The sequence below is a fragment of the Carya illinoinensis genome, chromosome 15, assembly GCF_018687715.1.
Source record: "Carya illinoinensis cultivar Pawnee chromosome 15, C.illinoinensisPawnee_v1, whole genome shotgun sequence".
Lineage (NCBI taxonomy): Eukaryota > Viridiplantae > Streptophyta > Magnoliopsida > Fagales > Juglandaceae > Carya > Carya illinoinensis.
This window is the reverse complement of record NC_056766.1, coordinates 3,219,675-3,281,694: the sequence shown is the minus strand read 5'-3', so window position 1 is coordinate 3,281,694 and position 62,020 is coordinate 3,219,675. Positions and strand designations below refer to the sequence as shown.

The 62,020-nt window shown below is 35.4% G+C and overlaps 5 protein-coding genes and 1 pseudogene across 12 annotated transcripts; 5 read left to right on the top strand and 1 right to left on the bottom strand.

Annotated features, from left to right (window-relative positions):
- Positions 1-10,429: 10,429 nt before the first annotated feature.
- On the bottom strand, positions 10,430-12,490 carry LOC122295372. The gene is made up of 2 exons (XM_043104376.1): positions 11,441-12,490; positions 10,430-10,649 (listed from the first exon to the last, which is right to left on the bottom strand). Exons 1-2 carry the CDS (start codon positions 12,271-12,273, stop codon positions 10,589-10,591), a joined length of 894 nt encoding a protein of 297 aa, XP_042960310.1. The 5' UTR covers positions 12,274-12,490; the 3' UTR covers positions 10,430-10,588.
- A 5,320-nt stretch (positions 12,491-17,810) lies between these two features.
- Positions 17,811-21,078, top strand: LOC122297311 (pentatricopeptide repeat-containing protein At3g26540). Of its 8 annotated transcripts, none has more exons than XM_043107341.1 (3): positions 17,811-19,811; positions 19,905-20,377; positions 20,609-21,078. In XM_043107341.1, exons 1-2 carry the CDS (start codon positions 17,884-17,886, stop codon positions 20,005-20,007), a joined length of 2,031 nt encoding a protein of 676 aa, XP_042963275.1. In that variant the 5' UTR covers positions 17,811-17,883; the 3' UTR covers positions 20,008-20,377; positions 20,609-21,078. The 8 variants fall into 8 exon arrangements, with proteins under 8 accessions (XP_042963275.1, XP_042963274.1, XP_042963273.1 ...); XM_043107340.1 differs by having other exon boundaries at positions 17,811-20,055; positions 20,267-20,377; XM_043107339.1 differs by having other exon boundaries at positions 17,811-20,055; positions 20,219-20,377.
- Positions 21,079-21,676: 598 nt separating this feature from the next.
- On the top strand, positions 21,677-24,634 carry LOC122297562 (putative pentatricopeptide repeat-containing protein At1g77010, mitochondrial). The gene has a single exon (XM_043107672.1). It carries the CDS (start codon positions 21,998-22,000, stop codon positions 24,041-24,043), a length of 2,046 nt encoding a protein of 681 aa, XP_042963606.1. The 5' UTR covers positions 21,677-21,997; the 3' UTR covers positions 24,044-24,634.
- Positions 24,635-25,392: 758 nt separating this feature from the next.
- On the top strand, positions 25,393-27,821 carry LOC122297564 (pentatricopeptide repeat-containing protein At1g43980, mitochondrial). Its single transcript, XM_043107674.1, has 2 exons — positions 25,393-25,444; positions 25,562-27,821. Exon 2 carries the CDS (start codon positions 25,684-25,686, stop codon positions 27,622-27,624), a length of 1,941 nt encoding a protein of 646 aa, XP_042963608.1. The 5' UTR covers positions 25,393-25,444; positions 25,562-25,683; the 3' UTR covers positions 27,625-27,821.
- Positions 27,822-29,337: 1,516 nt separating this feature from the next.
- On the top strand, positions 29,338-33,051 carry LOC122296057 (2-oxoisovalerate dehydrogenase subunit alpha 2, mitochondrial-like). The gene is made up of 9 exons (XM_043105454.1): positions 29,338-29,922; positions 30,651-30,788; positions 30,929-31,111; positions 31,499-31,656; positions 31,781-31,880; positions 31,977-32,088; positions 32,208-32,347; positions 32,499-32,684; positions 32,783-33,051. The coding sequence occupies exons 1-9, from the start codon at positions 29,638-29,640 to the stop codon at positions 32,948-32,950; spliced, it is 1,470 nt and encodes a 489-aa protein (XP_042961388.1). The 5' UTR covers positions 29,338-29,637; the 3' UTR covers positions 32,951-33,051.
- Positions 33,052-33,186: 135 nt separating this feature from the next.
- Positions 33,187-50,530, top strand: LOC122296105 (annotated as a pseudogene).
- Positions 50,531-62,020: the final 11,490 nt, after the last annotated feature.

Genomic DNA, 62,020 nt, shown 5'->3' with positions numbered 1-62,020 from the left:
TCTATGTGTAAATACATACTCCACAGTTGTTGTGGCCCCATGTATTCTACACAAACTTGACTTAACATTAAAAATACATACTCCACAGTTGTTGTGGCCCCATGTATTCTACACAAACTTGACTTAACATGAAAAATACATACTCCACAGTTGTTGTGGCCCCATGTATTCTATGTGTAAATACATACTCCACAGTTGTTGTGGCCCCATGTATTCTACACATCATAATGTACTCAAGATGAAACGTGACTGGAATATGAAAGGACTGAAGCCCTGACGTAACATAACGTGACTTGAACATAATTTGAAATACATAACCAACTTGAGATAGTAACATTTCGTAACATGGCATAACATATAACAAACAACATATTTAGCATGACATATTTGTAATGTATAGTAATACATGACAGAATATATTGTGTAACAGATAAAATTTGATGACAGAATAAATTTTGTATAATAGACAATTACATGATAACTTGGCATGGCATGACATATATGATAACATACATACATACACTGTAATTCTTTTACTTAGTACACATACACAGTAGACTGCTAGTAAGTTAAAAGCTAACTTACCTCGATCTCCGCGTTTCTTATAAAACTTCAAGTGCGATTACGAGGAACTGTAATTAGTGATTCTAAAAGTTAGAACTAAATCACTAATAATTTGAAATATGGAAAATACTAACTTAAAGAGTAAAATTTTCATTTTACTCTCTACATGTGGGAAAATGACCGTTTTACCCATAATTTAAGGATTTTGCATACTAACTCCAAAAGTTTCCAAAATTTACATTCCTCATGTAAATTTTGTCCTAAACTTAAATATCAACTCAGAAAAATTTAAAACAAAACATAACTATGAAGAACACATTATGGTTGAAACATCCATAGGCCATTTCCCTTTATTTTTGTTGCAATTCCTTCCAACTTCAAAACTCATGCTTAAACCAAAATTTTGCAACAAACATCTTCCAATCCTAAGTTTAAAACTATACTTAAAACATCCATTTAGAAAAAGCTAATAATCAACACCAAACTTTTTTTTGTAAAAAGATCCAAGCACTTGAATCACAAGTTTTGACCTTAAATCAAAACATCTCCAAAAATTTCAAAAATCAAATCTTACTTCTAACATATTCATAATATCATCCTAATATCAACCATGCTTTAAATCATCAAACTAAAGTCACCAAAATCAAAAAATAACATTTAGAGTTTTTGGTTTTACACTTAGTCCAAAAACAGGAACTTTTTCCTCAACTAGTTTTGATAAATCTCTTGATCTATGACTTATAAATATATGATCTTCAAACCAAACCATTACATGGTTTAAAAAGATGTCCTAAAACATATATAAGCTTCTAATTCAAGATCACATGGTTAGAAATTAACCAAAACATAAATTTAGCCAAGAATATCCACACTTTGGCTTATCTGAATATCTCTTTGCATAAAATTTCATATCTTTGAAACTAACATCAAATATTTTCAAAATAATAATATAACATGTATATAAGATGTTTAGGATCCTCCAATAAAATTATCAAAGTCATTAGAATAGGTTTAGACCACCAAAGAGTTAAACTTTCTCAAAACAGAAACTGTTTTTCCTCTTCCAGTTTCTAAGTTTCTAAATCTAAGAAAATCTTTCATCAAAACCTTTAATCATGCAAAACTCCTCAACCAATAGTCATATATACATGTTAACAATACTTCATAAAAATTTCGGACCAATATCTATCCATTAGCTTGGTCAAAAACTCCAAACTATAACATACTCTCCAGATTCACGCCCAGAATGACCTTTCTATGGTTAAAAATACTTTTGACCGACCAAATGACCATGGAATGATACGAAAAATATATCTACGGAAACTAGACTCAAAGAGGAACAACTTATATGAAGGAGACTTTATGATAAAACACTTACAAAAGCTTCGAAATGGGTGTGCAAAAGAACTCCTAAAAGCTGTACGAGAGAGAGTGTTTGGTATTCTTTCAATGGAAAGCATAAATGAAGTAATTTCGTGGGGAGGGATGGCTGGAGATATTTGTGGATAAGATATGGAAGAGATGAGGCTGGACTTGAGAGTTGAGTGTAGTTTTCTCCTACCCAAAAAAAATCTATAAATGATTATCTTACAATATTCTATCCAATAATATCTAAAAAAAACATCAACTTAAGATATTTTTATCTAATAATATCTATCAACTCAAAATATTTTTACCCAATAATATTCATGAAATTTACCTCAAGATATTTCTTTTTATCCAATAATATCTACAGTTTTGAACATACGTTTTGTCCGAAAATATGAAAAAATGTTATTGCGCCATAAGACTTTAAATAATCCTCCGAGTCTAATGGCACAAACCATAATACATTTTGACACTTCTAACTATCTCAAATAATTAAAATCGCATTTCTAGCACCATAGTGAGTGATAACACTAACTATGTTGACAGGCTAAAATTTATGCGATTAGTCGATTCGTGTAAACTTACAGAGTTTTCACGAGGTTCCTAAAGTCAATAGAAATTCCTTAATTGAATTTCTAGCGGGCTGTTACAATCTCCCCTCCTAAAAAAAAATTTCGTCCTCGAAATCGAATTAAATAAGAAGTAGCAATTTAATGAGGAGGTGTTGCTTACCAACCTATTATCTATCCCGTATATATATATATATATATATGCCTTTGAGATTATGTCATTCCTTAACTCTCTTACTTTAATCAACAATTAGATTATACTTCTTTGCACAAGGTTGGCCAAGTTGTAACGACATACTCTCCAAACCTAAAACTTTAAGTAATTAATCTTCCGAAACTCTTCTTTAGAAAAGCATAGGTGATATACTTTAAATGTTCTTGTAAATACCATAGTTAGTAAAGAATTCATCAAAATTAAACCGTTAACCTCTCTCTTTTTAACAAAATCGGTGGCACTCTGTTTTAGACCAGACAACTCTGATCCGCGTGATTTTTATAGGTCTTCTGTAGTTGTCAGGCGCCGCATAGCTACGACACTACTTTGTTCTTCTGTAATTGTCAGGCACCGCAGCTATGATACTACATTGCTCTTGTCTCTTGTAGAGAAATCATTCACGAGAGGTGATTCGTCATAATTTTCTCTATAAAAGAATTATTCAGTTCATCTTCTTTCTCATCTCATCTTCTTCACTTTTCTGAAATTAATCTGCATTCTTACTCTGCAATCTCTTTCTGCTTACTCACTTTGCAATGGCTCAGCAATCTTCTCATTGCCAAAACATGAGGTATTCTGCACCTCGTTCCCCAGTTGTTTCTGCTTCTTCCATAGGTGCTATTATGCAATCAAATAATGATCTGACTAATAAGTCAGAAAATGAACTTATCTACGAGCTTGTGAGTCTCGGTACTCGATACTCATCAGCCATTGTCGCATATTCTCAGCGACTGCAATCCAGGACTGGTGGGGTTGACAAACTCCATGAGAGTATTTCTCTGCTTCAGAGGCTTCTTATGGAATCCAACATGAAGATAGAAGCAGTAAAGCGAGAGAACAGAGATTTAAAATCTTTGCTTAAGTCTTCTTTTCGAGTGGCTACTCCTTTAGATAGGAGAGGCATGCAGATTTTTGAAGAGCAAGAACGTTTAAAGATTGAGGCAAAGAGCCTCAAATTTCTGTAATTTTGCTTTATGATAATAAAATAATTCTTCACAAATATTCATATTTGTGTTTCTATCTTTTGGTATATGTTTTATGTACTCCATTTTATTTCTTTTAGGGATTTTCATATATATGACATGATCCAATGACTCATATAAATATGCATTTAATCATGCATATCCAAACTCTCAGTAATCTTCAAGTTAATAAAAACCTCAAGGAGTTCTACTGGTCTAGGACTAACTTACTTCTTTATAATCGCAACAATCAGTCATCTTCCTAGGTGGTACTTTGATAACTGACCAGTTAATAACTTAAACTTGAAACTTTCTCTCTTATGATTGTCATAACTCTTCTATCCATCATAAATTATCAATTATTCTAACTCTAAATGATTTGTTCCTAATGTTCACATAAATCCTCAAGACCAAGATTTTACTCTCCATATAATAGTCTTCAAAAGAAGATCGATCTATGTATCCATAAAGATAGTGCTTTGCCAGAAATCATTTACTGGCGGCGTGGTAATACTATTATCATAAATGAATCCTACTAAAGCTAAAGCTTCTCCTAATCAAATTACTCTTCCAAACACAATTTCTATCGTATTTTTAGAATCGAAACAATTCTCCAAATATGTGGAATACCATTCATCAATCCTACATATCCTTTCTCATATTACTAAAATGTATTCTATATCTACATTGGTATGAACAATAATACTTCTAATGAAAATTTTTTACTCTTACCACTAGAGTAACAATTTAGCTTCCAAACTGAATTCTCAAGCACCACAATTAATAGAAACAATGACCCGTTTGAATCAAACAATGTACAATTTACCAACTCCAATGATTTGACCTACTCCAAAATAACAATTATGCAATACTACCATCAATTGCAATCAGATCAACGTTAACTATGTTTACCTCAACTAATTCTTCATCCATCGGAAAATTCTGATCCTCTTAATTGTTATCTCCCTTAGGATTCCGAGGTATTCTATCACGAGTCATGTGTCCCTTCTTGAAACATACGAGTATATGTATAAAAATCACATACTACCTTTCATACCTTAAGAAATTCAAGCCTACTAACGACTAAAATTTCAAGCCTAATGTTTGGTGCATTTCCTAAGGACATGTGGATTTACTGCCCAGAGACGTATTGCTCTGATACCACCCTGTGACGCCCCCAAATTCCGTTTGGGATCGGACGGACATTTGAAGCGTCGAGACATGCAACACAAGGTTACCTGCCCCCGTTCATGACATATAAGATGCAATAATCCTAACATGCATCTAACATTATGCAATATTCGCAGCGGATAATTTTTTTCTTTAGCAATACTATGCACCAAACTGAAAATATCCCAATACTTAAAACATACTTCATACATAAAGATCCATTGAATAACTAAGATCTCAGCACTATTCCAAAATAGTTATGATCCAAAAGTACTGGAGATGCAACTCCATCGTAAAAGTAGTAATTTAACTACTATATTAACATTAACGACGCACCGTCGTTCAGTCGACTGTGTCTAGTTGGTCAGCTCCTGATCCTCCTTCAGGTCCTGTAACAAGATCTACCATTCGGGGGGAATGGTAGTTGGGACTACCACAGTGAGATTTGATTACAAATCTCAGCAAGTTAACAAAAAACTTCCATACAGACTAATGATACATGTATGACAGTAAAAGCATAAATGCATAATCAAATTCATAAGTAATTAAAGCATAACTTAGTGTACAACATAGCATAATTGACATAGCTTAAATTGAATCATGAACTGAACTTAACTTGACATGAACTTGATCTGAAACTTGACTTAGCATGAACTTACTCTGAAACTTGAATTAACATGAAAAATACATACTCCACAGTTGTTGTGGCCCCATGTATTCTACGTGTAAATACATACTCCACAGTTGTTGTGGCCCCATGTATTCTACACGAACTTGACTTAACATGAAAAATACATACTCCACAGTTGTTGTGGCCCCATGTATTCTATGTGTAAATACATACTCCACAGTTGTTGTGGCCCCATGTATTCTACACAAACTTGACTTAACATTAAAAATACATACTCCACAGTTGTTGTGGCCCCATGTATTCTACACAAACTTGACTTAACATGAAAAATACATACTCCACAGTTGTTGTGGCCCCATGTATTCTATGTGTAAATACATACTCCACAGTTGTTGTGGCCCCATGTATTCTACACATCATAATGTACTCAAGATGAAACGTGACTGGAATATGAAAGGACTGAAGCCCTGACGTAACATAACGTGACTTGAACATAATTTGAAATACATAACCAACTTGAGATAGTAACATTTCGTAACATGGCATAACATATAACAAACAACATATTTAGCATGACATATTTGTAATGTATAGTAATACATGACAGAATATATTGTGTAACAGATAAAATTTGATGACAGAATAAATTTTGTATAATAGACAATTACATGATAACTTGGCATGGCATGACATATATGATAACATACATACATACACTGTAATTCTTTTACTTAGTACACATACACAGTAGACTGCTAGTAAGTTAAAAGCTAACTTACCTCGATCTCCGCGTTTCTTATAAAACTTCAAGTGCGATTACGAGGAACTGTAATTAGTGATTCTAAAAGTTAGAACTAAATCACTAATAATTTGAAATATGGAAAATACTAACTTAAAGAGTAAAATTTTCATTTTACTCTCTACATGTGGGAAAATGACCGTTTTACCCATAATTTAAGGATTTTGCATACTAACTCCAAAAGTTTCCAAAATTTACATTCCTCATGTAAATTTTGTCCTAAACTTAAATATCAACTCAGAAAAATTTAAAACAAAACATAACTATGAAGAACACATTATGGTTGAAACATCCATAGGCCATTTCCCTTTATTTTTGTTGCAATTCCTTCCAACTTCAAAACTCATGCTTAAACCAAAATTTTGCAACAAACATCTTCCAATCCTAAGTTTAAAACTATACTTAAAACATCCATTTAGAAAAAGCTAATAATCAACACCAAACTTTTTTTTGTAAAAAGATCCAAGCACTTGAATCACAAGTTTTGACCTTAAATCAAAACATCTCCAAAAATTTCAAAAATCAAATCTTACTTCTAACATATTCATAATATCATCCTAATATCAACCATGCTTTAAATCATCAAACTAAAGTCACCAAAATCAAAAAATAACATTTAGAGTTTTTGGTTTTACACTTAGTCCAAAAACAGGAACTTTTTCCTCAACTAGTTTTGATAAATCTCTTGATCTATGACTTATAAATATATGATCTTCAAACCAAACCATTACATGGTTTAAAAAGATGTCCTAAAACATATATAAGCTTCTAATTCAAGATCACATGGTTAGAAATTAACCAAAACATAAATTTAGCCAAGAATATCCACACTTTGGCTTATCTGAATATCTCTTTGCATAAAATTTCATATCTTTGAAACTAACATCAAATATTTTCAAAATAATAATATAACATGTATATAAGATGTTTAGGATCCTCCAATAAAATTATCAAAGTCATTAGAATAGGTTTAGACCACCAAAGAGTTAAACTTTCTCAAAACAGAAACTGTTTTTCCTCTTCCAGTTTCTAAGTTTCTAAATCTAAGAAAATCTTTCATCAAAACCTTTAATCATGCAAAAATCCTCAACCAATAGTCATATATACATGTTAACAATACTTCATAAAAATTTCGGACCAATATCTATCCATTAGCTTGGTCAAAAACTCCAAACTATAACATACTCTCCAGATTCACGCCCAGAATGACCTTTCTATGGTTAAAAATACTTTTGACCGACCAAATGACCATGGAATGATACGAAAAATATATCTACGGAAACTAGACTCAAAGAGGAACAACTTATATGAAGGAGACTTTATGATAAAACACTTACAAAAGCTTCGAAATGGGTGTGCAAAAGAACTCCTAAAAGCTGTACGAGAGAGAGTGTTTGGTATTCTTTCAATGGAAAGCATAAATGAAGTAATTTCGTGGGGAGGGATGGCTGGAGATATTTGTGGATAAGATATGGAAGAGATGAGGCTGGACTTGAGAGTTGAGTGTAGTTTTCTCCTACCCAAAAAAAATCTATAAATGATTATCTTACAATATTCTATCCAATAATATCTAAAAAAAAACATCAACTTAAGATATTTTTATCTAATAATATCTATCAACTCAAAATATTTTTACCCAATAATATTCATGAAATTTACCTCAAGATATTTCTTTTTATCCAATAATATCTACAGTTTTGAACATACGTTTTGTCCGAAAATATGAAAAAATGTTATTGCGCCATAAGACTTTAAATAATCCTCCGAGTCTAATGGCACAAACCATAATACATTTTGACACTTCTAACTATCTCAAATAATTAAAATCGCATTTCTAGCACCATAGTGAGTGATAACACTAACTATGTTGACAGGCTAAAATTTATGCGATTAGTCGATTCGTGTAAACTTACAGAGTTTTCACGAGGTTCCTAAAGTCAATAGAAATTCCTTAATTGAATTTCTAGCGGGCTGTTACATTTGGGACCAGGAAAATAGTGGCAAATTTAGTTTCAAAAGTGCCTATCGATTCTTTAGAGCTAACAAAGGTGAGAGCATAGGTGAAACCTCGAATGCTAGAAGCCAAAACTCATTATGGTCTGCTCTATGGAAGTTGAAGATTCCCAACAAAGTTAAAGTATTTGCCTAGAGAGCATGCATGGATGGACTTCCAACATTTGAAAACCTAAAAAGAAGACATATTGATGTGGATGGTAAATGTATTTTCTGAAAGGACAAAAAGGAGGATCTACCCTATGCCCTTATGCACTGTCCAAGTGTTCATGATCATTGGATTGGATATGTTCCTTTTATAATAATAATAATAATAATAATAATAATAAAATAAATAAATAAATAAGTGGATTCCAATATGTCATTAAAGGAAGTGGCTCTAAGCATTAAGGAAGAAGACACACTTGACGAGTTGACTAGTTTTGTACTGATTGCATGGGTGGGCTTTTGGTTCAGAAGAAATAAAATGTTGCATGAGAAAGTATGCATGGAACCACATCAGGTAATTGATTTTGTTTTATCAATGAAAAAATTTCCTAATGAGGCAAGTCCCAGTTTCGCAGTAGAAGACAAACTATCGTTGGCAATCCTCACCAAATGACTTTCTAAAACTGAATGTAGATGGTGCAATATTCTATGATCAACATAAGGCTAAAGTGGGTATTATTCTCCGAGATACAAAAGGTGATATTGTGATGCTGCTAGTAAGTTGGAAGAGGAGGTTCTAGATCCTGTTGCTATTGAAGTTTTAGCCATGTTTCGAGGCCTACAATTTTGTGCTAATATGGGGATAAAAAAGCTTATCCCTGAAAATGATAGCTTGTCGATGGTTTCTGAGCTTGAAGTTAGTGTTTCATATGCCCCACAAAGAGTTTTAGTGCCGGAAACAAAAAGACTTATGTAGCTATTCAAAGAGTGCAATGTTCAACATGTTAATCGACTAGGAATGGGACAGCTCACGAGCTTGCTAGATGCGCTTGGACTGTTGAAGATATAGAAATGTGGTAGGGGTAGTGTTCCTATTCATGTATCCCAAGTCATATGGCTGGACAAACATTCTCTGTAATGTTTCTATTTTATGAATATGAAATTTTTCTAATAAAAAAAATAATGGCTCTTAATTAACAAAGAAAAAGAGAAATGCATGCACAGTGTAGATCAGCATTTTTTTAATGTATTTTATTTATTTATTTATTGGTTTTAAAGTGAAAATAGCATTGCCTAAAGGTCATTAATGAAAAAGGAGAGGCTGGATGACCACATGTCCCAGGAGTGAGTAAAAAAGACGAATTATCAGGCAATTTTTGGAGAGACTAACGTATTGTTGCTCTACAACGGATCTCCAACTTTATTAAAAGCTACTTTTGCTTGAATGAAACGTTATTAGGCTCCATTGTTATCCTACTTTCTTTCTTCTTTAGTTTCAGATGGGAAAGCAAAACTAAAGAATGAAAAGGCCTCCAGCTGGGCCATTCTTTCCTGTCCTGTCCTGTGTATTTTTGCGACACACAACTTTGGATGGAAATAGCCAAGACAATCTAGAAAGAACAAAAATATGGTTGGTAATGGATGGAGGTTGGAGCAATTTATCTTATCTTCTGCAATGGCATAGTCTTGTTCATACCATTGACGCCATTTTTTCCAAGCTTCCTTTTTCTTCATAGAAAACGGGTGAGAATTCAAAGCCAAGAAGGGCCTGAAAATCAGGAAACTTAATTACTTGAATCTGGACATGCTTATTGCATTGACTTGAATCTGGACATGCTTCTAGAGGACCTGAGAAAACCATTTTTTTCCCATTTTAAGGGCTGTCAAGATTGAGTTGGGTTGGGTTGAACCAAAAGTCTTTTGTCATAGTCATTGCGTATTCCTGGATCTTACTTAATGCAGAACGTTTTAAGTAGCTTATGTCATTCTCTCTTGACAATCGCTTAAAATGTGTCGTATCGATCAATTTGATTGAAGATGACAAAATCTAAGGTGAAGAACTTGCTCTTTTGATTATAATAATACCCGTTCACAGATCACTCATAAACTCTGTAAAATTTTGGAACTGAATAATACAAAACAACACCCATCTATTGGCAAGAACATAGGAAACTGAATAAAAAAAAAAAAAAAAAAGAGAAAACAGATGCACTCTTTGAAAATCTGTAAAGAATATAAACATACTAAGTTGCAAACTTTCTCTGCAATGATCTTGTATACTGTAGTGTAACTAAACATTCTTTGAAGGATAATTACATGAAAATATATATTGTACCCCTATTTTTTTTTTTTTCATTAGAGGCAGCTTATTTACTCCGAAATATGCTTTTTCTTGGTGCGGATGAAGCACCAGCAGCTACCACTGCCATGCCTGCAGTACATTTAAAAGAAAAAAGGGTCTCAATACTAAATACTAAATAATAATGAACACAAAATTGAGTTGAAAAGCAGAAAAAAGCAATCTCCTAAGATTAGATACGTAATCTAGTATAGAGTCAGCTGCATCAGGTTGGCTTAAGGTAATGTGTTATGTCCATAGTTAAACTCAACCTTGGTTAGCAGTAAAATTTTCCAATTAATACAACACCTATGACTTTTCAAGCCAATATTTGTAATTAATGGGTGCCTGTAGACTGTTTTTATTTCAATATGTTAGGAAAATCTCTAGTAATAAAAATGTTTTGAGCATTAAATGAATATCCATTTGAGTATTGTCCCCAAAACCTTACAACCTTACCTATTCTATATTGGTAGCTGCAAAAGTTATCCCACCATTAATTTTTGCATGCTCTAAGTGATGGGGTTGGCCAAAGCAGAAGGCAACTAACTGAATGAACATTTACAAGTTGTAAATGTTGAAAATTTGACCCATAATTCCAGAGAATTTTTGAGCTAAAACTGAATTTTCAAAAGAATAATCAATTGATTATTGACTGAGAATTGTTAGTGGTGATATTTTTTCAATGGGGTTTTTTTCTTTGACAAGAACTTTCACGGGGAACTGCAGAAACGGGGTTCCTCTGTTTCACACCAGAGCAGCTTCTCCAAAAACTTAAAAGAAAAGTTGGAACCATCTTTTGAAAGATTAATCGGATTAATTCTAGAGATGTTGCCAAAACTATCAACTAATTAGTATTCAAATTTCAAGTAATTACAACAAACCTGCTGCTGCTTCTGCTTCTGCTTCTGCTTCTGTCGATGCTGCTTCTGCTGCTGCTGCTGCTGCTGCCGCTGCTTTTCATGCTTCCGCTATTGCTAATCGACCCACCACTTTCACTCTCCCCGGATACCGAAAATCTCTTCTTCCACCACTCCTTATCTACAACCTTTGCAGATCCATCCGGCACCGGAGGCTTGGGAGGGACTTTTGCATTAGTATTTGTGACAGGCTCATTTTTCTTATTGTTCTTCCTCGACCCTAAAAATATGGGAAAGCCCATCTTAAGATAAAGCCCTCCGCCATCTATGCCGCTGGTACTTCTTCTCACGAGTGCCCTCTTACCACTCATCTTCCTGCTGCTCTCCCTCCTATACAAAACTTCAGTGCTCGGATCTCTCTCTTCGGACACGCTCTCGCGCGGAGGTTCAACCAAGGGCTGCTCCACGAGGTCCTTCAACGTAAGCTCGTAGCACGACTCAGGCATGTTCCGCACCATTTCCATGAGCTCCTGCTGGCCTCTGGCAATGGCTTCGGTTCTCGATTTTGGAGACAGGCTCCGGTAGTGGTTTTCCCGGTGCTGAGGGCTTTCCGGCGGACTTGTCGTCCATAAAGGTGGCGAACAGATATCAGAGTCGTCAACCGCCTTCACTTCCGGTGCAAACCGCACTTCCGTGCCATTCCAGCTGTTATATTTCGTGTAGTTTTGAGCTGCTTTTCGAGCCCGGGAGCCATAGTTCCGGGCTTGATAACTATTACCAGAACTGTCACTTACATGACCGATGTGATCAGAGGATCGGGTACCATTTTGGAGCAGTTTTGTCGCAGGATCAAGCATGGTTTTTTTTTTTTTTTTTTTTTTTTTTCTTTTTGTGGGAAAATTCAGAGGAAGAGATGTGGGGCTGAAACAAACACGGGTGTGTGATTGAGGTTTGCTTGGAGGAGAGGTTGGTTTAGGAGCATTATCATGACCGACGCTTTTGGTCTTCTTGTCATTTTCTTGGTAACCAGAGTTATTAATGAGGGATTCATATCCAAGAGCTTGGGTACAAAAAGTCATGGTGTTCTAGATGATGACGATGGTGATGATGGAGGGCCATCTGTTTCTCAGATTTTTCATATTTTTTATAACTTTTTTTAACATTTTGCGTTGTCTTTTGAGGAGCTTAGGCTTTTGTCTTCTTTTTATGGGGGGTGGAAAAAAGGCTACTCTGTCTGCCTCCACGTTTCTGACTTTGTAAATATCCAGTAACTTATCCCGAAGGGAGGTATCTTATTGCTTAATTTAAAGAATATATGAAAAGCTTTGAGATCCCATGATTATTATTTATACTGTCTGAATAACCCTAGACCATTTTCGACTTTCAAGGGATTATATTATTATAATCTCGCTTAAGCCATATCTGTGTATTGCCCAAAGATTTGTTGTGATTTTTTAGTGAATTTTCAACGAAGCTTAAGCCATGATTGCTCCGGTTTGAGCTGATCCAATTCAATCTGCTAATTAGGTTTTACTATATATATATATATATATACATATATATTATTTTATTTTCATATGGTTGCCGTACTATTGCATTGTATATTCAATTTTCATTTAAAATAAAATCTTCTATAATTTTGTGAATATAAATACATTGTCGAATTACGTAAATTTTATGTCGTGCGTAATTAATTTTTCTTGTTTTATTTACTTGTTCTCTTGTCGTTAGTAACAAATAATGTGTGAGTTCATAGAATAATTAGCTGTAAAATCTTAGGCAGTGGCCAAGAATGATATATAGGTAAGAGTGGAATTATTACCACAAGATGATGCATTAAGATACATAACAACTACCGCGCCATCATTTAGCCGTTGCCTTTACTAACAATCATGGTTGCCGTTGCTAACAAGGTAAAGAGAATCTCAAGTATACGTGTGACTTTTATTTTTAAGAACATAATGACATACTTTAAAAAAGCTAGTAATGGCAACAACAACAACAACAAAAAAAAGCAAACCCACTATATATGTAGGTTGGTGGCGTACTAACTTATCTATATGAACATCAATGTGCACTACTACTTGATTTAGACTTGGTTGAAGTAAAAGTGAAGGTGAGTGAGGTCCACTCGGCTTTCCAGTCTTTCTTGATCATTTGATTGAAATTAATTACCCTATTATGCTAAGACTTCTATGACACAAATTAGGGTGTATACACTTATCTTGTTGTAGAACTCATGATTAGAGTTTTATATAAGTCAAAATAGTTGCATGCTTGTGCTACAGACATGATATTTTAGACACCTGCTGATTTAAAAAAATTATATAACTAAACTCATAAACTGATATATTACTTTTTACAATTTGCCGTACCACATTAAGCCGATTACATCGGTTTAAAGATTTATTTTTATATAATCACTTTATAACTAAAGTATTTTCCTACCTTGAAATAGAGAAATTGCAACCAAATCAATATGAGAAATACTTGAGGTCTCCATTTCGGGTTTTCAAACATTTTTATTGAAACTCTTTTTTTTTTACTTAATGGTTAAGTAAGTATTTTTTAATGATATTACTAGTTTTTTTAAAAATATTTAAGAATATAAAAAAAATACATGAAAAAAGACAAAAAAATAAAAAGAGGCATTTAGCTTTCTCAGTGGGTGGTGTCAAGAGCCACCATTGCACTACCCAATCAATATAGCAAAGTGATGAGGTTCACTATAAGAAAAATAAATATTTGTGATGAATTATTTACTATGAGAATATACTCATTTCAATAAAAAATTGTCATTTTTGTAAAAAATAACTTACTACAAATAAACATTTTCTTATCACCATTTTCAAGGAATCTCAACTTTCCAACACAATTATGACTCATTGTTTAGATAGTAAAAGTGTTTTATCTCATCTTATCTCATTATTATAATTTTTTCAAATAACACAAAATATAATAAATAATTATTTTTTCAAAATACAAAACAAAAATAATATTAATAAATAGTATTCTAACAATATTTTACTCAACTTTTATTTTATCCCAATACACTATCCAAACAACACCAATTAAAGAAAAATAGAGACCAAAACGGATTTACCTCTACTCATACTCTAACTCAAACTTAACATGTAACTAACGACCAACTTGACCAAGAAACTAACCCAAAAACTAGATGAGAATTAACGTAAGAAACTTGCATGCAACAAAACCCCAATACCTTTTTTCTTTTATCGTAGCCTTCTCTTCCTCATGATGAAGATCATCATGATCATGAGTGTGCTAAAGCTTGCATATATATATATATTTGTTTCTTATATGAACCCAACTCATTATGCAATCAATAGTTTTATTTACTATAAATATACTACTTTGTTAGGGAAAAAGAAATGCGAACCCGATCAGAATGATCTCAAATAGAAATTTTTATTGTTGTTAGATAGATGGATAGATCAGTAGTCTTATATATCAATCATCAATCAACTAAATGCTATCGATCACTTGAAATATGGCACATCAAACTGATATAATTATAAATAATAAAATATAAAATAAAGAATATCTTTTTTATAATGATTGTACGTAAATTGCAAGAGAATGTCAACAAGATCAAAGAGTACTACGTGGGTGGAAGTAGTACAGACGTTTCTGATTGGAATGTGTTATTATTTTCTATGGCGTTATAAATTCTACAAGAATATATATATAATATTTTAGCCGCAAAATATTTGATAAAAGTAGATTCATAAAATGATGTAGTCGGCTTGGTATATCAATTTATAAATCTATTTTTATTTAAAAGTATATTTAATAGATTTTATGAAATTATATTAATTTATAAATTTTTTTTATATCTATAACAATTCTATATATATATATATATATATATAAATTGATCATTTTCAACGCTCGTATCAGATCGATTAGGTAAGAATATACGTCAAAACGAGACCAGCGAGGCCTAGAAATTAAAAGTCAAGGCATGGAAGTAATGTCTGTATTAGGTGTTAACATTGTGTTGTGTTGCAGACAGGTGTTCCTCATGATGCTCATATATATTTATCTTATTTCATATGGTCAAATAAAAAATAAAAATAAAAATTAATGGACGTTGAAGCAATATTAATCTAGAAGCACTCCTTTTTGATAGTCGACATCCTCTAGCTATCACCATTATAAAAATGATGATCTAGAGAGACTATTCTATTAATTTTATTAACATTAATTAGTGTAAGATCGATTTAGTGGAATAACAATGATAAATATTAGACCATTTCATATTCTGGCCGTGATATATATATATATATATATATATATACATACACACATAATATATATTAATGTCATTAAACACTAATTGACAATCAAATGGGTTTTCACTTTAATGTCACAATTCATATAAGTAATAAATTAACGTATCAAATAGATTTCTAAGTATTTATTGAATATTTAAGAAAAACTTATACAATATGACCATAAAATATGAATTATAGTATGAGAAATGCTTTGGTTACAAAACTAATTAATCCACAGACTGGCGTGATTATATTATGCAATAATTAATCAGATTGTAAATTTACTTTTATTATAAAGTAGATATAATATATCAAATGAAACTATATTAGTTTGTGAATTTATTTTTATAAAATCTCTTTATAGTTATAGCACTTCTCTTAAAATATTGCGTTGTAATTTGTTCAAATTTAACCGTATTTTAACATAAAATATATTGTATCATTTTTTCCCAATTAACATGTGGGAAATTTTGGAGTCATGAAACGTTAAAAGAGGAAAAAATATTGCAATCTCAGTTTCTTATATATATATATATATACTTCTTAGTAATGAGGCCATGCACATTGTATCTTATATACCTAATTTAAAACAATAACTATGATCATACAAGTATTAACATTGATGATGACCAAAAGCATGCATTGAGAATATATCTTAGAAGCATGCAGTGAGATTATGAACAAGCTAGCTAGCTGTTTCTAAACATCATATCCATGCAATGATCTTCAATATCATAGACATATATAATGTCTTTTTCAGCTCAATGTCATCATGTCTTTTAATGAATATGACAATATTATAATTAGTGCATTATTGCCTAAAGTCATTTCTCTCAGATTAATACAATTAAACCTTTACACCAACGCCGCTTCTTTCTTGGTTTTTAGCCAACCACCACACATAATTGGCCAAAGTCTTGATCAAGACATTGTCTCTTAGTTTAAAGAGAGTTAATATCAGTTTTAGTCACAAGCAACATAGTTGTATTTTTTTTTTTTTTAAATTTTTATGTCATTGACCTGACATTATAAATCAATCATTAATTTCTTTAATAAAAAATATGGATAGGAATCCCTCAACATGTTGGAATAAGAAATAAGAATAGAATTTGAAGGATTAAGATCTATTTAAAGTTTTATGAATTAGAAAATAAAACTACTACATATTTTATGAATTAGAAAATAGTATAGAGATATGATATTTGTGATAATGGATTGCGCAAGCATTGCATACTCATTTTGAAAAAAATGAATAAATATGAAATTTACGTAAAAAAATTAAATTTTTAATGATATATTCTACTTTTTTTCAAAATGAATATACGATATTTACATAATCTATAACTGTATTTAACATTACTCAATAGTATTTAACATAACTTTCTCTACTTTACTTTGTAACATTGCAGGACAGCTGATAACTCTAGCAACCCAACTGATTGAATCAATTATCCTTTAGGCAGCAGGGCCAACACACCAAATCTCCCCCTACCATGTATAAACTCCAAATATCTCCCTATAATATTTGAGCTCTACCACCCCGACGACCCATTTTATGGTTGAGAAGTGTTACAAATGTTAAAAAAAAAAAAGATTAGATAAAAATAAATTTATAAATTAACATAATATTATATAATCTTTTTAATTAATTTTATAATAAAAATAATTTTACAATACGACATATCATGTCAAAATACATTATTTTATAAATTTTTATAATAAAAATAATTTTATAATATGACATATCATATCAAAATATATTATTTTATAAATTTATTTTTTCATATAATCTGTCTAAATGTTATATAATAAAAATAATTTTACAATAGATAAGACGTGAAAACAACATTATTTTATAAGTTTACATAAATTATTTCACTTTATTACTTTTTTTCTTATGTAATATTATACACTAAATTACTATCTTACTTACATTTTATTTTATATGATGTCTCATATTTATTATCATTTAATAATAAAAAGTTATAAAATAAATAATTATTTAATAATAATAAATATATTACATCTTATTTAATAAAATATAAATAAGATAATAGTGCATTACATGGAATTTTCCTTTCTTTATTACTGGCTGAACTTCTGAAGTCATGTCCGTCTGCGCCCTCTCATTTCTGTTTTCAGAACTCAAATCCCTCGAGCTGTTGTTACATGGGCGTGAGTGCGGCCTCTATACTTCACAGCCTTCTTCACAGCCGAACCCACGGGGCCCATACTCAACCCACCAGCGCCAAAGTGTTGACCAACGCCATCCTCGTTCACCTCAGAGGGGGCCGTCTCCACAAAGCTGTTTCCGTTCTCTTTGCTGCCCCAGTATCCTTCCCTTATTCCCTTTACGCACGTCTCTTCCGAATATGTTGTGCCAATTTTGCCATTGTTGAGGTGCGGAAGGTTGAGTCCCATTTGGTCACCTTCTCACCTACACCGCCGGTTTTTCTTTTGAACCGGGCAATTGAGTCTTATGGAAAATGTGGGTGTTTGGTTGATGCGAGGGAGCTGTTTGAGGAAATGCCTCAAAGAGATGGGGGGTCTTGGAATGCTATGATTACGGCCTACGCACAAGGAGGGAGCCCTGGGAAGGCCTTGTCATTGTTTTCAGAAATGAATGGTTTGGGAGTTCATGCGAGTGAGGTCACGTTCGCCAGTGTTCTTGCGTCCTGTGCTGCAGTCGTGGCTCTTCGTCTTTCTAGACAAATTCACGGGCTTATTGTGAAATATGGGTTTTGTGGGAATGTAATCTTGGAGAGTTCACTTGTTGATGTATACGGTAAATGTAAGGTTATCAATGATGCCCGCAGAATGTTTGATGAGATCGAAAATCCAACTGCTGTTTCTTGGAATGTGATTGTGAGGCGGTATCTCGAAGTGGATGATGGAAAAGAGGCAGTGCTTATGTTTTTTCAGATGTTCCCAAAAGCTGTTAGGCCCTTGAATTTTACATTCTCTAATGCACTTATTGCTTGTTCAAGAATTTCTGCGCTGGAGGAGGGGATGCAAATTCATGGAGTTGCGATTAAAGTTGGTTTTGGGGATGATGACGTTGTTTCAAGCTCTGTCATCGATATGTATGTCAAGTGTGGGAAATTAGAGAGTGCTCGCAGGGTATTTGAACAGCCAGGTTCAAAGAATTTGATTTCTTGGACTTCAATTGTGTCAGGGTATGCAATGAGTAGAAAAACTGGGGAGGCAAGAGAGCTGTTCGATCAGATGCCAGAACGCAATGTAATCTCGTGGAATGCAATGTTGGCAGGGTACACTTGTTCCCTCCAATGGGAAAAGGCCTTGGACTTTGTATATTTGATGCGCAATTCAACTAAAGACATTGACCATGTTACGATTGGATTGATACTAAACGTGTGTGCTGGCCTTTCAGATGTTGAAGTGGGAAAACAGGTCCATGGTTTTATCTACCGAAATGGTTTCTTTTCTAATCTCTTTGTTGGCAATGCCCTTCTTGACATGTATGGTAAATGTGGGAACTTAAGAAGTGCCAGAGTTTGGTTTTACCAAATAAGTCGATGGAGGGATATTATTTCATGGAATGCTTTGTTGACTAGCTATGCTTGTCATGGCATGAGCGAACAAGCTATAACGATTTTCTCAGAGATGCAGTGGGAGACTAGACCAAGTAAATTTACATTTGGAACCCTTTTAGCAGCATGTGCGAATACTTTTGCTCTTAATCATGGCAAACAAATTCATGGATTTATGATTAGAAATGGTTATGAAATTGATATTGTGATCAAAGGAGCCTTGGTAGACATGTACTCAAAATGTCGTTGTCTTGAGTATGCTCTCACAGTTTTTAAAGAGGCTGGTTCACGGGATGTGATTCTCTGGAACTCCATAATTTTTGGATGTTCTCACAACCGAAGAGGTAGGGAGGTACTCCAATTGTTTGGGTTAATGGAGGAGGAAGGTATAAAGCCAGATCAAGTCACCTTTCAAGGAATTTTGCTTGCTTGTATATGTGATGGCCTAGTTGAGTTGGGAACACAGTTTTTTAATTCAATGAGCAATGAATATTGTGTCATGCCTCGGTTAGAGCACTATGAGTGCATGATTGAACTCTATAGTCGGTATGGGCACGTGATTGAGCTTGAGAATTTTGTTAAAAACATGGCATTTGAACCCACTGCTACCATGCTGATGAGTGTCTTCGATACTTGTAGAAAACATGGGCACATAAGGCTTGGAGAATGGGCTGCCGAACGACTTAATCAATTGAATCCTTCGTCTCCAGTAGAATTACAAATTGTCAACGGAGGGAGGTAGTATTCACTGGACTTGCAACTTGAAAGCAGCTACATTCTTGCATTTCAGGTTCTGCTTCCGAAATTGCAACTCGCAGATATTGCATCCAAATTTTCTTCTAAGGATACTGTAGTTCATCTGTAGGTAGATTTGGTCATCTTTATCTCCTTGGAACGTAACATTGGATTTATTTGAACAAGTCACATCATAATTTCTACAAGCAACCTCGCAGATGTATATTGTCGTACGGATGTTAAATATCCCACTGCTTTTTGCACAGAATGCAATGGCAGGCTGAACCGGGTTAACGCATGGAGAGATGTTTGGATACCAAAAAGAACACATAAGGTTCCTGAAGATGGCGTTCCTTTGCCCTCATGCCCACACCTTGGTGAGTTTTTTGTAAAAAAAAGTATGCATGGAATGAGAAAATGGCTAGATGTATTTATCCAGAACAAGAGCTTTCAGCTGACACATCCAGAGTTGCTTTGGCTGTTCGAAACTTTTAGAAATTTCTCCGCCAACCATTATTCTAAGATCCATTCATTTGTCACTTATATTTGCTAATCTATCCATCACTTTTTTGTTGTTAATTTTTTTTAGTAACTGTAACGCTTTTCAGGGATTCAGAGGAAAGAACATACAGTTATTGGTTGGTTTTATAACCAAAGGAAAGGCATACATTTTATGGTGATAAAGCTGAAGCACCTAAGATGCTAGCAGTGGCTCTCATGTGGTAATCGACTTCATTGCCAACGGTCTCAATTCTGTGTCTGCTCTCTCATCTCAAGTAGAAGTTACTTTCTTGTGAAAGTGAATGATGCAGGAGAAATTACAAGATGAAACATCAATTTTGGGCCAAGTTTGGTGGGGGCAGATGGACATGGCTTAGAAAAAGTTCTGCCCGGGTTCCCCCTTTGCCTCCCTGTTTGCCCATATTTTTACTGCACCACACCCCTTATTGTTTATTTTTCATTTTTAACTCATTCTTAGGCTTTCTGAGAATGAGGATTGAAGATGTATTTCAACATTTATTGTATTCCTTCTCAATAAGGAACAAAGAGTCAAAACAAGCCGGGAATTTATGGATCAGATTGTTTTGCTTAATTTCCCTAATTTGCTGGGGAGGGAGAAGATGGAAAGAGTTACAAGCACTCTTTCTCTGTGATGGGCCTTGTAAATTTGCAAGTGGCATACAATGTTCAAACTCTCCAAACGACTCATATTGTGTTATAAAAAAGAATTATTTATATGTTGTGTATTTATGTTGAAGACTACATATTTTAGGCGAAATTGTGTTCAAAGTTATAGAGCACTTATGTGTATGCCTTCATGCGGTCCATATCAATCTCATTTTCAATGCAGACATATAGAAACGAGCCAATAAAAAATTCACACGTGGCAAGTTATTTTTTTAAAAATAATTTAATGAAATTTATTTAAAAAATAATAAATATATTTTCTAATAAAAAACTGTTTTTTAAATTTTTAAAAAATCTTAAATATATATATAAATACAAAAGTTTTACTTGCAGTCATTTTTGTGTATTTTCTTATATATTTTATTAATGTGATTGGTTATGCCATTATTTTAAATATAAAATAAAACTGTTTTGATTAATTATACAAAAGTTACTATATATAACATAATTCAAATAAATATAAGCCTCCCGTGTTGCTATAAATCAAAGGGGGGAGTTTCAAAGTCTGATCTCGTGTTCTTACCCTTCTCTCTCTCCCTCTCTCTCCCTCAGAGACAGAAAAAGTCACTCATTAGCCCAAAAAATTGATTTTCGATTTTTTTTTTTATTTTTTTTTATTTTTAAGGTAAGTGTAATTTTTTTCTCCATAAAGACCAATGCATTCCCCGGTCCTCTTCACAATTTACTTACCGGTTCAGAGAAGTAGGAACCGGCTAAACTTTCGAAATTCACGTACCGGTTCAGAGAAGTTGAGCTTTATCCTTGCCGCCAAAATATAAACTCGTGTTACCTGTAGTCCACCTTCTACAATGGACCTTGATCTGCATTCCCTGGTCCGCCTACTCCAATCCTGCAACACTCACCGTTCAATTCATAAAGGAAGACAGCTCCACCTTATCTTTCTCAAAAGTGGTCTCCTGAACTCCGTTCTCACCATCGGAAATCGCCTTCTGCAGATGTATGTGCGGTGTGGTGGCTTGAGTGAAGCGTGGAAAGTGTTCGATGATATGCCTGAGAGGAACGCTTTCTCTTGGAACACAATGATAGAGGGGTGCATGAACTCAGGGAACAGGGAGAGATCACTAGAATTATTTGGTTCCATGCCTCAAAAGAACGACTTCTCGTGGAGCATGGTGGTTTCTGGGTTTGCAAAGGCCGGGATGCTAGAGGTTGCTCGGAGTTTGTTTAATGAGATGCCAAGGAAAAATGGTATTGCGTGGAATTCGATGATTCATGGTTATGCCCGAAATGGCTGTGCAACAGAAGCAGTGAATCTTTTTAAGGATTTGAACTCAGACCCTTCTGAAATATTGCATCGTGATTCATTTGTATTGGCGACGGTCATTGGGGCATGTAGTGATTTGGCGGCTCTTGATTGTGGCAAGCAAATTCATGCACGCATTGTGATTGATCAAGTGGAATTCGACTCGGTTTTGAGTACTTCTTTGATTAATATGTATGGAAAGTGTAGTGATCTGGATAGTGCAAATCATGTTCTGAATATGTTTAAGGAACCGGATGACTATTCTCTGTCGGCATTGATTTCAGGCTATGCAAATTGTGGTAGAATGAATGATGCAAGGAAGGTTTTTGATAGCAAAAGTGATCCATGTGTCGTGTTATGGAATTCGATAATATCTGGATATGTTTATAATAATGAGGAAAGTGAAGCATTGGTTCTCTTCAATCAGATGAGGAGAGATGGATTTCAAGAAGATTCCTCCACACTTGCAACTGTTTTGAGTGCCAGTAGTAGCTTAGGCATTCTTGGACATGGTAAACAAATGCATACTCATGCATTTAAAGTTGGGGTAATTGATGATGTCGTCTTGGCTAGTGCACTAATTGACGCATACTCCAAAAGTGGGAGCTTTTATGATGCATGCAAGTTATTTAGCGAGCTCAAAGCGTACGACACAATCTTGCTTAATTCTATGATAAAGGTATATTCCAGTTGTGGAAAAATTGAAGATGCAAAATGGATTTTCAACACTATGCCGAACAGAAGCTTGATATCATGGAATTCAATGATAGTGGCTCTCAGCCAAAATGGGTGTCCAATCGAAGCATTAGATCTTTTTTGCCAGATGAACAAGATGAACTTGAGAATGGATAAGTTTAGCCTGGCCAGTGTAATCAGTGCGTGTGCTAGCATCTCTTCACTGGAACTTGGTGAACAGGTTTTTGCTAGAGCTACCGTCAATGGGCTCGAGTCTGATCAGATCATTTGTACATCCCTTGTTGATTTCTTCTGCAAGTGTGGTTTTGTTGAGAATGGGCGAAGTATATTTGATCAAATGATGAAATGTGATGAAATCTCTTGGAACTCAATGATGATGGGTTATGCCACTAATGGTCGTGGACTCGAAGCACTGACTCTGTTCAACGAAATGAGGCAAGCTGGTGTTAGACCTACTGATGTTACATTTACAGCAGTTCTTTCTGCCTGTGATCATTGTGGACTTGTTGAAGATGGACGGAAATGGTTTTATGCAATGAAATCAGATTATCATATCGATCCAGTGATTGAACACTACTCATGCATGGTCGATCTTTTTGCCCGTGCTGGTTGCATTGAGGAAGCAATGACTCTCATAGAACAGATGCCTTTTGAGGCTGATGCAAGTATGTGGTCATCAGTGTTGAGAGGCTGTGTAGCTCATGGGGATAAAACTCTAGGAAAGAAGGTAGCAGAGAGAATTATGAAGCTTGAGCCCGAGAATTCAGGTGCTTATGTCCAGTTATCTAGCATCTTCGCCAACTTCGGGGACTGGGAAGCATCAGCACAAGTTAGAAATTTGATGAGGGATAAGCAAATACAAAAGAATCCAGGTTGCAGTTGGGCTGACAGTTAAACACAACCTCGGTTATTGTGAGGAAGTTAAATCAGGCCGGAGGTCCCTTGGATGCCTTCCACCCTGTGATAGGTGCTGGGCATTTGGACATGGATGTTACTTCCAAGCACCCTTACAATAAAGCAAAAGATCTGTCAACTCCAAATGGTTGGATACATGGCTTTGGATAGATAAAGGATCTAAAGATGTTTCTTGGTGCTTTGAAAACAGTACTTTTGTTTGTGAGAATTATTTGGTGACTGGTCGATGAAATATTTACTCCCAACTTACCCGAAAGAAAAATGAAAGAAGAAGAAGAAGAAGAAGTAGAAGAAGAAGAAACGTTGGCTACAAGCTTTATACTAAGACCAGTAAACATCTGATTTATGAAATTCTTGGCGTATGGAATTTAGAAATTATGCAAGAATTCAGTACTTGAAGTTGAAATGAAATGCAAGTTCCAAATGAATCGGGAAGTGTAAAAAACCTACTGAGATAGATATATTTCTTTACGACTACCAAGCCTTCTATTTGCTCTAATGTTATTCTGGAATATGGTGTTAAAACTTGTTTGTGTATTGTTTTCAAAATTCTGAGAAATATCTTTTAGGTTTATTTTGTGTCTGTGTGTATAAAAGTGATGAGCTCATTTTAAAGATGTTTGAAAAAAAATATAAAAATGCTTTTTTTTATTCCCTTCTGAAAATAGTAACATCCACTTGAAGTAGAAAACTTTCATGACATTAATTTTTTGGATTTTTTTTTTAAATGTTCTTGATTTTGATTATCTTTTGTGAAAATAATGGGTTCACTAATGATTAGATAAAACGATGTTGAAGAAATGAAATTTAGGTTGGAAAGATGATTGGGACGATTAAAAACCTTAAGAGGAGTGCTTGATTTATGAAAGAAATACGTATTAAGTCAATTCACTTTACTTTTTTTTTTTCTTAATAAAAAATATTCACATTACCTTTTAAATAATCTTATTTATATTTTTTTATATAGTTCTATTATTTTATTTTTGAATTTCCTATATTTTAAAGATAGAGAGATGTCATAAAGTCGCTATAGCATTCTCATTGGATGAAGTTTTTTAGAGTAATATTATATACAGATGTAGAGTAAGCGAGTACTTTGCAGTCTTTTTAAAAAAAGTAAATTTATTATTAAAAAATTAATTTTTTTAATGTGATTTTGTATTTTTTTATTTTTTTCAAAGTGATTACGTGAAATTTGCATATTTATAATTATAATTATTATTTTTCTAATATGTATAGGTTAAGATGAGTTTAACTTTTAAATTAAATTGTATAAAATGAATTGATATGAGTTTAATTTTTTTAACATTAATAATTAATTTATGATGAGTTGAATTTAGTTGAACGACGAAACACAACCGAAAATGAAATAGTTTTATCTGTAAGTCGGTGCAAGAACACATTTATATGCCGTTGAACTCTCTCTCTGTGTCTCTCCCACTCTGTTCTCTCTCTCTCGGGTGCTGTTTTTCTAACGGTTCCCAACTGGTTGCTGCAGGAAAATGGAGCAAGAAGAAGCAGCAGAGCCGGAGCAAAAGTCCTTGTATACGCGTTTTAATTCATTTTTTAAAGATTTAAAGAAGCAACAAGCTGTATAGTACGTAGTGTCACCGCATTTGCATGTACCCTTTTCTAAAGCAAGTTCAAGGTGCTCACAGAACTTCGCTTTCTTATTACTCTAACCTAATAGATCACTGCTTTTCGTTGAAGTCTTTAAATTTCGCCAAAACTATTCATGCACAGTTGGTCAAAGTTGGGTTTGATAGCCATACTTTTCTGGGTAATCGCAGTCTCGACCTATACTCTCAGTTTGGTGCCGTTAGTGATGCATTGAAAGTGTTTGATGGAATTTCTGACAAGAATGATATATCTTGGAATATTTGCCTGAAGTGCTTGTTTAGGTATGGACAAGTTGAAAGGGCAGGTCGTTTGTTTGATGAAATGCCTGCAAGAGATGTTGTTAGTTGGAACACGATGATTTCGGGTTATTTTTCATGTGGGCTGGTTCATAATGCGTTGGGGACTTTAATGAAGATGCAAAATGCTGGTGTGAGACCAAGTGGGTTCACATTGTCGATTCTATTGTCTTTTGTGTCCTTTGCTCTACATGGTAAGCAGATTCATGGTTGCCTAATTCGTAATGGTCAGATTTTATTGAATGTGGTGCTTGTAAACTCATTAATTGATATGTATGGAAAGCTTGGTCTCCTTGATTATGCTTTTGGTGTGTTTTTGACAATGGAGGAGTTAGATATAATCTCTTGGAACTCTTTGATAATGGGTTGTCATAGGTCTGGGTACGGAGAATTAGCATTAGATCAGTTCTATTTGATGAGAACCACAGAGTATTTGCCTGATCAGTATACTATATCCACTGTCATCAGTGTCTGTTCGAACTTGAAAGATTTGGAAAAGGGTAAGCAGATTTTCTCTCTTTGCATCAAGCTGGGATTTAATTCTAATAGCATTGTAGCAAGTGCTGTTATTGATCTGTTTTCTAAATGCAATCGATTGGGGGATTCAGTCCAGTTGTTTGAAGAACTAGATCAGTGGGATTTAGCAGTTAGTAATTCCATGATTTCAGGCTATGCAGCACATGGTTGTGTGGAGGATGCTTTGCAACTCTTTGTGTGGAGCTTGAGGGAGAATTTCAGGCCAACTGAGTTCACACTCAGCATTGTTCTAAGTTCTATTTGTACACTCCCCCCAGCAGAGCAGGGTAGTCAAATTCATGCTTTGGTTGTTAAATCGGGTTTTGAGTCAGATCCAGTTGTTGCTAATTCACTCATGGAAATGTATGCTAAATTTGGGTCAGTTAATTATGCCATGAAGATCTTTGCTGATTTGGGTGAACGGGATTTGATATCCTGGAACACCATGATTTTGGGCTTGACTAACAATGGTAGAGTACACAAGACCCTTGACATTTTTAAGGAACTAGTCCGAGAAGGTCCCCCACCAGATCGAATAACTCTGGCTGGAGTCCTACTGGCTTGCAATTACGGTAGTTTTGTTGATGAAGGAGTGAATATTTTCTCATTGATGGAGAAGGAATATGGAATTCTACCCCAGGATGAGCATTATGCTTGCATAGTGGAATTGTTGTGTCGAGCTGGTAAGTTTAAAGAAGCAATAGACATTGTACATACAATGCCTTACAAACCTGATTCCGTCATATGGGGATCAATTCTTTATGCTAGTGTGATTCATGGAGACTTAAAACTCACCGAAAGAGTTGCGGAGAGGATAATGGAATTGGAACCACAGTCATCTCTACCTTACATGGTATTGGCCCGTGCATATGAGATGAGGGGCAGATGGGAGAGCATGGCTCGAGTAATAAAGTCCATGAAACAGAAGGTTATCAAGAAGGCCTCTGGATGCAGTTTGATTGGAATAAAAAACCTCATATATACATTTGAGGAAAACCAATTACAGCATCATGGAGGCAAAGACATTTATTTGGTGTTGAGATTATTGATATTTGAGATGGAGGATAAAGGTTATTTCAATCCACATTTTCAAAATGTAGGTGCTAAGGAGTGGACGAGTTCATATTAACTGATATCGATGCTGATACGTATTTTGGGTTCGTTATATCTTGGCATCTCCATATTGTGGTATACTAGGTTTTAAAAGATCAATATGTTCAGCTAGCATTGTGCAAACTTTATGTTTACACCTAATAAACTGACCATAGGTCATTTTTCAGATTGACTTTGCAATTCAGCTTGCTTCTGGTGCTGCTTATCCTGATATATTAACATCTTATGTTGTCATCCTATTGATTTTAGTTAATGGAGATGAAGAAAAACAAAAATATTGGGTGTTTGATTCATTTGGGTTCATGTATTGAACTACTGACAATCTCATTGTATCAAATACTTATAAATTTAATTTTAACTTACGATTTTGACAGACAGTTATCGACAATAATAAAAAAAAGGATCATGATAAAGACAAGGACCGTGTACACATGTATATTCATATACATGTGTAACATGTGTTGAATCGTTTAATTAATATACTTTAATGTTAATGAGGAAGAGTGCTAGCCAAGTTTATTTTATTTTTATAATTGATCACAACTTAAATGTGTATATGTATTCGATGATGCTAAGTTTTAAACCTACCATATATGCATGCATGCACCTTAACTAATTTTCTTAACCACCGTCGATCGATCTCTCAAAAACAACATTTTCTTGCTGATCTAATTAATGCTATTTAAGATTTCTTAAGGTAAAGTCCACAGCCTAGCTAGGACGTAGTTTTTAAAACTCTAGCCATTGTTTTTTTATCGAATAATTTATTTTTCTTAATCTTAATAGTTGCCATTCTTGAATTTTTCTTTAATTCTTTGTATCTCGATGCCATAATAATTCATAAAACCATAATTATTCATTAATGAAACATAATTATATATTATTATTTAGATCACTGTAGCTAACAATTAAACTATTAAGGTTAATCCCTTAAGAGTGGTGCTTTTAATTGTAGAGTTTTATTAAAAGTTTCTACTATTAAAAAATTATTTATTATTTGATAAATATGTATCTAAAATATTTTTTAAATTAGTTATAGTATTTTTAAAAAACACTTCAATTTGGTATTTTAAAAAAAAATAAAAAATAAACTTTCAACTTTTTTTAAGTGTTTAACGTACTTTTTTTAAATTTACCAAACATACCATTTTTTTTAAAAAAAATGGACTTTTATGTGGTTAAAATTCAATACTTAAAGAGAAATGTTTAAGTCACTAAAAAATTTTATAAAATAAATTTATATATTGAAATGATTAGATATAGTGATTAAATTATAAATAAAGTCATTTCAATTGTTTATGAAATCAGTTTTATCGCTTCTTGTACTAAAATACTCAAAACCTTTTTGGCTTTTGTACTAATGCTTCGTGATTCAAAAGTTGAGAAATGCTCCTGTGCCGCTCATGTGTACCGCTACAGTATATTGCTGTCTTTTTTTTTCTTCACTTAATGATTAAACATGTGATTTTTAAATGTATTGATATATATTTTTATTTAATAATTAAAAAAATATTAAAAAAAATGAAAAAATAAACATAAAAAAAACCACTGAGCGGTACTCAGTGGTACGTGGGAGGCGGCATGGTAGCCGCTCCCTTCAAAGTTTAATATTAATTATTACAACCAATCAATCGATTGATAAATAATTGGTTATCAGAAAAGAGAAAATAAAAATCAGTACCTGTGACACGACCAAGCACATAAGATGAGGATCAAGTTGATGTACGTGGCACCCCCGCATAGGATTCCAATGAAATGCAAAGACACGTCCAGAGAAGTTCCATAACTCTCCCTACATATTGAGACAGGCACTTAGATTAATCCATCCATGTCCATATATCATGGCGTGGGGGAGTTGGACTTCTCAGATTTACAGAACTTGTGTTGTTTTTAAGTGATTGCAAAGGGATCACGTACAGTTTTTTTATCAGAGTACTCCAGGATATATTCTTCTTTTTTGGATTAGATCTCTTTTTGTTTAGACTCTTCTGTGTATAAAGTTCCACTCTGTACAGATATATCCATTTTCATGGCAGTTTGGTTGGTCAGGTCAAGAACATTTGTCCATATTCTGAGCAAAAAGATGCGCTTTTTGGGAGTAGTTCCGAGTAGGAGTTCTTGGGATTCTTCTTTTATGCAATATTCTTCTAGTTCTTCTGCAATATTGCCACTTGTTGATAACAAATACGGATCAAGACCGTATGCTTTCTTTGATAACTCACCTACCCGTTTCCTCGTTCCCCGCTTCAAATCCACCGAACCTGAAAGAGACTTGGACTCGCAGTACATTAAGGAGGATGAAGATCATGATCAGGTAAGATCTTACTTATGTACTGCTTTTCTTGGAATTGCTGCTACAGACTTCATATAATGAAAGTGTTCGATGTATCAGACAGTAAAAATGCAGATTTTGATGAATAATACGGACTTGATCATATTCTCATCGAATTTTTTCTATGATTATGTATATTAATTTTCTATTTTTCTCTGCTAGTACTATTTCGATCGTTTATGCATCAAGATTAACTGTTCTAGGATTGAGAAAGAAGAAAGAAAAGAAATCAAAGTAATGATAATTTAAGAAATGAACAGGGTTTTGGATAGATAATATTTATAGAATTTAAATATACTTTAATCAAACAAAAAATGATTTTGATAGATTTCAAAAAAGGAAGAAGAACAGTGCCTCAATTTACCAGGAACCAGCCACGTACTTGTCATATATAAAAACAGAAAATCCCATAAACGTTAACGTAAAGAAGAAACTGATATTGGAGACAGTCTGACAGACGATAGAAGAGACTAGAGGAAAATGGCCTGACGTGAGAGTCGTGAGACTCAGGGCAGACAAAATAATTGGTAACGTCACGTGCGTGTGGGGATAGACACGGTACTAATGTTTGGGGATTGTCTAATGTTTATCTTTGAGAAAAAAAAAAAAAAAAAACATTTTATGCTTTTAATATACCGTTTTGACTGAATGGTAAAATAAAAATAAAATATTTGGAAAAAATTTCGTTTCGAATATGTCGATGGGGACAGGCCTTGGATTTTCCTGGAGGGAAGGTTGCTTTTACGTCAGAAATGAGTTTCATTTCCGAGTCAGGGGATAAGAGGGTTCCTTGCTATCGAGTTCTTGATGACAATGGAGAGCCAATCCTGTCCAGCAACTTTGTGCAGGTAAATTAAATGTTATTTAATATCAGTTGAGTTTTGAACATGAACAAAAAGGTAGTTTGAATCAAATGGTGTTTAAAAAAACTCCAGATTCATCAAAGTTTTAACTGTTTTTGGTCGTAACAGCACTAACTGTTTAATAGGTTAGCAAGGAAGTAGCAGTAAAGATGTATAGTGACATGGTCACCCTTCAAATGATGGATACCATATTCTACGAAGCTCAAAGGCAGGGAAGAATTTCATTTTACTTGACCACATCCGGGGAAGAAGCAATTAACATTGCATCTGCTGCTGCACTTTCTGCAGATGATCTTGTCTTGCCTCAGGTAAACCTGTATATATTTTCATCAGTACATAAAACTTAACTGTTATAGGGCAAGGTCACAAGAAGATATGTATAATGGAAACCTGAGGGCTGCTTCACCATCTGGAGTCACTCCCCAGAATCAAATGCTGTTCATATTGTTCGATTTTGACAGCCGAAGGACGTTTACCATTTCCATTTTTTATCTGTTGAAAAGATATGAATCTAAGAGTAGCACCCATGATTCGTCAGTTATGAATTAATCGTCAGTACCGTCACCAGAGAGATTGATTGTATTTGAATATAGGGCCTTTTGTTAACTGAAATCCACTACAGATTGACATTTTCCGACCCCAAAAATTATGCAAGGAAAACTAATGTAAGTGGACTCTGCATGATTTAATGCCAGTACCGGGAGCCTGGAGTTCTCTTGTGGCGTGGTTTCACACTGCAAGACTTTGCCAACCAGTGCTTTGGAAACAAGGCTGATTCTGGGAAAGCCAGGCAGATGCCTATCCACTACGTCTCTAAGAATCACAATTACTTCGCTGTTTCATCACCTATGGCGTAAGATATCTGCATCATTATTACTCCAAGTTAATCTCTGCCATGTCTAGATTTATTTGATGTTGATCAACATTCAAGAAAATAACTAACACGATTATTCTATATTACCCCTTGTGCTTGTCAGTACACAGCTTCCTCAAGCAGTGGGTGTTGCTTATTCTCTTAAAATGGATGGCAAGAATGCATGTGTGGCCACTTATTCTGGAGATGGCGGCAGTAGTGAGGTGACTGTACAGTAAAAATTTCCACCTCTCGATCTGAAAAAAATAATTAGACTAACAATGTTCATATCCTCATTTGGGTCTTTAACCATGTTTCAGGGAGATTTCCATGCTGCTTTGAATTTTTCAGCAGTTCTGGAAGCCCCTGTTGTTTTTATTGTTCGGAACAACGGCTGGGCCATCAGTACTCCCACAGAAGAGCAATTTCGAAGTACTCTATCATATAACTTCATATTAAACACTTTTTTTTTTAAATGTATAAGTTCAGGTATTGTTACTGATGGAAATTTGAGTTTGTTTCTTTCTTTCTTGAATATCCATGTTTGGCAGGTGATGGCCTTGTTGTTAGAGGTCGGGCTTATGGAATTCGAAGCATTAGGGTGGATGGGAATGATGCTTTTGCTGTGTATAATGCAATTCATGCTGCTCGTGAAATGGCTATAAGGGAACAAAGACCAATATTGGTGGAGGTGGAACTAAACTTCCTTTTGTTGGTCTTCAACATATGGTCTCAGCCATTTTTATGATCTGCATTTCTTAATAGGCAAATCAGGAGAAGAGTTGGAGGTGTATTCAAAATTGTGATTTTCTCTATTGTTTGTTTGAACTTTGAACTTTCAGGCCCTAACATATAGAGTTGGACACCACTCCACATCTGATGATTCCACCAAATATCGGCCATTGAATGAGATTGAATACTGGAAGTTGGCACGAAACCCTGTAAATAGATTCAGAAAATGGGTAGAAAAGAAGGGCTGGTGGAGTGACAGAGATGATTCTGAGCTTCGAGACAGCATCAGAAAGCAGGTGCATACATGTTCATATATATACCTTTTCTTCAATCCCCATGACATTGGAAAATCTCTTTTAACGTTCTCTTCTGATATATTTTGTTTTTTCTGCAGATACTGCAAGCGATTCAAATAGCAGAGAAAACAGAGAAACCTCCACTAGCAGACATGTTTTCTGATGTCTATGACAAGCAGCCATCAAACCTTCAAGAGCAGGAGAACCTGCTTAGAGAAACCATCAAGAGACATCCACAAGACTACCCATCTGATGTTCCTGTTTAGAATATATTTAAAAAGCTATCATGAAAACTTGAATTACCAAGTGTCAAATCTCAAAACAGTTCAAAGAATTAAAAAATAAAGCATTCCTCCCTTTTCATGAAGTTCATTTAGGCATCACAATGAAAGAGCTCTATTATAAGGTTTCAGTCAGATCTTCCCTATTGTAACTTTTAGGCATCGCCTTTATCAGTATGCGAAGCTGAGCCCCAGGATCAAAATATTAAAAAACAGAATCAATGCACTATGAAGGATTCACTCTCTTGGAAGGAGCTACATTAATGTCTCTGGGTTCTTGTAAGAACTTCAAAATGTCCTGTAAACTGTAACCAAGATGGAGTCTGCTATATTTCAACTGCATTAAAAAACCTTTCTTTTTATAGTTTGTTTAGAGGAGGGAATTGAATGGAATGGAAAAATAGTCTGTAAAGCTGCCATTGTCATAATCACGAGTGCTTATCTACTGTATGATACCCAAATCTGAAGGGTCGTTTCCATTCCGACATGAATATTGTCTCTCTGATATTGTGTCCAAGAACCTCTTATTTATCAAACCATGGGAGAGGAAATCACTTACCCACTAAACCAACAACCTTAATGTTTACTATAGTAACTTCTTGATAGTTAATTCTAACGTCTTGTCCCCCTATTTTGCCAGCAAAAAGAAATCTATTTGGAAATCAAATTACGAGGATTTTGTCTAGAATGTTTGTTATTTTTTAAAAGCTAAATTGTTTAATTTAAAAGTAATAAATAAATAGCTTTAAAGAATATTACATGGCATGATACCTTCTAAATATGCAAGATATTGCCGTTGAGTGCTTCGCAATTATCTTAGCGTTCCTGTTGAAGCCGGCCAAACTCCCGCCATTCTCAAGTCTCAACAACATACTGGAATATCCACAAGCATATCTCCCCTTGGAACTTGGCATCGTTGGAATTGTCTCTCTAATCCAATGAGCTTCGTATATTAAGGCTTCCAGCAAATCCCATTGGGTCACAAGTCTCGATCTTTTTACCATGTCCTTCTTGACGTCCACTGATAAAAAGCGATCGAGGTTTCCACTCTTTAGTTCGCATACAGATCAACAGCCAGATAGGGAAACGAGTTATATAGCCTTATTATCCAATAGACATTTGTGGGTTCCGCCGGAATAATAATCTCCATGGATAGCCCTTCGTCGCCATCTAAGTTGTTATCGCATTGGTTGCGACTAAGGATCGCAGTCAAACTGAGCTTGAGCTCACCATTGAAGGCGTGCTAACGGCGGGTTGCATTCTTCGTGGAGGAGACATGCTTGTCGTGCTCGGAGTCCTCCATAAAGTCCTACACCCCTGCAAGTGTTCGATAAGTTGTGTCTCTGGAATCACGGTCTTCATCTTTTTGTCCTGTTGCTGTGGGTTTCATTGCTATTCAGTATTTTGTTTATTGCTGTGGCTTACATTGGTATCTTGAGAGGAAGTCTCTTAAGAGTTTTAGTGAAGTTTTCCTTTTAGCCTTATTTTGCCTTTCACAAGTTCAGAATGCCCCAATGCTTGAAGAGTTAATGGCTGGATTTAAGTTAGAGAAATACTTTTAGCTATAATTTTATAAAAGTAACTCTACAAACTCACATATCTTGATATAGTAGTCAATTTGTAAGTTTACTTTTGTAGAATCTCAGTTTGATTGTAGCACTTCTCTATTAGCTAGGATTTAGGAGACCTACCATTTGGCATTCTGGCAAGAGTGGCTCCTTTTAAACTAGTGTACCTTGAAGACACGAAGATTAATCCTAAATTTTTCTGAAGGTCATGCTTTTAAGGCTCAATTTCAAAACGAAATTTCTAAGGGGAATACTTCTTTTCCCTCATAAAATTTGTGCAATGCTTGATTTTCCTATTTGGGATTTGGTTCATGAGAAATGTTATTGTTAATGTTGTGTTTCATATGCCTTTAGGCTGGACCCTCAGTAGCTCAGATTTTCAATCTTGAGCCTGCGAACACAAAGAAAATACTATGAGACGGCCACCGTGGTAGTGACCGGAAAATCTCCGATGTTAAAGTTAGTATATCTTTAGAGGAGCATTTAAGAAAGTTAAGAGAGTTCAGAGAGTCTTAACCCTTATCCCAATACCTATGAGTCCTTTTTATACATGGTTTCTGGAATCAAGTGCCCATGTCCTATGGTTGGGGGAGGTATCCTCCTTGTAGCTTCTTCAGCCATACTTATTTAAAGCGGTGTGGCTTTTTGGAGATGGTGCTTTCAATGTGGCATGGCCCTCTAGAGGGCGCATTTAATGCAGTGTGACTCCCTGCTTTGTTCTGCCAGAGGATGCATGTCGTCTGGTTCTTCTTTCTTCTCCCACCAGAAGATCGTGATTTGCACTCCTTTGCCCACTCAAGGTTATTTGGGACTTAGTTCCTTTGATGTGGCGTGTTCTACTCTCCTTTGCTTTGAGGCAATATTTTTGCGCTTCCCTTGTGGTCACCGCCTTCTGCTATAGGTTGAGAACTCTATAACGCGACTGATGGATTGCCTAGTGGGCCTAGGCCTATCACAATATTGGGCTCAGGCTCTAGGCTCTAGGCCCTGGGCCCAGGCGAAAAACCCTTAACAATCACACTGTTAATTCTCATTGGGCTAACTTGATATGAATTTCTTTTTTCCCTTTCTTTCACAGTTGTCCTTGCATAGTATTCTTTCCGCATGAGTGGGATGACACTTTTACCTCTCAGCCCCTCCACGTGTTGGGCCCTTAAGTTCTCTTTCGCATTAATGACTGTCAGGTGGTCTTTTCAGCTTCGTGTCGCGTGTTCACAGGATTTGAATTGCTCTCCTTCCCACATTCGGCTCATGGAAGCTGGAAGGCCAACCGTCACTCCTCTATATAAGATTTGTCTTGTCTTTGTCACTTTCTTTTGGTTTTATTTGCCCTCTCCTTGCATCTCTGTTCTCTTTTTCTTCGCCCTTACTTTCAATAGACCCAAAAAAATCCGCTGAGCCTAGGAATTTTGATTAGCAACACCAGCTTGAGGCCGGTGCCCCAGAGCTGGGCTACGTTGATCATCACTGGTGCTTGGAGGCCTTCCACAACTTTCTACAGTCGCTGATCTACACTTACCACGTCCCTGACAAGGTGTTCTTCGAGATTCTTGGGCCCCGGGAGGGCGCCGTTCATGCTGACAGTTCCACGTCGTGTGTCGCCCTCTTCCTCAGTATGTTTTCCTATGGGTTGAGGCTGCCCTTCCCACTCCTTGTTTGGGAAGTTATGCACCATCTTGGGCTAGCTCCTATCCAACATCATTCGAATGCTTGGTGGATTTTGATATGCTGCTACGTCTTGTGGCAACATGCACTATTGAAGTCTGACCCGAAGCATGCTGACCTGACCTACTGTGAATTCCTCCTGACCCAAAATGTAAAAAAGGGCATCGGGGACATTTGCAACTTCAGGGCAATAAATGCCCTCGTCATACTGGAGTCACGATATCGCAAAATTGCTAATTAGACTAGCAAGTTCTTCTTCGTGTCCGACCGAGGATAAGATTTCTCTGTTGGGTAGATTGGTAGTGTCAACTTCTCGATTAGGGCTCAGTGGGGCGTTGTTTCCAATTATAAGGCCATGCAACTGACACCATGCCTGAGGAGCTGCGTTGCATTGCCATCATTAAAGAGTGGGCGAAAAAGCGCCCCCTGGCTGTCCACTCAAAGGTTCTTTTGGGGGATGAGAACATCGCTGCATACCTTCCCCCTATGGGTCATAAGTCTTGTACTGGATGAGGTTCTTTTGGGGGGCCCTTCTGGATGAGATTCCTCGTAGGTTGCCCGTGGTTGAGCTGCCTCCCGAGGCTAATGTGGAGATGACTACTTCTTCGGCCTCCACTACTCATTCCGCTACCGGGAAACAAGTCTTTGAAAGGCGCCTCTGGGGGTTTCGCGGAGTAGTTTGGTTCTTTCGATGGGAGCACACCTTTGTGAGGGCCTCCTCGTGGTGAAGCTCCCATAGGCAATATCCTAGCCATTATCATTGCTATTTATCTCCCAGTGGTGTTTGTTGTTGGGTCAGTTGAGGAAACTCCTTAGGGGGAAGTTGAGTCCCTCGTATCTAATCCACCGATTGGCATAGAGGTTACAGTTGCTGTCATGAGGTCCGAGGAGGGCGGCCCATTTGCTTCAGGTGAGGAGAAGGATCACTCCCTTTCTTAGGGGGATCTAATGCCCTTAAATGGGGATCCTCCCAAGCCCTCTGTTGGTGGCCTAGACTGGTAGGTCTCGGGTGATGTTAGGAGCGCCGACGTGGACTAACAATCACCTTCCACAGGTAACTCAGAGGAGGTTATCTCTGCATCCACCTGTCTTGAAGCTAGGAGTCCACGACCGAAGGCTTTGCAGCGGGTGGATAGATCTCTGTTGGGCTTTTTCTCTGAGGTTTCCTTCTCTCTGACTCACTTTTTTCCTGTTTTGTTCGTCTCTCTTTATTTTTTATTTTGACTCTTCTGTCACTTATTGTGGTAGCTATAGGGAGCCGACAAGTTGGCCGACTTCATCGTGATGGCCAGGAGGCAATCGAGGTGCAGAATTGGGATCTTTGCTCAGTGGTGAAGATGGCTCTCCACTGCGCAAGTGGGGAGAGGAAGGAGAGAAAGTGCTTGGAGGCGGAGTTGGTGACGGCTAAGGGGTGGGTCATCTCGGCCTAGGAGTCGTTAGTCAGCTTTAGGCGGAGAATGAGGAACTGAGGGGTCATCGGGACTCTAACGCCTACCAGTTCAAGCTATTGGAGGGGGAGTGCTCATCTCTATCGCCACCTTGAAGGATCAAGAAGACTCATTGTGGGCGACTCAGGCTAGGGCGGAGGAGGTGTTGAACGAGTTGGAGGTGGCTCAACAGAGGATTGCCGCCTAGTACATAGTTATTGAGGACCTGCAGAATGACTTGGCTCAAGTGCAGGAGGTCATTGCCTGTCTGGATGATCAAATGGGAAAGCCCTTTACGTCTGCGATAAAGCTTGGGCATACGGGGTAACTTGAAGGCCTTAAGAGGTGGGCTCCATTGGATCCGAGGTGGATCCCAATGCCTCCCTTGATTGATTTTGTATCTCCTTCTCATACCGACATGATGTAAATTTCCTTGTTTCGATATTTTCTTTGTACAAACCATGTCGATTAATACACTAGCATACTTGTACATGTATTTTTGTATCTTGTCGTATTGCCTCGTGCCTTGCTTTGTGGTTGTTTCCTTATTTTCTTTTGCCTTTGTTTTTCACCCTACCGATCAGTTTGTCAAGACTTCCACTCGCCTTGTCCATTATGGCTTGAGATGCTCTATTCTTAGAAAAAGGAGGGAGACTTGCGCTTTGCCATCTTGCCAAGTGTTAGTTCCCAAGTCTCTCCATTGGGCTTGTTTAGCAGCTGATGTGACTCACACAGGTTCCCACGTGCTTCTCACCTTTAGATATTAATGCTCGCCTGTTACTCACTTCTTGCATTAATGGTGTCAGATGGCCTTTGCGGCATGCACTGCAAGATTCGTGTAATGCCTGCCACAAGATTCGTGCCAGATTTGATGGGGGTTGTGGGATATGCACGTTCCCAAAATCTTGGTCGTGGTCGTTACTTCGCTGGGGAATCCCCCTGCTATGGTTATAATTTCCCCTATAGGGGATCCTTCTAGGCATGGCAACTGGGGGGACCTTGCTGTGGTCTTTGCTCAGCTTCCCTTCGTTGTGGACTCTTTACTCTTCTTTGCCTATAGCTCCTATCAGGGCTTCTTTTCCATACTTCCTCCTCCACACTTGTTCTTCCTGGCATGTAGGGGGATATCTTGCTGCTGCTCGATCTATCTAGTCCCTTCCTCCCCACATGGAATGACAGTCTTTCATGTTGTGGGTGGTCAATTGGTGATACGTGCATTAGAGGCATGTTGGCTGGTCGTCCTCTTGGGTGGGCTAGCACTCATGGTTGGTGAAAGCAAAGCGATCTAAGTAGTATCCTGCACTCTTCAAGAAAGGCTTCTCCATCTTTTCGTCATGCGGCCTCCTTTATGTCTTTTTGCGAGTGGGACCCCTAGTTAGGGCTTTTACTTTCTTGTCCACCCTCTCCAATTCTTCTTCCTCGATTTCGTTAGGGCACAAATTGTGTTCTTGACATTGATGAAGTTATCGTCCTAATCCATAAACTTCCGTAATATGGTGAGGGTCCTTTTGGCCAGCTCTGCCATGAACTGGGACCAAGGCCACACTCCCCCTAGGATCGCCACTAGGGTGATCTTTTCATCCCGATTCTCTGTTGTCATGCGCTCCTTATTGAACCTGGTCAGGTATATTTTCAGGTTCTCGTTCTCTCCTTACTTGATGGTGAGGAGGAATGTCTCGAGGCGCCTTCTTCTTTTGCTTGCCATGAACTGCGTGAGAAATAGGCAAGCTATTTTGGTAAAATTGTCTATAGAGCTGAGTGCTAGGGAACAAAACCACACCCTCGTTAGTCCCTTCAAGGTTAGTGGGAAGGCTCTGCAGGCCACCTTCCCGAGCAAACCATGCAATGTCATATATTTCCATAGAGGGGACCCAAAACTTCATTGGTAGGGGTACCACCATCACCTCTGCACTATACGGCAAGCCCGAGCTAAAGAGCAGCCGGTCCACTGACATTGAGGTGCCCATTTTTCACACCATCTCCTCTTATTTTCCCTTGAGGTTACGTAGTTTGTTTTGCATATTCTTCCTTTCCTCATATGCGTCACTATCCTCCCCTGCGTTTTTGGACCCATGATACTCGTTGTTGCCGGGTTCTTCATCTTGTCCTAGTTCTTAGTCGTTGTCCTTGAGGGCTTGTTTTTCTCTCGGAGGACACCCGCCTCAATGGTCAGCTTCTCTACTAGTTGTTCCATCATTGCTAACCTGGCTTCCTTGTTTGCTGGGGTTGTTTCCTCCTGGTCCTGAACTGTCTAAGAACAGGTTCCTGTATGCATACGAAGGACACATAAAAAATTCTTTAAGATTCCATAGACGGCGCCACTGTTAACGTTGTGTTTTGTATACCTTTGGGCTAGGCCCTCAGCAGCTCGGATCTTCAATCTTAAATCTGTGAATACAAAGAAAATGCTGCGAGATGGCCTCCACGGTAGTGTCTGAGAAATCTCCGATGCGAAAGTCAGTATATCCTTAGGGGAGCATTTAAGTAAGTTGAGAGAGTTCAGAGAGTCTAACCCTTATCCCTATACTTAGGAGTCATTTTTATACCTGGTTTTTGGGATCAAAAGCCTATGCCCTACAACAAGGAGAGATGTCCTCCACGTAGCTTCTTCAGCTATGCTTATTCAATGAGGCGTGGCTCTCTGAAGGGGGTGCTTTTAATGTAGGGTGGCCCTCTAAGGGGCGCATTTAATGCGACGTAACATGTTGCCTTATCCCGCCAGAGGATGCATGTTGTCTGGTTCTTCCTTCTTCTCCTGTTAGAAGATCGTGATTTGTGCTCCCATGTCCACTCAAGAATATCTAAGACTTAGTTCCTTTAATGTGGTATGTTCTACCCTCCTTCACTCCAGGGCGAGATCTTCACGAGCTTCCCTTGTGGTTAGCACCCTCTGCTATGGGTTAGGAACCCTTTAATGGGTCGATGGATTGCTCGGTGGGCCTGGACCTCTCACGATATTAGGCTTAGGCTTTGGGCTCAAGGGAAATAGCCCCTAACAGTTATCATGTTTTGACATCCCTTGTATTTAGTTTACTCCTCTTTGAGCTAGTTTCCTCCATATTCAGACTCAAAATAAAATGAAAGCAAAATGCCACCATTTGTCTTATAGCAGCCATAAGTAGTTTGTTGATTAATCCTTTTGGTTTCTATAACACCCTACCTCCCTAGGGTTAAGGATAATGTCAGTTTTAGAAATCTAAGGACCAGTATACTACTAACCTTGACTTTACAAATTTTTTCTTAAAGAAGCATCATGTACTACAAAAGAGCTCATAAAATAAGCAAAGTAATTCTTTATTAAAATACTTCAAATTTAAAAGATATGGAAGTGCTTATTAAAATCAATCAATTCTAATGTGCTTAACAAAATAATTTACTAAATTAAAAATCATAAAACTGGGCATGTCATAAATTGACTAGGCTTCTGCCTCACTTTCTTGGGTCAACTCTCGTCCTACAACTCAATCCTCATAGAGGTCCTCACCTGAGGTGGTTAAAATAGAAAAACATACAAAAATATGCCTTATATCCACATAACTTACGTCAATTTCTAATGTAAATAACATGCATGGAATACCTTATGTGAACATAAAATGCCTTATAACGTCATTTTCCATCCTCAAAACATGCATACTCATAGTTATGAACGTAGATAACATGAACATAATCCTGAACTGTGCATGAAATGCCTTAACATGTATTTCACTTGTCATAGACCAGTACCCACTGTTGGCTCCCTTAAGTTAGGGTTAATGAATCTTAAAAATCATTATGATTCTATTGTTGACCGTGGGTTGGGAATCGATCCATACATAAGGAAGATAACATTGAGTGCACTACCAACGTATACATCATGGCAATGTAATATGCCCTTTAACCTTATGGTACCCTTTTTATGTCATAACATAAGTCATTACGTATTTTAACTGTCATTTTTCATCATAATCATACATCTATACTTTCTTATCATATCTTTCATAAAATGTCGTGATACATGTTTTCTTAAATAAAATTACAACATTTTATAAATAATATTTTGAAGTATAACTAATTACATAAAATCATAACTCTTAATAAATATTTCGATGTATAACTCTTCACATAAAATCATGACGTTTTATAAATATTTTGATGCATCATCATGTGTCATGCAGCTAACATGAAACTTATGCATAAAATCATAACATTTATAAATCTATTACAGTAGTAAAATATCATTTCCTTCATGACTTAGATATGTAAAAAAAGATCAGTACTTTCAATGTAGGGCATATGTACAAAATACTAGTTTTTAGAAGAGACATGACGTTTATCGTACACACGTAACTTTCGTCAATTTCTAATCTAATTAAATACGTCATTCACAATTAAAACTCAAAATATCTCCTCGTAACCCTACAATCACATCAATTCCATAAAATTACGTCAATCAATGTACATGTCCTACAACTCCAAACTTGATATATAATTTGCATGGCATCATGTGCATTTGTCATCCAACTTGTAATGACGCATATTTTACACTCATTGACCCATGCATATGACCAACTCGTATCAAAAGTAACCTGTACGTGCATGACTACCATATTAGCCCATATTAATACATGCACTATCCCATGGCAGTTATCTATGTGCATGATACTAGGCAACCATCTATGTGATACATTTTTCCCACCGATGCAATGCCGTTTGCCACCAAAATCCTAAAACAAGTATTTCTTGTAGTGAATATTAAATGATTTTTAACTCAATTATTGAGCCCAATAAGAAACTCCATAATCCATCATACTAAATTACTTGATAAATCTCAACTGGACTTCTATCAAATATTGACCCATTATTACTATCCAGGATCATCCACTAAATTTAACAGGCCTTAATATATACTTTTCGCCTATGAACATAATTAAAAGGAAAAATTTTCTTACGGTTCGTGCACCAATATTGATATATAAGGTATATGTTTAAAAAAATAATGTGAATTGAAGATGAAAATAACTTTTATAAGATTTAAGATTTTCTTCTTCTATCAAAATTTTTTTATATATTTTTTAAATAAAAAAGATCATCGGTGCTTGAATTGGTGCACGAACTTGCTTGTAACCCAATAAAATTATCCATATTCCATCCCTAACATATTAGATACGTTTCAGTTTCTTATATACATTTCAAGAGTTTTAGTGGGATCACTTTTTGGCCCTGTAAACTCTTCTGACTCCTTGTAAAAATATCACCAAATTAAGCCACATATGCAAGTCAACTAGTCAGACACCATGGTCGAACTGTTCTTCCTACATCTTTAGAACATTTCAAGAGTTTTAGTGGGATCACTTTTTAGCCCTGTAAACTCTTCTGACTCCTTGTAAAAATATCACCAAATTAAGCCACATATGCAAGTCAACTAGTCAGACACCATGGTCGAACTGTTCTTCCTACATCTTTAGAACTGAAGGTGCTTTCTTCTAAGATTTGCTTTTGTTCCACAACGTATCCAAATTCCTTACTACAAGCTTATGAATGACTTCCGGTTTCATTTTTTTAAGGAATCTGCTAACCGGTGTTATAGTGAGACTTATTTAATGAAATGCCAGCTTTGTGTCGAACATTTAATGATATATACAAGTCTAAAATGTATAAATTAATACATGATATGTATGTATGTTATCTGCTCTTAGTTGGTGGATAAAAGCATACTTAAAACTATTTAAACACGAATTCAATGGTTAATGTTTGCTTATTTTGTTTTGTCCTCTCCTAATTAAGTTGCTAACCATATTATAATCTCTTTCTGTCTCTTATTTTTCATTTTTGGTGTCTTGTCATAGTGGGTTACCAACTTAGAGCATTGCCTAATTCTTTAACCAGTACTCGTTCAATGGAGGAAGAAGTTTTAGAGAAAGTTTATTTGTATATAAATATGCTCAAGAGAAGTGCTGGGAAGTGTGACGATCAAGGGGTAATAGAATGCTATAAAATGATTTCTACAATGAATATTGCAAATATGGTACTTCAGTAATTATTTTAGGAATCACTTTGCTTATTACAGTTGATATATAAATTTTTTCAACTGAAAATAGTCTTTTGAGTAAGCATGTTGTTTCTCTCTGCTTGCTCTTTTCTTCATATTGCTATATTTGTTCTCTGCTCAGGTCAGGATTGAAGTCAAAATTACAGCTGGTTTTCCCATTAGGCAGGTTATTTTACAAGAGGTAGCAGCCTGTAAAGCAAGTTGGGTTGTACTTGACAGGTAATCTATTTCTCTTATTTATTTAGACCTCATATAACTTTTATAATCTTTTATAGTTTTTAAATGTTTCTTTCCACTATTGTGGATTCTTTCCTTGCATATGTTTTTCTTTCATCCTTCACCCAAATTTGCTGCTCTATTGATTTTTTATTTTTATTAAATAGCTGAATTTTTGTCAATTTTATGTGCAATATGCCATCCATAGTGGGTCTTCGAACTACATTTAGATCTCTTTCAAAAAAGGGAATCTGTTTCAAAAGAACCTTTATTTTCTGTAGGATGGAGAAAAATTGGTGTGCTAAGGAAAGGTTTAGATCTCTAGCTTCATTAAATTAATTTGATATTCTACAAGTTTATTTGAACCAAGAATTGAAATATCAACATAAGCAAAGAAGAACAAAGAATTCGTATAGTTTGATGCATTTTTTGAGCTTGAAAGAATGCATATTCTAATGAACCAACTCTCTTGGTGGGAGATTTTGTAATAACGATTCATGAAGTAGTTTTTTTATTTTTATTTTAGGGTTTCCAAAATTGATTCTAAAATGAAGAAACCTATGTGAAAGTTATCACACGAGACAAATCAGGAAATTTTCTATAGAGGAACGATTTGGAGTTTGTGGAGAAGTCAAGATGTAGGATGGTCCTATTGGCTACTTGCCATCGAAAGCTGCATCTGGGTTTGTTATGGTTATGTGGTATAAACAAGAGGTGAAGTTGCAGGAAGAGTGTGACTGATTATGAGGAAGTACATAGTTGCTTGCTTGTTTAAGACCGTGGATTCCTATGTCCCAAATCTTGGTATAGAAAGAAGATTATTTTGGGACTGAGTTGGTGGGATTATGTAGTTGGTGGGAGATGCTATTGTGTATAGGAGGCTATTTTAATGTCACTCAGTTACCTAATGAAAGATAGGGTGATTCTTATCTTACGCCGGCTATGGTGGAGGATATTCCCTTGGTTGGAGGTACATTCACATGATCCAACAATCTAGAACACCCATCTTGGTCCAAAATTGATAGATTTCTGGTATCTCCCAAATGGGAAGTGCATTTCTTGGACCTAATTCATCAAACACTTCCCCAAATTATGCTCATATCACATCACCATTACGCTAGATTGTGGAGGCATCTAAGGGGGTTGAAAATATTTTAAGTTTAAGATTCTGAAAATGAAGGCTTTGTTGACAAAATTAGACAATGGTGGTTGTCCCATCACTTCCAAGGCACCCCAATTTACATCATGGCGTGAAAACTAAAGGTACTAAAGAAAGACTTGTAAGGAATGGAACGAACTAGTCTTTGGCTATGGGGGACTCTCTTGGAGAAGGTTTAGGGTTTGGAGGTGAGATCTCTTTTAGAAGTCAAAGGCTAACATTAATGGTGGAGATCTCATGGAGACAGAAATCAAGGGCCCTATTGTTGAGGGAGAGGCCAGGTATAAATTTACAAAGTTCCTCCACCAGGTGACTAACTCGCATTGGAGGAATAACACAATTGAGACGAAGATGATGGATCGTCTATCTTCCTCAGATCAATATGCAATCTAGGATCATATTGGATAATAATATGAGCAACTCTCTGAACAGTTTACATGAAGACCCTTGGAGTTATAATTGGAGTCCTTTGAAATCATTATATGGTCCAAGAAGTTCTCTCTCTTAAGTCAATGTGGTATCTAACTCACCAAGATCCCATCTACCAGCATTCCAGAGACGAGTAATTACATTAATGAACCATTAGCATCATACTTTTTTAATGTTAGGAAATGAGCCTAAAATGGACATCAAGGATGCATGCATGCTAATCTTCTAGGTGAGAAGTCTCTCTCTTAATGGAAAAGGTTTCAAAGAAAATATTTGTTTTCAATAGTTATCATAGTTGAAGCACCATTTTTTATGCAAGTCCCATTATTTAACACATGATCTAGTTATTGTCCAAGGTATGTTAAATCAAAGTGGATAAAGCTTTTGACAATCTTTTAGACCTTGAGATCTGGAACTCAATGTAACAAAGTCAAATCCCAACTAATTGGTGCAAGTTATACGTAACTAAGTAATTGTCATAACTTTCACTCTCTTTTCTTGCATACTTATGTACCCAGCACATTGATCATATACCTTTGAACATGGTAATTAGTGAACTAGCCATTTCACTCTTGTTGTATGTATATTGAATTCAACACTAACTTACCATGCTTAACAGGCACCTTGGATGGGATTTAAGGTTTCACCTTAAATAGATATCTTCCAAGGTTGCATTAATACAAGATAGATTCAATACAGAAATTTTGAGACCTCATAATACTAGTGATAAGGACGATATAGAACACAAGCTGTTCTATTCCATGACCAAGGCTGTTACACTATCAAATGGTCCAGGTGGTGAAAACATGGAGCAACCTGAAATCTCTTGCAAAAGCTACCCCTTGTCCTATTATTCTCTGGAAAGTTCCATTATGTCTAAGAGCAACGTGATGCTTTCATCTTCATACAAGTCAGCAGAGCACAAATCCACACTGCAATATGGGCCATCCTATAAACTACAAAATTCAGGTCAAAGAGCATTCATATTTGTGTGCGTGTCCATTTGGCTACTACATGGAAGTGTTTCTCATGCACACTACTATATATAAGTTTTTTGCATCTGACTTAAAAGTTTGATTTATATGGATTAAAAATTTTCCCTGCAGTTGGCACTTGCCAATCATAGATTGTTCAATTAGGGAATGTTATAAAAAAAAATTAAAAAAAAAAGTGATTTTTTTTATAATTTTATTGTTGCCATCTTAGGCTAAGAACCTTGGTAATTCACTTCTGTACTTATGCATTCATTTCATTAATGTATCTAAAAATGATGGATGGTTTAGTCCTACTTTTCTCTCCACAAAATATCTTTTGAGCCTGTACGAAATTTGATTAATCGAGTTCTTTAGTGGACAATGAAAATTTTCAGATCTAACTACCTCATAAAATAATGGTGGTGTCAAGACATGGTAAAAATTTCCATCGCACACATTCTTTAGGTATCTGTGTAATATAGAGAGAGGTGCTACTATAGTGATACCATACAACATTGGCAACAACATTAAACACATATATAAGGCCTCCATTACAGTGACCTGAAAACATCTTGCGTTGCAACAAATATGTTAATGTAGAAATAAAGAGAACTTACAAGTATATCTTGGCTTGATGCATATCAAGTTGCAGAGAACAATCAAGAAAAATGTGCATATATGTTTCTATAGAGTTGAAAGTAAATGTTCTAATTTTAGCGCTTTCTAAAAATAAAAAATCATATAAAGTTCACAATAGGGTGGGAGCAAACACCCTTGCACAAAAGGAAGTCAGAATTATTACCAAATAATCTGCATCCTAGATAGGGAAGAGAACTCTTAAAATGATAAGGTAATTGTTCCATTTAGCTAAGAAGTGTACAAGCTGGTTAACTTTATGATATGCATGGTTGATCTGAATGTATAATCTTGATCTTGTTGCAACAATGGCCCCAAACATCCAGGAATTGCCAGTGTACAATTCCAACGCCCATTCAGCCAGTGAACCACAATCTAAGAGTCAAATATAAGCTCAAGATGAAGTAAACAAAGCATTAAACACAATTTCATACCATCCAGCACTGCTGTTGTTTTAGCCCTGGTATTAGATCCCCATCAATAATGAGGAGAGAAACCAATCAGTTTTAAAATTTATGTTTGATATGAGTATGGCAAATGGTTAGAATAGAATGAGTTCTTTGCTAACAAACTAATTTACAGTGGTTATTAAGATCTACGTACATTAGTCAGTTCTAAACAGAGAAAGTGCAACAGCTATAGTTGAGCTTTTTTAACTTGAAAAGAATAATTAACCTGCAAAGAAGTTTACCAAACTTTATTAGTATGAAGCTGCTATAGTAACAATGTGAGCAATTTTTTTTGTTCATTGGATCATTCCAGTTAACATTTGCTCATGGATAAGGATGGTATGGTTATGGTCCTGGTGTTAGAGTGCTTTAATTTTCCCGTTGTTTTAATTCTCATGGAGTAAGAGATGTCATTCTCATTCTTTTAGGAGCAGTTTCCTTGCTACAATAATATATATATTTTTTAATTCCAGGAGTACACGTCAAAGAAGAAAGTAGATATACCAGTGCTTCTCAAATTGTCCAAAAGCAACCTAAACAAGTTTTCCAACAACAATCCTTGGAGACACCTATTCTTTGTGCTCATTGTGGGACAAGGACCGAGTTGTATGTCAAGGATTCTATGAGATTTATTTTTTCAGACATACAGCTTTCAACAAATGGCTTTTCAGAGGAGAACTTAATAGGAGAAGGTGGATATGGACATGTGTATAAGGGTCAACTTAAAGATGGACAGCTAATTGCAGCAAAGGTACTTAAAGAAGCAAGCACACAAGGGTTCGCTGAGTTTCATTCTAAGGTATATGTCTTAAATTTTGCACGGCGCAAGAACATTGTGATTCTGCTGGGTTACTGTTGCAAGGAAAACCAAAATATTTTGGTGTACGAGTATAACTGCAACAAGTCTCTTGATTGGCACTTTTTCAGTAAGTAACAACTAAACTTACCATCAGTCTGTGTCTTTGCAAGTTCCTTGGCTGAATCGTTATGGATAAGCATTAATCGGCTTTTCTCCTTGTTGGTATACTTTTTTTTCTCTATGGTTGGATATGTTCATAGATAAAGATGCAACTGTTCTTAATGGCACGAAAGAGTTGCTATTGCCATTGGAATTGCAAAAGGATTGCGTTTTCTTCATGAAGAATGCCGTGGAGGTCCTATTATTCATAGGGACATGCGACCAAGCAATATACTACTCACACACGAGTTTATTCCCATGGTAAATTTATATGGCTTTATTCTCTTCTAAGCTTCATTTCCGTTGGGGGCAATTAGATCAATTTTATATGATTACTTTCATATCTACTATTCATTTGAACAATTGGGTTCACCAAGACTTGGTCATTAGACCCAGTGATAAAATTGGAACTTCTCAGAAGAATCTTGTGGGTTCTGGTGCCCTGGTAGATCTACGTTGAAGATCTTGAGCTTCCTAATCCCAGTGAATAATGCATGGGGATGTTCAATCTTGTGTGCTTAATGCTTCTTTCTTTAGTATGGGAACCTAGCTTTCCTGCACAGGAAAATCTCCTCTCTCTCACAAATGGATTTCATCCTTGATAACTCTAGTATGTTTGAAGTGGTTTGAGTCTAGCCTTGACCTAAAATTCCACAAAATAGTCTCCTACATTATCATTTTTTTTTAACTTTTAAAAACATATTTGGCAAAGTCACTCCAACTTCTGCCTTTATTTGAGTATTGGACCTTGCAGGTTTGTCTTGGGCACTAAAGACTTTGGTCTTGTTTATCTTTATATTGAGTAGATACTACTTTGTTAGATTCCAAGTAATCATGTCTGAGTCATGCCTGGTGTGTTGCATGAGTTGTTCCATAATAATGTAGCTGTTACTACTACTACCATTATTTATGTATTGACTATGAAGGATCATTTTGGTTCGTCAAATGATTGCTTTTACAAACAGCTAGGTGACTTTGGCCTTGCCAAATGGAAAACAAGCGATGATCCTGTATATACACTGATACTTGGAACATTAGGGTAAGGAGTTGTGGAAGCTTACCACTACTTTGCAGGAGTAAACAATATGCATTTTTTATTTCTAGTTTTTCTAATAAATAATCAAAAGTTGGCTTTTGGCTCATGTAGATACCTTGCTCCAGAGTATGCAGAGGAAGGTATTGTTTCTGTGCGAACATATGTCTATTCATTTGGCATTGTTTTGTTACAACTGATATCAGGACGCAAGGTGATTGATGCAAATGTAGAAGACCAACAACAATCTTTGTGACAATGGGTATGTTGCTTTTATTGCAGTGATCTATTAAAAAATAGAAATAGAATCATCAATGAATGATTAATAGCTCATGTTGGCAAGAAAGTAAGCATTTTACTTTGACACTACTCTGGCACAAACCTAGGTATTATGATATATATCTTCTTTCTTACAATCTGAATAATCATTCATATGTTCTATAAAAATTTTAGGCTTAACCATTGATTCAGAGGCTTGCATTACATGAGCTCATTGATCGTCGTCTAGGGGACGCGTATGACACATATGAGTTGTATATCATGGCTAAGACTGCATACTTATGTGTGCAAAGAAGCTCTAAAATGCGGCCATCCATGGGAGAGGTAATTGGAGTTTGATGCTTTGAGTTTTAATTCATTGGGAAAATAGTCAAGTTTTTCAAATATCAGTTATTGGTACTGTAAATATTCAAAATGATATGTTGACATTGATGCATGTGATAGGGTGCATGAACTCATCCACATAAAGAAGCGTCTATTCTGCTTTATTCTTTAACTAATTTTATTACATAAAGAGTTTATCCACTGGTCTTTCTACGCTGATTGATTTCTAGTCCTCGAAAGGATATTCTACTTTCTACCGAGCAAGCTCTATTAAACCACAATTGTTGTTTTTCTTTCTCTTTCTGTGGCTTCTACATTCTAGCTGATGTATTCTTGATGCAGGTTGTACGCCTCCTTGAAGCGGACAATGACCATTTCCACCACTTAATAGAGCAATTTGTACCTCATTATACAAAATAAAGGAAGAGGAACTTACAAGTCAATATGAAGAGCACACCTTCCACACCGTTGACATGACAAGATTTGATTTGCAAGAGAAGTTTAAAAATATTCTCTTACAAATCAAATCTTGTCATGCCAATTGAGTGAAGGGTGTATCCTCTACATCAGTTTACAAATATAGTTTTTCTTTTCATTTTCTATAATGGGCCACTATTTTGGTTTCTATTGGTATTGGACAAAGGAGACATCTCCTGTAACGCACCGGACCTGCAGGGGTCGAAGAGTTACTTCTTGAAACTTAAAATTCACATTTTATCAAGATATTTATAGACTTCAAAAATATAAAATCGTCAGAATACTACAAAATCTCTTAATAAAAGTTGCCAATACTTAGAAAGCTTCCATAAATAATCCACTATGCTTAAATAATCATCTTACCCATGCTCCATAATCTTGATCCTTAGCTGAGCTATTCTAAAATCATCTGGAAAATGTTATAGAGATAAGAGGTGAGTTATCAACAACTCATTAAGCAAAGAACATATATTAATGTGCAAACATGAGTATTTACAGAGTTTAGAATATAGAACAAAATATTTTTACTTCTCATTTTCAGAATTGCGGAAGCCAGAAACATGTTATCAAAAAACATTTTAGAGCGAAAGTTCAAAAATGTTCTTATTCAAAATCATTTTGGCATAGCATAACTGACAACCATCATATCAGAACATCGTATCACATTAAAGGCCATGTTTAACTCCCGTGATAGGGTTTTACAAACCCCAATAGCTAACCGAGCAGAAACAGAATATGAATTTTCTCCTTATTATTCTTGGAGCCCCGAGTGTGCACACAGGAAGGACCACCAGAAAATCACTTTGTTTCCAAAGTGGGTACACCAAAAACAGAACAGTTGGTATAAACCCAAACAGAAATCATTATTAGCACTCGTGGTAGGTCAAACAGATCACCATCTACAAATCACATTCCAATTCAGAATGTCATGTCAAAAGTTTTCAGAAAATACCTCATATCATATCAGACTTCAGAACATCTTCAGAACAGAACAGAATTAATTCACAAAAATATAATTTATGTATAAAATTTCATATTCGCTCCATTTCGCACAGTTTAAAAACAAAATGCCAGAAAATAAGCTCATGTCTGCACCAATCATGACAAAAAAAATTTCCATTTTATACAGAATTCATGAGAAATGCTAAAACAAATAATTGAGGTTATTTTTCGTATTTCTTTTCAAAAACCAAAATATGCATATTTTAAAAGTCAATATCGTTTCATTTTCTTTTTAAGTAAAATCTAGTATAGGAACTCTGCTTACCTGAACTTTTTAACTTTTCAAAATTTCTCTATAATAATATCAAATAAATATCAATCGTCACCTATAAAATAGTCACATAATTCTCATAAAATCCTGGTCCAACACATATTTCAATACTTCAATCCGAAACGCTAAATTAACCTATTCTAAATCATCGAAACCTAAAATCCTCATAATTCATCAAATACCATCATTTTCCAGAATCATCAATTATCCACTTAATTCACCTAACTCAATTCTCGCGTATTTACAAGGTTTATTAAAAAGAAATATAAAACCTAATCTATTAAAAAGAAAAAAGACATTAAAATAAAAATATTATCCAACCCAAAAATAATTTAGAATCTGAACTCAACCTAAAATCATTTTACTTCAAAAAAAAAAAAACCTAACGTAACCCACTAATATATATATATATATATATATATATAATAGAACCAAATAAAAAAAAAAAAAAAATTAAACGCACTGAAGTAAATCCTTAAACACTGTTTTAAAATTGAGGGTAAAACTGTAATTTACTGACAAAAGTTTTACCAATACTTTACGTAGAACAAAAAGGAAAGAAAAACTGCGGCCAAACACATGCAACGGACTCACGGAGGCGTCCAAACTCACCGAGGGTGGAGGTGCAACGCGAGGAACTGGGAGGTGGCGGAGATTACGTCAGCGAGGTGGCGGCAGAACACTGAGAGAGAGAGAGAGAGAGAGAGAGAGAGAGAGAGAGAGAGAGAGAGTGCACATGAAGAGAGAAGCCGTGAGAGGGAAAAAACGGAAAGGTGCAGATGACTAACCACGGCTTGCCGAACGACGGACCCGAGGGGGAAGCAGACGGCGATTTCCGTGGTTTCCTGGGTGGTTTCCGGCGTGTAGCAAGGCTAGAAACGCTACACGCCGGAAACCGAGAGTATGGGGAGAGCTTCCCTTGCTCTGTTTCCGGGAAACAAAAACAGGGGTTGTTTCGGTTTCAAGTGACTGAGCTAGACTTGAGTTACTGATTCTCGTGGTTTCGGGAGATGTTCGTAACGCGGGATGGCTGAGTGGTTTCCGGTGGTTGGCTCTCGTGTAACTGGGCAGTGGCTAGCAAACGATGGTGCAGGGCAGTGATGCGTCCGGAAGTAAGGTGGCTCATGGTGGTTCTTGCTGGACGTGGAGGGCAGCAGATAAATCGGTGGTTTTTTTTCGGGTTTTCGCAGTGGCGGAGCCACGTTGGGGCAGGAGGGGGCCATGCCCCCCCTCCAAATTTGAAAAAAAAAATATATATAGATATATATGTTAATTTTTTTAATTTAATAAAATAATATTAATTTATCATGTATTGGCCCCTCCTCTAAAAATTATTTTAGCACATCCATAAAATTTAATTTGATATAAAAATAAAATAAATAAAACACATCTCATATAAAATAAAATACATAATTTTTATTATATATTGAAAGAGAAATAGTTAAGAATTTTGATTTAGATTCAATACTTGATGATTTTGTTTGTTTAAAAGATCGCAAGTTATAATTTTAGACACTTTATTTTTTTTTTTAAATATATTTGTATGAATATCTTTCTATTATTTCAATGATATATTGTTCTTGACATATCAAATATTTTTTTAATACATAAGTTGTATTAAACGTATTTTATTTTTATTATAATCTTCCTATCAGATTATTATACATCGTAAAAAAAATTATATAAAAATAGAATAAAAAATATTTTATGTATATTATTCTAATTTTATTTGGCCCCTCCTCAAATAAATTCTTGGCTCCGCCACTGGGTTTTCGGGTGGTGGTGGCTTCGTCTGGGACCCTGGGTTGGATTCGTTTGCGGCAGTTCGGTGTAGAAGAACAGGGTGCTATTTGGAGGAAAGGCTGTTCTGCACGTAGAGGGAGGTTGCGGCTTGAGGTTTCCGTGCGTGGACTGGGCAATAGCTACGTTAAGGTGGTGCGGCGGCAACCCTAGTCTAGAGGAAGAAGACGAATACGGGATCTAACGCGTTCTTGTTCTATATATAATGGGGGCTGTTGCCGTGAATATAAGGGCTGTGGGAAATGGAACGTGCACAGTTTGGGAAGTGTACGAGATTCGTGCATGTGTGGTGAACGTGGTGACTGCAACAAAAAATAACTAGGGTTTAAAAAAAAAAAAAAAAGATCAAGGCGCTGAATAAGGTTAAAGGATTTTAATGGAAACAAGACTTAACCCAATTCTGTATGGAAAAGATAAAAATAATAAAAGCTTTCAAACACAAATCAAGGTCTCGATTCATAACAAAATTAGACCTCAATTTAAAATACTAAACGAATAATCTAAACTTGTTTAAAAAAATATCTCAACTCATAAAAGATTTTTAAAATAAATATCAAACCGAAGGAGATCTTAATTTATCGAAAGAAACAAAAGAAATATTTTATGCCCGTAGTCTATATTTTAAAAAATATATATATATTTGAAACTTAAATGACATTTTTGCAAAAAATAAAATAAAATAAAATAAAATAAAAAACTATTTAAAACAGTCTTGCACTGGGCCCAAGTGTTACATCCACTATTTATCTTGATTTACATTTTAAAAATAGTAAACCATGGCTTGACAAATGGTAAGTTTGTCTCCTTTTTTTTTTATGCCTTATTAATTTGGAAATAAAGTCCTTTCTATCTAATAGTTTGATTTGAAATCAGCATTCCCCCATTATAAAAGTCACTTATGTATATATCCTTTACTCATCCAATGGATATGTCAAATGTCAATATTGATCTATAGCACACAATCTAGTCTGCTTTCTATGACTTTCAGTGGCTGCATTGTCTTATTAGGGTATCTTCACTCAATTAGATCACGAATGACATTGACAACATCCCCACTACATGTTATATATCAATCTTATAATAATTTTTTTTCATTATATGAATCAAGACTGTAGATCTGATATTTGTTGTGTTGAACAGTTCCAGTTCCGATTAGCCATTGTTATCTGCTGGTTACTTTTCAAAAAAGAAAAATCATTGTTATCTGCTAGTTTGTATACTTAATTGCACGAGAAATAGCAACAATTATATGTGTACATTGGGCATCTATTGGTTCCTTGTAAACAGTGTGAATGACTACAACCATGAACAGGAGAGAAAGTGTTCAGCAGGCTTCGGTTGGATCCTTGAACAAGCTCAGCTCATCTCAATTGTGTTCTATTTTAGACATATCCTAATATCCAAATACACAACTCTCAAATTACTAAACATCACTCAACTCAAAACCTCTTTACATGTAAAACCTACAACTTTTTTCAAATCAACACCTCTTTATATGTGGGATCCATAACTTTTTTTAACTTTCCATAAATACATTAAACTCATTTTAACATCTAAACTCATCTTAAGTGGACTCCACAGAATTCATTCCACCATCTCAACATTACTATTCATAAAGAACTCAATTCATCTCAACTCAATTCAGCATTCAAATGGAACATAGTATTAGATATGAGCAAAGAAAATGCTTTGAAAATTATATAGGTAACAGATTAGAAATTAACCTACGTATACTTTTCTCTTCTTTTTCTTTTTCTTTTTCTTTTTTTATGTCAAACTCTATTTTATTAATCTAACCCTCACGTTTGGTGGGCGAATACAGTTTACAAACAGAGTCAGCTATCACTTACCACTTACATGGACCATGAATGAAGAAACTAATAAGATGTAACCATTTAATAATATTAAAAATGCATAATAACATTCAAGTTATCTCATATTATATAGATTTTAAAATAGAAAGAGGAAAATATACAAAAGACTAAAAGAGAGTGCATGAACTGATGGAAATTGTTTGTTAAATCATTAGTTGTCTCAAAATCCAAGTTGATAGGAAGATATTAATTTAATTTTTTATAATATTATATCTTAACACTTCTTCTTACACGTTAGCGCCTAAACTCCTATCTTAATAAGTGAGCCCAACATGTATTATAGTTAATTAAATGAGCTGAAGTATAGAATATTACCTAAATTCAAACCCATCCTAAACTAAACTAAACTATTTTAAAACATCTAAATTGTGGAGTTGAGATGCCTTAAATTTTTTTATAAATAGTAATCAGTTAAGATGGTGAAATGAGTTTTGTGGAGCTCACGTAAGTTGAGTTTAAATATGTTTGGATGTTAAAATGAATTTAAATATGTTTCTGGGCTAATATCTCTTTAAGCTAATGCATATCTTGATTTGTGTTACAATATTGAATTTGAGACTTCAAGCATTGAGGTAGTGGACTCGAAATGAACCTCAAATTTGGAAGCATGAAAGAGAAAAGATCAGCGCAGAGAAGATAAACATAACTATTAGAGACAACTTCTAAGAAATAGTAAAAAAAAAAAAAAAAGAAGATTGGGTGGCCTAAAAGTCATGCGCGCAACAAGTTCTGAGGCCAATCTCTGCAAGAGGGGTCTTTTTCTTTCGGGAAAAATATCGATTAGAGGGCTTCTGTGAACCACAAAACGTGATTCTTGCTTTCTACTTACTTAGCATATATACTTTGTGCAACTAAAACCAATATATATATATACACACACACACACACATATATATAATGAATATAATCATAACTAATTAGCTATATGCAGCTAATTAATCATTTTTTAAAATTGTTGTTCGTTTCTTTAGGTAAATAGGACAAGTAAGCTGAGCTAATTGCATGAGTTTAATTTTCTTCTCTATTATTCATTTATGAGTACGAGTTCTTTTAAGGTCAAAAATCATCCAACAATACGGAATTGGAGAATGAGTCATCCCTAACCCATGGAGGAGATTTGGGCCTCGAAGAAACTGTTGGGAATTTGGACCTCCAAATTCACCCCCCTAGGATCTACCCTTTGTAGGAATAACAAGAAAAATAGAGAAATAATAACAACACAAGAAATTTACGTAGAAACTCCAAAACAGGAGAAAAACTACCAGACCCAGAGAAGAAAATTCACTATGTGAAAAATTGTTACAATCACACAATTTTTCTCCTCACCACACCCACAAAGCTACCCACTAGTAAATCTTTAACTCTACACCTCTTCCCCTTTTACAAAAGGCTAATAGATGAATTTAACTAAAGTCAAAAGTTACTAGATAAGCTTTCAACTGGTGCACTTAAACTAAGAGGCTAAGCCTCTTATTTATAATACATGAATTTTGCTACTCTCATTAATCTCACCGATGTGGGACTAAAACAAGCAAAAAATCAACAATCTCCACCTTGCGACTTTGATTGGTCCCACAGCCAAGCTCCACCTCAATGAAAATCTTCATAACTTCCGCTATCATGCTTCACCATAAAAGCATACCCACTCAGAATAAAACAATTCCAAGCATTTCACTTCGGCCCATGTCGAAAACAATATTGCTGAAAATTATGGTGTAACTTCCACGTTTGGCTCTCTTGGAAGTCCATCAGCCATCGACATGAATTTCCACCATACACCCTGCATCAATGCCAAACCAATGCTTGTGTGCAAACTTGTAGACCCGCTAATATTAACACATCCTCTATCATGGCAACTTTGGGAATTAGAGGCATGCCATGAGAATGTACATGTCTCTTTTTAAAGATCAAAATCTTCCATGGAGAGAGACACAATATTAGCATCAATATCAGTATCTCCATTTACTGACTTGGAGCCACTTGCCGAACCTGTTCCAGCTCTTGGACAATTTTTCTTGACGTGCCCAGATTGTCCACACTCCCAGCAGACTACTTTCTTCTTCATAGAGTTCTTCATCTTCCCATTTCCAGCTGCTACCATCGCTAAGTTCTCAAGTGGAACATTACTTCCACTACTTAGTCTTCTCTCTTCAGAAAAGATTTTACTGGTAACTTCTGAAAAGATTATTTTCTCCTTCCCATGTATCAAAATAGGTTTCATGTGTTCATAGGAAGATGGAAGAGACCAAATGAGTCTCAAGGCTTGATCCTCATCATCAATTTTAACTCCAATAGCTTCTAACTCAGCGACAATGCCATTTGAATGCTTAAATGATCTGAAATAGTTGTACCTTCACTCATTCGCAGTGTATGAAACTGCTCCTTCAGGTACACACGATTTGAGACGCCCTTCATCTGATATAACTCTTCAAGTTTTTCCCAGAGTTCCTTTGCCGTAGATATTCCATGCACATTTGCAATAACATTTTTGGCCAGGCACAGACGTATTGCACTTGCTGTTCTCAAATCCAGATCCTCCCAATCTTCATCGCTCATTTTAGATCTGCTACTTTCACCAGTCACACTAGTACCAGTGCTAACTTCATGTGTTGGTCTGCCCTTCAATGCCTTGTGTAATCCTGATTGAATCAAAATATCCTTGACTTGTACTTGCCACAAGCCAAAATTGATTCTCCCATCAAATTTCTTCACCTCAAATTTGACAAGATTTGAAGGCCCACTTCCTGGCATTGCTTTGATGAATTTACTGTAGAAATGAATAATACCTCACTAATTCAGTTCCCAGGAAAGATTGGAGGGTCACAATGGACACACTTAAAATTTCCAATCTCCTAGACAGAACCTCCTTAGACTGTACGTATCCACACTACCACACCACAGCTCCACCCCACAAAAAAAAATCTAGTGGCTTTGATACCAATTGTTGGGAATTTGGACCTCCAAATTCACCCCCCTAGGATCTACCATTTGCAGGAATAACAAGAAAAATAGAGAAATAATAACAACACAAGAAATTTATGTGGAAACTCCAAAACAGGAGAAAAACCACTAGACCCAGAGAAGAAAATTCACTATGTGAAAAATTGTTACAATCACACAATTTTTCTCCTCACCACACCCACAAAGCTACCACACTAGTAAATCTTTAACTTTACATCTCTTCCCCTTTTACAAAAGGCTAATAGAGGAATTTAACTAAAGTCAAAAGTTACTAGATAAGCTTTTAACTGGTGCACTTAAACTAAAAGGCTAAGCCTCTTATTTATAATATATGAATTTTGCTGCTCTCATTAATCTAACCTATGTGGGACTAAAACAAGCAAAAAATCAACAAAAGCGGTACTCTAAATTCCACGGTGGCGGTTTGGGCTTTAGTATGGTGCCCATACATACATTCATAACAATAAATAGTAAAAAAAATACATGAAATGTAAATAGAGAATGAGATATATGGGTTTGCGTAGTTAGGCTCAGAACCTACGTCTATAGGTCGTTTGGAGGGCAAATTCATTATGATGGAAATATTTTAAGTTTTTCATAATCTCTCGTATCTCTCTTTACAAAGGAGGTCGAAAGCGCTTTTAACCTAGAAAAGATAAAAAGAATAGCGTTCAGCATTTCTGGGGAGAACATGATCCCCCTGTAGTCTCTCATGGTGAGGCTCAAGATGATCTCTGTGTCCCCCAGAAGCCCCTTTTATTGTGGTCTTGGAGGTAGTAGGTGATAAAAGAGCAGCTTTATCATCTTTTTGGCATGCATAACTTGCCTTTCTCGCTCAGCTTTTTATCGTCTTATCCTTTCTTTTTCCTTCTTACTACCTGATGATTGCTTTATGGTGAAGTAATAGACCTTGCGCGTCTTGGGCCTGATACATTTACCCCTAACTAGTTCTGTGTTTCTTTGCCGAGAGATGACGACTGTGGAGGGCGAGGAAAGATGCGAAAGGTAAGAAGTTGAAAAGGAAGCAGACATTGATGCATGCAACAGTTCCAAATAAGAACCAAAAACTAGGGGTACTGCTCAGCAAAGATACACCAAGGAAAAAGCAAGGATAGAGACAGCGCGTATCTTTGCAATTTGGCCACTTTGCTTCTTCTACAGTTCCCCATTTTTCTGATCTGCTATATTCTATAAGCTTTACGTACATTATATTATCAACCTTTGTTTGCAGTTGAAAATAAATCTATCTATATATAAACATTTGTGATCATGATATTAGTTTAAAGTTTAAAGCATAAATGGAAAATTTTATCTACTACACTCTTATTTATGCATCAAATCCTTCAAATTTATTTTAAAAATAATCCATTTGAGTATAAAATGAGTGTTAATATATAAAAATTCTACGTACCAACTTGAAAATAAAATAATTTTAAAGATATAATATCATGAATTATTCTAATAGAAGAAATCATAGATTATTTTCACATGCAAGAGAGAAGCTAGGAAGGAGGAGGTGCTCTTAATTTGAAAGTGCAACGTTGGCCAAAAGAAAATTATACAACTTATATATATATATATATATATATATATATATATATATATATATATATAAGCACAATATTTACATTATTTATTGATTTATTTATTTATAATAAAATAGCAGTTAGTTGGCTAAATTTTCATGATTGAAAATGTCACTTCACTTAATAAAATAATATGGAAAAGACACCCAAGGGCATCATGATCATCAGCTTCTCAATAATTGTCAAACAGAAAACTCGATCGTAATATTCAGATATATTTCAAAGTTTCATCGCGTCAATCATGCAGCCACTTTCTATCTCTTGGATAAAAGAATGAATGTGTACAGACGAAAACAAATGCACAATTCATCAGCAATTTGGAGGAAAGACAAAGTGATTTTGTTTCAAAAGGATTACAAACAATATGTATGGCTCCCCACTATGCATGCAGTACTGATCCCCAGTGCTCAATCAGATGGGATCAGCATATTGCTTTGCTTTGTTGATTTTGCAACTAAATGATTTTAACTATTTTTAACTATTTTTAATTTTTTTTAATTCACAAATCATCTGAAATCATCTTAATATTTAAATGTAAGCTAAGATTGATTTACCATACCAACTATTCTAAAATAATAATATTGGATTAAATACGAATAAGGCACTTTAGTTATTAGAGAATTTTATTCAATAGTCTTGTTTTTTTTTTTTTGTCGACTTGGTATTTTGAAAGCTAGGTTGATATTTATTTTGAGATGTTGTAGCGTATAGATTAATTATATTGGAATAGTTCATTTGAAATAGAGTCCTATACGCCATTGAGAATTTGGGGTTTATGACTATATAGTTGAAATATGATGTTTAAGTGATAATTAAGAAGCAACTCTTCAACCTATCCACGACCGGAGCATTACATTAATATTGTGTTTGGTAAGTGACGTTCACTAGTACCATTCGTTATTATTTACAAATATTTTATTATTATTCATAAACTATTCATTAATTTTTTTAATATTATTTATAAATTATCTAAAATTACTTTAATATCTAAATGTAAGCTAAGATTGATATACTATACCAACTATTCCAAAATAATAACAGTGGATTAGGAACAGTTAAAAGCTAGCTTTAATTTATAAAGTGGAAATTAAAGGCTATGTTAAACCTAAAAGGCAAACATATTATTGCTAAGAGAAATGATTTGTGCAGTCGGCGTGTAGTCGCTTTAACAAAAAATGAATTAATATGGAACCTATATGAAAAAAAAAATTATTTTTATAACTTTTTTTTATTCATTCTGTACAACCATGAAAAAAAGAAATATTTTTATAATTTTTATTTATTTATTCCGTACAGCCGACTGCATGCCGACTGTATTTACCGACTGCAGCTAGCAAAGCCCTATTGCTAAAGCACCTAAGCTGAGCGCTTTGGATTTTGAAGTGGGATTGCGTTTGCATGCCGTTTCCTTTTTCTTTTTATTTTTTTCTTTTTAATTTTTTTTTTTTTAAAAAAAGGAAACTTTCTACACAAACTTGCAATATGAGATTATAATTTTTTTAGAAATTTTATAAAAATAAACTTATAAAATACGTTATGTAATGCTTTAATGGAAGGCTCAAACCACATGGCCTATATTCTAAAAAAACTAATCAATAATACAATTGAAACCTCATTAAAATCTTATAAAAAGTAAAAAATTTTCATTTTCAAAAAATATCATATCCCATACCATATAGGGTATTAGTATTTTAAATAGGTGTATTCATTGATTTTCATGTTAACTGAATATTTATTCGATTATCTTTTCTTGGTATGAACTAGATTATGTGTTATTGAGGAATTTAGGAAGTTGTGGTATTTTTTAGGTTAAGAGAAATTTTAGGTTTTTGAAGAATTATAATAGGTATTTCAGGTGTAAATATGAGGTATTTATTCAATTGGAGATTTATTCAAATTACATGAATTTTTATAGGTGATGATTGATATTTGTTTGGCA

Coding starts and splice junctions, on each gene's coding strand:
- LOC122295372 (XM_043104376.1), bottom strand. CDS start 12,273: ATGCTTGATCCTGCGACAAAACTGCTCCAAAATGGTACCCGATCCTCT. Junction 10,650..11,440: donor AGAAGCAGAAGCAGCAGCAG/GTTTGTTGTAAT, acceptor AATGTACTGCAG/GCATGGCAGTGGTAGCTGCT.
- LOC122297311 (XM_043107340.1), top strand. CDS start 17,884: ATGGGCGTGAGTGCGGCCTCTATACTTCACAGCCTTCTTCACAGCCGA.
- LOC122297562 (XM_043107672.1), top strand. CDS start 21,998: ATGGACCTTGATCTGCATTCCCTGGTCCGCCTACTCCAATCCTGCAAC.
- LOC122297564 (XM_043107674.1), top strand. CDS start 25,684: ATGTACCCTTTTCTAAAGCAAGTTCAAGGTGCTCACAGAACTTCGCTT.
- LOC122296057 (XM_043105454.1), top strand. CDS start 29,638: ATGGCAGTTTGGTTGGTCAGGTCAAGAACATTTGTCCATATTCTGAGC. Junction 31,657..31,780: donor GCTGTTTCATCACCTATGGC/GTAAGATATCTG, acceptor TGTGCTTGTCAG/TACACAGCTTCCTCAAGCAG. Junction 32,348..32,498: donor AAAGACCAATATTGGTGGAG/GTGGAACTAAAC, acceptor TTGAACTTTCAG/GCCCTAACATATAGAGTTGG.